The sequence below is a fragment of the Xenopus laevis genome, chromosome 5S (assembly GCF_017654675.1).
Source record: "Xenopus laevis strain J_2021 chromosome 5S, Xenopus_laevis_v10.1, whole genome shotgun sequence".
Classification (NCBI taxonomy): domain Eukaryota; kingdom Metazoa; phylum Chordata; class Amphibia; order Anura; family Pipidae; genus Xenopus; species Xenopus laevis.
In genome coordinates this window covers 128,813,030-128,885,118 of record NC_054380.1, presented here as the reverse complement: position 1 = coordinate 128,885,118, position 72,089 = coordinate 128,813,030, and positions in this window count along the sequence as shown.

Sequence of the window (72,089 nt, the reverse complement as noted above, 5' to 3'; positions counted from 1 at the left end):
ACCAAAAAAACTGGGCAAACAATGTCTACAAGGTCAACGTATGGCAAAAAATGACTATTTTCAGCATTTATATGGCATATTTTTTCTGGCAACTGTGCTTCAGTGGCTGCGTCCAAAAAAATGCATATTTTCTGCATTTATATGGCATAATTTTTCTGGCCTCTGTGCTTCAGTGGCTGCAACCAAAAAAATGCATATTTTCAGCATTTATATGGCATAATTTTTCTGGCCTCTGTGCTTCAGTGGCTGCAACCAAAAAAATTTATATTTTCAGCATTTATATGGCATAATTTTTCTGGCCTCTGTGCTTCAGTGGCTGCAACCAAAAAAATGCATATTTTCAGCATTTATATGGCATAATTTTTCTGGCAACTGTGCTTCAGTGGCTGCGACCAAAAAAATGACTATTTTCAGCATTTATATGGCATATTTTTTCTGGCCTCTGTGCTTCAGTGGCTGCGGCCAAAAAAACTGGGCAAACAATGCCTACAAGGTCAACGACGTTGACCTTGTAGGCATTGTTTGCCCAGTTTTTTTGGCCGCAGCCACTGAAGCACAGAGGCCAGAAAAAATATGCCATATAAATGCTGAAAATAGTCATTTTTTGCCATACGTTGACTCAACGTATATGGCAAAAAATGACTATTTTCAGCATTTATATGGCATATTTTTTCTGGCAACTGTGCTTCAGTGGCTGCGACCAAAAAAACTGGGCAAACAATGCCTACAAGGTCAACGTATGGCAAAAAATTACTATTTTCAGCATTTATATGGCATATTTTTTCTGGCAACTGTGCTTCAGTGGCTGCAACCAAAAAAACTGGGCAAACAATGTCTACAAGGTCAACGTATGGCGAAAAATTACTATTTTCAGCATTTATATGGCATATTTTTTATGGCAACTGTGCTTCAGTGGCTGCGTCCAAAAAAACTGGGCAAACAATGCCTACAAGGTCAACGTATGGCAGTTGTTTAAAGAGAACAGTAGATTACTAGCCAGCAAAGCTACCTAAGCTAAAATGTCCCTCAAATCCCTGCAGACTTCTGTCCCTCCAATACAGAGCAGTATCAAGCAGATTACTAGCCAGCAAACTTACTATCATCTGTCCCTGAAATCACTAACAGCTCTCCCCCTACACTATCTCTTCCAAGCACACACAGGCAGATTTTTCAGATACATTTTTGCCCTTGATCCCCCTCTGGCATGCCACTGTCCAGGTCGTTGCACCCTTTAAACAACTTTAAAATCATTTTTCTGGCCAGAAATGTCTTTTCTAGATGTTAAAGTTCGCCTTCCCATTGAAGTCTATGGGGTTCGCGAACCGTTCGCGAACCGCTCGCGTTTTTGCGCAAGTTCGCGAATATGTTCGCGAACTTTTTTTCCGACGTTCGCTACATCCCTATTTAGAAGTCCTTGTGGTGGTGGAAAGGCTTTCAAAGAATTACTCTACATGATCTTCACCTTCAACTGCCTACTCTGTACTTTGTGTTAGCACATCATCAAGTGTCATCCAACGACTGCCAGTTTCCCTGCACACCGTTCCTAAGGCTATTACTTAGACCATGCTACAGTGAATAGGTGAGGGGCGCTTGCAGAAAAAGTAGAAGAATCAACATGTGAAATGGCATTAGAGTGGATTTTTTTTTTTTTGGTGAGGCTGAAGCATTGATTAAACATTATAACAAACAACAGATCACTCATTATTTCCCTCTCAGTGGTGTGAGAACGGTAGTGCTGATAGGGCTTAAGGTAGCTGGTGGGAGAGAAAGAGAAGTGACAGGCTAACAGTTCACTTCCATCCAATTAACAGAGGTGGAGATCAAAGCCGCCCTCCCCTACACACACTGCAGGCCTGGTGAATGAATTATAGAAGAGAACAAATCCAGTTGTTTCTTCTCCCCCATTCATGAGGCCTGGGCTAGAAGACTTTTAATAAGATGTTTGAGGTTAAAAGGTTTTAAGTTCCTTGGAGGGAGAAGAACAAGAGAAACGCCTGATAATTTCAGCATGTGCAATATCTGCAATTCACTGAGGCGTGGCTCGAGTCCAATTACTTTAAAAAAGAAGAATAAAGGAAGACAAAGATGTTAAAATGTAGATAGAAAGGGTAAATAAAAACAGAATTTATTTAATTTAATTGTTTCAGTTGCTTTCCATTTCTTATTTTTTACCGTTTTTCCAAAATCTAAGTTTCTAGTTTAATGTTCCTGTCTCTGGTGTTGGCTGCTCAGTAATTCAGGTGCCGATTCTGAACTGTTTGAATTTTGCAACATTTCGTTGATCCATTTCTCAAGAACTTCTCTGGAGTATTAGAAACTATTGTATCAATTATATCAGCTGCCTTTAATAAAACATAGGGATTCTGCTCAGCAGGGACAAATATAACTAAATGTATCAATTTAGAACAGTTAACAGGGTCGGCGACCCCTCCTCCCAGAGCTGCTTTAGAAGGTGAAAAATTTATACTTCAATATTAGAAGAATGATCACACTTAGAAAATAGAAAGTAATTGGAAAAAGTCTTCATTTCTGGTGATCTATCTGAAACCAACTGAACTGAAAAAAGTGTTGGAAGGTGAACAACCCCTTTAACGCAAGACCCCAAAGCTGTAGAGTTCCAGTGCTAACCATTGTGCCATAGAATAAGGCAAAAGGAAACAGAAATCACCATTAGTGATGGGCGGATTTATTCGCCAGGCGTGAATCCGCGGCGAATTTGCGGGATTCGCCGCCAGCGAATAAATTCGCAAAATGCCCGCAAAAATCTGCGAGACGCCGGCACCATTTTGCAAATTTTTCGGCAAAGCGAAATGCCACAAATTCGCCCATCACTAATCACCATACACTGGTGTTCATCTTAGTGTGAAACACTTTACACTAAACATTTACCTGTAAGCAAAAGTGATGGGCGAATCTGTGCCGAAAAATTTGCGAATTTACAGAGAAATATGCGAAACGGTGAACAATTTGTGAAACGCAATGGGCATCAAAATAATTTTGATGTGCGTCAATTTTCACATGAGAGTCAATTATCATATATTTGCAACTATTTGGTCCAAATGCATTAGTCAATGGGCGTCCAAATAATTTTGATGCGCGACAATTTTGATGTGCGTCAGTTGTTTTTTGAAGCAGCGGATTTTTCACAGCAAAACGTGGAAATTCACAGCAAATTTGTGTCTGGCGAATTTATTCGCCTATCACTAATTAGCAACATCCAGATGAAAAATATTCCTGGGTGGGGCAAAATAAGGGCTGTGATTGGCCATTTGGTAGCACCATGTGGACTGGCAGCTTACAGGAGGCTCTGTTTGGCAGTACATCTGGTTTTTATGGAACCAACACTTGCCTCCAAGGTTGTAATTCAAAAATTAGCACCAGCTTTGAGGCCCCTGCGAGCAACATCCAAGGGTATGAAGAGCAACATGTTGGTCACAAGGCACCGGTTGAACATCACTGATCTAAGTTAAGGGGAGTAGACTGATGGTCTTCAGTTGATATGAGCTGCCTCCAATCAATACTACTACATTTGTCATAGTTCTGCACTATAAGGATTGATGACTTTTCCTTCTTTCAAACAATTCAGTGTTGAAACCAGAACATCGTCGTTTCCTACAGAAATATTGAGTGGTAACATTAGCTGAGTACCTGCTAGACTTGCTGTGGTTCTGGCATCTTCTAGTCTTTATAGGATAGAGGTCAAAGAGGCCTGTAGAAACTAGAAAGAACTTATAGACAGTCCATCCTATGAAGCACACATTTGTAAGGACCAATGTGAGAAAAAACAATGAAACAGGTATGGTAGGAAATTTTGGTGATTCATGAATCAAACCATGAATTAAACTGCCCATTTAAATAAAAAAACGTGGTCAGATTTATCACATATGGTTAGTAAACTTGTTGATGTCATCATAGACCATCACATTCAGAATTATGGTCTATGAATGCAAATACACTTTTATCAAGTAGGAAATCATTAAACTACAACACCAAGGGGCACATTTCTTAAAATTCAACATGGTGTTCTTTCTGCTATTCTGCAAAAAAAAAAATTGATTATGAATTATTTCAAATATGAGGTTTCTAAATTTGACTTTCTCTTTTTCTTTTTTTAAGAAAAAAATCTCGACAATCCAAATGAAGAAATTCTGTAACTGAAACCTGGCAGGTATCTGCAGAAGTCAATGTGAACTGTATTTTCGACATCAACGAGCTGTTACATAATTTGAATTTTTTTGTTGAATTTGTAAAAATGAATGGAACACTTTGATTTTCATGGGGATTGTGTTATTTTTCCACTCCGGTTTAACACTTTGTGGAGGTTTTTTTTTTTGCATGCTAGAAAATAAAAAAAGTGCAACTACAAAAGCAGATTAAACAAAGATTTGTCCAAAATTTTAGATTGTTTTTGTTGTTTGCGGAGTTGCACGTATTTCATTCTATCCCTACCATCTAATAAAATGAGTGTCTGCAGAAAATGACAAACAATTTCTTAGAACTAGCTAAAGAAGTCAGGGTGGGGCAACTGCTCCCACTTTCCCCCTTCTGCAGACACCCATGTCTAATAGTAATACAGTCTAATTTCTGGACAAAAAAAAATATTCCAGTAGCACTCTGAGACGGTGGAACCAAATATTTATTTGTGCCACTAACCAGGCCAGTTTGAGTTCTGAATATATTTATGGGATTCAGATCCAGTTAAAATAAATCGGTAAATTTGGGCAATTAAATAAATGTATTTATCAACAAATTATGACATGGGGAATGCCTTTTTCCTAAAACCCCACATTTAAAAAAAAAAATTACATTCAACCAAAATCCCAAACCTGAATTCCCTTAATTTACCAATAATTGTGTTGTTCACCTTCAAACAACTAGTTGGTTTCAGATACATCTCTAGAAATAACGACTTTTTCCAATTACTTTATATGTCACCGTTTTTCTAATATTGAAGTGTAAAGTGTAGTTTTTCACCTTCTAAAGCAGCTCTGGGAGAGGGGGGTCGCCGACCCTGTAAACTGTTCTAAATAGATACATTTAGTTGATACATTTGTTTATTCCTGCTGAGCAGAATCCCCGAGTTTCATTACAGGCAGCTGTTAGAATTGATACAATAGTTGCTAATACTCCAGAGATGCTGCTTAGAAATGGATCAATTTAGTAGGGGCAGATTTAGGGGCAGATTAAGTCGAGGTGAATTTTCAAATTCAAAAAATTCAAATTTCGAGCTATTTTTTGTGTACTTCGACTAGGGAATAGTCCAAATTCGATTCAAATTTTAAAAGTATTAAAAAATTAGAGTATCTAAATTTATCATGTAGGGGCAGATCTACTAAGCTCGAGTGAAGAATTCGAATGGAAAAAAATTCGAATTTCAAAGTATTTTTTTGGGTACTTCGACCATCGAATTGGTCAAATTCGATCGAATTAGACCGAATCGAATGATTCGAACGTTTCGAAGTAAAAATCGTTTGACTATTCAACCATTCGATAATCAAAGTACTGTCTCTTTAAAAAATACTTCAAATTCATACTTCACCACTTTAAAGCCTACCAAGCTACAATGTTAGCCTATGGGGACCTTCCCCAGCACTTTTCTAAGTTTTTTTTGATCGAATAAAAATCCTTCAACCGATCGATTAAAATCGCTCGAATCGAACGATTTTATTTTGATCGTTCGATTGAAGCATTTGCAATAAAATCCTTCGGATTTTCCTTCGAGGGTCGAATTCGAAGGTTTATTAACCCTCGAAATTCAACCCTTGATAAATCTGCCCTGTAGTGCCTCTTTAAAAATTCGACTTTGACCATTCTAATACCTGCCGAATTGCTGTTTTAACCTATGGGGGACCTCCTAGAACCTATTTGGAGTCAATTGGTGGTCAATTGAAAAACCAAAGTTTTTTTGGGAAAAACTTTGATTCGAATTTGATTGAATGCGCTATTGCTTCGATTTGAACGATTTGAATTCACCGAATATGGACCTATTCGACCGGAAACTGACCTATTCAGCCAGAAATAAACTTTGACTTAATTTCGGGTTGTCTTTTTGAATTCGACCCTTGATAAATCTGCCCCCTGAATGTTGCAAAATTGGAACAGAGTCTGCACCTGAATCACTGAGCAGCCAGACTGAAACACCAGAGACACGAACATTCGACTTTAAACTTAGATTTTGGAAAAACAGTAAAAAATAAAAAATGGAAAGTTATTGAAAAAAATCTTTATTTCTGTGGAACAATCTGAAAAAAGTGTTTGGAAGGTAAACAACCTCTTTATTGCAGAAAATGTTGATGCATGAAAAAGTTTTGTCAAAATACTGCCACAATTCGAATCGTGCAACCGTTGTTTTAATTAATGCCCAAAGACTCGACTTTATCGAATTGTCACCGCAACAACTCAAATTTATTGGATTATTGAATGAAACCCAGAGCAAACAGTCCTGAAGGTAAAAAAAAAACACAATCTTGTTGTTAAAGGAGAAGGAAAGCTATGGAGGCATTTTATTGCCAATAGATTAGCTGCAATAGTGCAAGCTAGAATGCTATATTTATTCTGTAGAATATTTTACCATACCTGAGTAAACAGCTCTGGAAACTCTCTGTTTGTTTAGAATAGGAGCTGCAGTATTAATGTGGTGTGACATCACTTCCTGCCTGAGTCTCTCCCTGCTCTGGGCTCAGATTACAGTAGTGAAGGAAGGGGGGGAGAGGAGCAAACTGAGCATGCTCTTGCCCAGGGCAATGAGGTTTAAGCTGAAAACAGGAAGTCTGATACAGAAGCCCATGAGTACACAATAGAAGGAAAGAAATGCTGTGTTTCTTTTGACAGGGGACTCAGAGCAACATTACTTTGGGGGTTTACTGGTATATTTAGATGGACCTTTCTGATAAGGCTTACTTAGTTTTAACCTTTCCTTCTCCTTTAAAAGGACCAGCTGCCATTGACTTCTTCGGTTTTAGTTGGAGTATTTTTAGATTAGAATTTTTGGCAACTTCAGCGCATAATAAACCTCCAAAAATCCTGGGGTTTCCCCTTTAAAAACTCGACCAGAAAAATGTGTGATTTTTGAAATAGGCCCCTTAGTCCTGTTGGTTACTATTCTGGTCTTCATGTTCAGCTCTGCTCCACTCCATTTGCCAATCATGGCCACCGGGGACATGGCAGTTGCAGAGGGGAGGCTCTCAGTGGTCGTTTGGAGATGCCCAGGGGCCCATTGAATCCTTTGCTTTTCTTTTATTTCATTTTAATGCTAATAAAGCACAAGCAGATTTATAGTTACAGCTAGCCATAGCCTCACTATCCATTTTTAGCTGCTAGTGTATCCGTTTTTTGTGGTTTCAATGCATAAAAATTTGTATTCCAAGGCGGATCTATTATTTTAGGGGGCTTCTTTATCTGTCTCTCAGCTGCTGCTCCCTAATGAATGTATCCCTCTAGCAAACATTTGTTAGGAAACTGTTCAGTTCCAGCGCTAACACTTTAAGGTCATTGTCAACGTTTATAAATCTGTAGGCAAATCACTCCCCTGAGACTAATTCCTTGGGAAAGCAGTTGTGGTGGGTCCCCAGCAGGAAGGAGCAGATTCGTGCCGGTTTTTTTACGCAACACAAAATTTTAAATGAGTTTTGGCATTGGAGCGTAAAAACTCATAATTTTCGTAATTTGATGGGCTATCGTTTGCAAAGATGAAAAAGGAGAAATGTTTGGTAAATGTTTCTATTTTGATTATTTCGGAATAATCAGATTTTTTTTCTCTTTTGTCAATTTTATACCAACCAATACAGCATTGTTATACTATGAGTTTGCCTGTGAGGATATGATATTATTTGACTCCAATTTAAACTATTCATAATATTGGGTGCATTATCCTTTATACAGGTATGGGATCCGTTATTTGTAAACCCATAATCTAGAAAGAATTATGGAAAGGCTGTGGCCACTCCATTTTATTCATATAATCCAAATTGTTTAAAATTGATTCCCTTTTTCTCTGTAATAATAAAACTGTAGCTTGTACTTGATCCCAACTAAGATATAATTAATCCTTATTGGAAGCAAAACAAACCTATTGGGTTTATTTAATTTTTAAATGCTTTTCTAGTAGATTTAAGAAGATCCAAATTACAGAAAGGTCCATTATCCGGAAAAGCCCACGTCCCGAGCATTCTGGATAACAGGTCCCATACCTGTATAACATGCCTCTCAACTAGGGTTGCCACCTTTTCTGGAAAAAAAACACCGGCCTTCCTATATTTTTATCTTTTTTCCCTATTAAAGGGCATGTAAAGGCAAAAAAATAAAATCCCATTTTTACTTTCTTTAATGAAAAAGAAACCTATCTCCAGTATACTTTAATTTAAAAATGTGTACTGTTTTTATAAGAAACCTGACTGCATGCAGTGAAATTCTCCCTTCATTTACTGCTGTGGATAAGAATTGTCAGACGGTCCCTAACTGCTGAGCAGGGAAACAATCATACTTATGTACAGCAGGGGGAGCCCCCGCCTTACTTCCCAGCCATGCAGAACTCAAGCAGCTTTGTTTATGATGATCCCTAAGCAGCCCAGACCACACTGAGCATGTGCACAGTCTTAGTCTTGCAAAGATGTTTAACAAAGTTACAAGATGGTGACCCCCTGTAGCCAACTTTGAAAGCATAAATTATTTGTTTGATTAGGCTTGTGGCACAGTAAGTTCATTTTTATATTTAGTATACAAAATACAGCATTTCTAGCCTCATTCTATTTTAGACTTTACATGCCCTTTATTAACATTGGGATCAACCATCATTTTTACCGGCCAGGCCAGTAAAATACCCACCTAGGTGGCAACCCTACTCCCAACTGTGCCGTTTTCTGCAGTACAGTCCCGATTTTGAGTTTCTCTTTGATCTCCTGAACTGATGCCAGAAAAAAAGATACAAAGTTTCTGAAACTTCTGAAACTTAATTAAAAGAAGAGGCTGCAGCTGAATTATGGGTAAAAAAACATGGCAATTGTCATTCATAAGAGCACTTTGCACTTGCATTGTAAATAATCCCTGTTAACTACATTAGACCAGTAATGCACAAATATGAATTGCTGCTACTAGTTACAGTGTCTAGTAGTGATGCTGATGCCAAGGTCAACAATTCCTGACCTGGAAGCTTGAATAGGGATGTAGCGAACGTCGGAAAAAAAGTTCGCGAACATATTCGCGAACTTGCGTCAAAAATGCGAACGGTTCGCGAACGTCGCGAACCCCATAGACTTCAATGGGAGGGCGAATTTTAAAAGCTAGAAAAGACATTTCTGGCCAGAAAAATGATTTTAAAGTTGTTTAAAGGGTGCAACGACCTGGACAGTGCCATGCCAGAGGGGGATCAAGGGCAAAAATGTTTCTAAAAAATCCATTGTTGACACAGCGCTGCGTTTTGTGCTGTAAAGGGCAGAAATCACACTACATTTCTAAACCTGTGTAATAAAATGCTTTAAAACGTCCGGCGTCTACATGCCAATCAAGTCGTGTAAAAGTTACAGCCTGTTCACACGCAAAGACGAAACGCGGTGCTTACTGCAACGCAAAAAGACGCAAAGAGCTTTAATGAATGATACCGTCAAGTGAGCAAATAATAGTTTTTAATTACTAGTTGCTTGTCACCTCCAGGATGTTCGTCCTGTTGGTGGCAATATTTCTGTAGTGGTGTGTTTAGCAGTCACCGTGCTTGTGCGCACGTGCACGGTCAGGCAGAGGTAATTCAATGTACAGTGAAGCGAACCAAAAAACACTGATTCTGCAGTGTGGGCCCAGTTTTGGTCTACTTTATTGATCACCTGCGGTGACCATAAAAGATGCGATTTTGCCACTGTTGCAGAACCCTGAAAAATTAGGCATGTGTACTTTCCTGAAAAATTATGTTTTTTTTGTCGCAGCCACTGAACCAGAAGTCCAGAAACAATATGCCATATAAATGCTGAAAATATTAATTTTTTTTTGTGGCAGCCACTGCAGCACAGAGGCCAGAAAAAATATGCCATATAAATGCAAACAATATTAATTTTTTTTTTGTCGCAGCCACTGCAGCACAGAGGCCAGGAAAAATATGCCATATAAATGCTAACAATATAAATTTTTTTGGTCGCAGCCACTGAAGCACAGAGGCCAGGAAAAATATGCCATATAAATGCTGAAAATATTCTGTTTTTTTGGTCGCAGCCACTGAAGCACAGAGGCCAGGAAAAATATGCCATATAAATGCTGAAAATATTCTGTTTTTTTTAGTCGCAGCCACTGAAGCACAGAGGCCAGAAAAAATATGCCATTTAAATGCTGAAAATATTCAATTTTTTTGGTCGCAGCCACTGAAGCACAGAGGCCAGGAAAAATATGCCATATAAATGCTGAAAATATTACATTTTTTTGGTCGCAGCCACTGAAGCACAGAGGCCAGGAAAAATATGCCATATAAATGCTGAAAATATTCTGTTTTTTTTAGTCGCAGCCACTGAAGCACAGAGGCCAGAAAAAATATGCCATATAAATGCTGAAAATATTCAATTTTTTTGGTCGCAGCCACTGAAGCACAGAGGCCAGGAAAAATATGCCATATAAATGCTGAAAATATTCAATTTTTTTGGTCGCAGCCACTGAAGCACAGAGGCCAGGAAAAATATGCCATATAAATGCTGAAAATATTCTGTTTTTTTTAGTCGCAGCCACTGAAGCACAGAGGCCAGAAAAAATATGCCATATAAATGCTGAAAATATTCAATTTTTTTGGTCGCAGCCACTGAAGCACAGAGGCCAGGAAAAATATGCCATATAAATGCTGAAAATATTCTGTTTTTTTTGGTCGCAGCCACTGAAGCACAGAGGCCAGAAAAAATATGCCATATAAATGCTGAAAATATTCTGTTTTTTTTGGTCGCAGCCACTGAAGCACAGAGGCCAGAAAAACTCAGGATTTACCTGGATTCAAATTAAACCAGTAGGGTTTGCACCCTAGTTTGTAACGGTGGTGGAGGGAGGAGGACGCTAAAGGACAGCTGTATGTGGAGTCATGAGGTGTGCAGAGAAGGACAGCTGCATGGGGAGTCAGAATCAGAAACTCAGAACAAGTCTTCCGGCGTGCAGTAACCCTCCGAGATCCACCCCTCATTCATTTTAATAAAGGTCAGGTAATCCACACTTTTGTGACCTAGGCGAGTTCTCTTCTCAGTTACAATCCCTCCTGCTGCACTGAAGGTCCTTTCTGAGAGGACACTTGAGGCGGGGCAAGACAAGAGGTTCATGGCAAATTTTGACAGCTCTGGCCACAGATCAAGCCTGCGCACCCAGTAGTCCAGGGGTTCATCGCTCCTCAGAGTGTCGATATCTGCAGTTAATGCCAGGTAGTCCGCTACCTGCCGGTCGAGGCGTTCTTTGAGGGTGGATCCCGAAGGGTTCTGCCGCTGCCTTGGGCTGAAAAACATTTGCATGTCTGACGTTACAGAGTGGCCAAAGTGCTTTGTCCTTGCAGGTGCGCTCGTGGCAGGATTACTGGCACCTCTGCCCCTGGAATGTTGATGAGTTCCTGAAGTGACATCACCCTTAAAAGCATTGTACAACATGTTTTGCAGGCTGGTTTGTAAATGCAGCATCCTTTCAGACTTGTGGTATGTTGGTATTATTTCTGCCACTTTATGCTTGTACCGAGGGTCTAGTAGAGTCGCGACCCAGTACAGGTCCTTCTCCTTAAGCCTCTTGATACGGGGGTCCTTCAACAGGCATGACAGCATGAAAGACCCCATTCTCACAAGGTTGGATGCAGAGGTATCCATCTCCGCTTCCTCGTTATCAAGGACTGCATCATCCACGGTCTCCTCCCCCCAGCCACATACAAGACCAGGGGTCCCCAAAAGGTCACCACCAGCCCCCTGGGAAGCCTGCTCCTGTTGGTCCTCCTCCTCCACAAAGCCACCTTCCTCCTCTGACTCCACTTCTGACACCTCTCCCTGCGTTGCAGCAGGTGCCTGGGTTCGTTCTGGTGATTCCGACCAGAAATCGTGCGCTTCCTGCTCCTCGTCACGCTGGTCTACAGCCTCATCTGTCACTCGTCGCACGGCACGCTCCAGGAAGAAAGCAAAGGGTATTAGGTCGCTGATGGTGCCTTCGGTGCGACTGACCATATTTGTAACCTCTTCAAAAGGGCGCATGAGCCTGCAGGCATCGCGCATAAGCACCCAGTAACGGGGGAAAAAAATCCCCAGCTCTGCAGATCCAGTCCTACCACCCAGTTCAAACAGGTATTCGTTGACGGCTCTTTGTTGTTGCAGCAGACGTTCCAACATGAGGAGCGTTGAATTCCAGCGAGTCTGGCTGTCGCAAATCAAACGCCTGACTGGCATGTTGTACCGCTGCTGAATGTCAGCAAGGCGTGCCATGGCTGTATAGGAACGTCTGAAATGGGCCGACACCTTCCTGGACTGCCTGAGAACGTCCTGGAATCCTGGGTACTTTGAGACAAAACGTTGTACTATTAAATTCAGAACATGTGCCATGCAGGGCACATGTGTTAAATTGCCCAGTCTCAGTGCTGCCAACAGATTGCTTCCATTGTCACACACCACTTTTCCGATCTTCAGTTGGTGTGGGGTCAGCCACCGATCGGCCTGTGACTGCAGAGATGACAGGAGTACAGATCCGGTATGGTTTTTGCTTTCCAGGCACGTCATCCCCAAGACAGCATGACAACGGCGTACCTGGCACGTCGAATAGCCTAGGGGGAGCTGGGGGTGCACAGGTGTGGAGGAGGAGGAGGACCCAGCAGCAGAGGACGAAGAAGAGGAAGAAGACGAGGTAGAGAGCGAAGGAGGAGTAGAGGTGGTGGCAGAACCGCGTGCAATCCGTGGCGGTGACACCAACTCCACTTTCGTTGTTGAGCCACACATTTCCTGCTTCCCAGCCATGACCAAGTTCACCCAGTGGGCAGTGTAGGTGACATACCTGCCCTGACCATGCTTGGAGGACCATGCGTCAGTAGTCATATGGACCTTTGGCCCAACACTAAGTGACAGAGATGCGGTGACTTGGCTCTGCACATGGTGGTACAGGTGTGGTATTCCCTTTTTTGAAAAAAAATTGCGGCTGGGTACCTTCCACTGCGGTGTCCCAATTGCTACAAATTTGCGGAAGGCCTCAGAGTCCACCAGCTGGTATGGTAAAAGCTGGCGGGCTAAGAGTGCAGACAAGCCAGCCGGGCAAGGGGGTGACTCGCAGACATTGGCTTCTTACGCTCAAACATGGCCCTCACAGAAACTTGGCTGGGGGCAGATGACTGGGAATGGGAACTGGTGGTCAAGGTGGAAGGCGGAGTGGAGGGTGGTTCAGACGGGTCAAGGACAGCAGAGGTAGAGCAGTAAGATGCTGGACCAGAAGGAGGGTGGCTTTTAGTTTGCCTGTTGCCTTTGAGGTGTTGCTCCCAAAGTGCTTTGTGCTTGCCGTTCATGTGCCTTCGCATAGAAGTTGTACCTATGTGGCTGTTGGGCTTCCCAAGACTCAGTTTCTGACTGCACTCATTGCAAATTACAACGCTTTTGTCAGAGGCACACACATTAAAAAAATCCCACACTGCTGACCTTTTTGAGGCTGGCAATCTGGGGGTAAAAGTAGAAGTCGGCGGCGTTGGCGGGTGCGTTGGCCGGCTGACCACAGGTGCCGATACATGTTGTTGCCCTACTGTTCCCTGCGAGCTGTCCTCCCTGCTTCTTCTAAGTCTTATTCTCCTCCTGCCTCTCTGACTCTCCGTCTCTCCATCTGAACTATCCTCCTCTTGCTCTCTTCTACTGGGCACCCACAAAACATCAATCTCCTCATCATCATTCTCCTCAGATGCATCAATTTCTTCTAACAGCTCACAGAAGGAAGCAGCAGCGGGGACCTCCTCGTCATCACTCATTATGTCCATCTCTGTTGTGTTCTCTGCCAGAATTAAATCTGGTGTAACGTCCTCATCTCCTTCATCTTCTTCTGCCAATAATGGTTGCGCATCACTCAGTTCAAGAAACTCATGTGAAAATAACTCCTCTGACTCCAGTGAAGAAGGGGCGCCGGTGGTGGAGGAAGTGTTACGTGGGGTGCCCATAGCAGTGGAGGATGAGGATGTTGTGGTAAAGTTAGAAACGGTAGAGGATGGGGTGTGCTGTGTAAGCCAGTCAACTACCTCTTCAGCATTTTGGGAGTTCAGGGTCATTGCCTTTTTAAAACTGGGCAATTTCCTAGGGCCACAGGATAGCATAGCAGCACGGCCCCTAGTGCCTCTGCGTGGCGGCCTGCCTTTGCCTGGCATTATTTTTAAAACAAAAACAACAACAACTCAGGTGGTGTTTCTGGAGACGGTATTATTATTGATATTTAGACAGAATGTGAACAAGCTCACACAGCTAGATGGGAGTTGTTTGAAAATGAAGAAGAAGAAGAACACACTGGGCAAACAAGGCCTACAAGGTCAACGTATACACTACAGCAGTGGTGGATACGGAATATATTATTGCTGCTTGAAAAACGTCACTCGGGTGGTGTTTCTAGAGACGGTATTATTATTGATATTTAGACAAAATGTGAACAAGCTCACACAGCTAGATGGGAGTTGTTTGAAAATGAAGAAGAAGAAGAACACACTGGGCAAACAAGGCCTACAAGGTCAACGTATACACTACTACAGCAGTGGATACGGAATATATTATTGCTGCCTGAAAAACGTCACTCAGGTGGTGTTTCTGGAGACGGTATTATTATTGATATTTAGACAGAATGTGAAAAAGCTCACACAGCTAAGTGGCAGTGGTTTGAAAATGAAGAACACACTGGGCAAATAATGCCTACAAGGTCAACGTATACACTACAGCAGTGGTGGATACGGAATATATTATTGCTGCTTGAAAAACGTCACTCAGGTGGTGTTTCTGGAGACGGTATTATTATTGATATTTAGACAGAATGTGAACAAGCTCACACAGCTAAGTGGCAGTGGTTTGAAAATGAAGAACACACTGGGCAAATAATGCCTACAAGGTCAACGTATACACTACAGCAGTGGTGGATACGGAATATATTATTGCTGCTTGAAAAACGTCACTCAGGTGGTGTTTCTGGAGACGGTATTATTATTGATATTTAGACAGAATGTGAACAAGCTCACACAGCTAAGTGGCAGTGGTTTGAAAATGAAGAACACACTGGGCAAATAATGCCTACAAGGTCAACGTATACACTACAGCAGTGGTGGATACGGAATATATTATTGCTGCTTGAAAAACGTCACTCAGGTGGTGTTTCTGGAGACGGTATTATTATTGATATTTAGACAGAATGTGAACAAGCTCACACAGCTAAGTGGCAGTGGTTTGAAAATGAAGAACACACTGGGCAAATAATGCCTACAAGGTCAACGTATACACTACAGCAGTGGTGGATACGGAATATATTATTGCTGCTTGAAAAACGTCACTCAGGTGGTGTTTCTGGAGACGGTATTATTATTGATATTTAGACAGAATGTGAACAAGCTCACACAGCTAGATGGCCACTGGGCAAATAATGCCTGCAAGTGCACTACTATTGGTGCACTACTATGAAGAACAGCAAACAGCACTGGACACCTTAAAGAACAGTAAGATAAGTAAAATAAAAAAAAAAATTATATGTATATTAAAAAAAAAAATATTCTCGGGTTGGTGCTGCTGAACTACTAGGAGCAGCACAGTAGCACACCAGTCCCACTCCCCAACACTGCTAGACTAATAGCACTTGGCTGTTAAAGTAGCAAAGTAAAACAACAAAAAAGAAAATAAAAGCAGTCCTTACAAGGACTATTGGGTTATTACAGCAGTCAGCAGATGAGATCAGAAGAGATCAGTGCCCACAGCAGGCAGCTACATACAGAGCACTGCAGTAGAAGGTAGATTACTAGCCAGCAAAGCTACCCTAAAATGTCCCTCAAATCCCTGCAGACTTCTGTTCCTCCAATACAGAGCAGTATCAAGTAGATTACTAGCCAGCAAACTTACTATCAACTGTCCCTCAAATCAGTGAAATCACTAGCAGCTCTCTCCCTACACTAGCTCTTCCAAGCACACACAGGCAGAATGAAAAAACGCTGCAGGGCTTCAGTTTATATATGGAAGGGGAGTGGTCCAGGGGGTGTGGGGGTGGTCCAGGAGGGAGAGCTTCCTGATTGGCTGCCATGTATCTGCTGGTCTGGGGTGAGAGGTCAAAAAAAAGCGCCAGGTAAGGCGAACCCAAAATGGCGAACGTCGCGCGACGTTCGCGAACTTGCGGCGGACGCGAACAGCCGATGTTCGCGCGAACAAGTTCGCCGGCGAACAGTCCGCGACATCCCTAAGCTTGAATCAGAGCCAAACCTGTACAGCTAATATTCTATATTCACTATACCCTCACCCAACTTGCCCATCTCTGATGTCACAGGAGAGGCGGGGTTGTGGGTGTGCACCCATATAAGTTAGTGTCGGAGGAGCTGGAGCTAGTGATGGGTGAATAAATTCTGTGAATTTGTGATGAATTTCTGGGTTTCACTGCCGGCGAATACATTTGCAAAACTGCAGTGAAAATTCACCAGTAAAGATTCGCCGGCATCATAGAATTTTGGCCGTGCGTCAGAACAGTCAATCGCGTCAAAACTGTCGTCAACATTATCCGGACGCCCATTGAATTTAACGCTGGCGTCAAAATTGACGCGTCCACCAAAATTCACGCCCGGCTAATGTTTTGCCGTTTAGTTGGAAATTTTTTCTACTTATTCGCCCATTACTGGCTGGAGCCAAGGAAACATGGGTGAAAGAGATTGAGGCGGGGGGGGGGGGGGTGGTACTGCATATATTTAAAGGAATAGTGTCTTGTGACCAAACTCCCAACTAATCCCAATTATAAACCATAGTTTATCTCTCGTCTCTCTATAACTGCAGGCACCACATTGTGCAGTAACAGAAAAAAATTCAAAACTATCGACAGCTATTTCATGTGCCACAGCCCCGTATTCCTTCTTTCACTAAGTCGCCCATTTAATTCTGTACAGGCAGGATTACTGTTAATTATTTATGGATTTGGGCTCCCCGGGGGCGGGGACTGGGTTTGTCATTATTTAAAAATACAATCAATCCTACTAGAGATTCTGCCAGCATTGTATACAGACACGTCACTGTTAATGGCAAAATACACACAAACACTGTTAGGAAAACAAACGCACAAATTTACCGGAGGGAGGTGAGTGTCCGGGAATGGGTGGGTGCACGGGAAATAATAAAATAGTAATGAAGGTGCAGTAAACACGGCTACAGATTAGCTCTGGATGGAATATTTTGCTTCCCTGCTGGGCTAATGCAGTAAATATTGTGTTTTTCCCGGCTACCGCCTTGTGCTTTCATTGGTTTCCTCTCTGTTTCACTGGTTAGTTCCGTGGGCACTCCCTGCACCCCCCGACGTGCCCTGCTGCTCTCTCTGCAGAACCTAACGGGGTTTGATAGAGAATAGTGATGGGTGAATTTGTCCCATTTCGGTTTGCCACGAATTTTCAGCGAAATTCGCCAAACTGGTGAGAAATGTGAAAATGCGATTTTGATGCCGGCACCCATTAAAGTCAATGGGCGTCCGTTTCTCGTCGCCGTCACAATTGGTGGCAGTGTCATAACCATCGCCAGCGTTGTATTTGTCCCGTTTTGCTTCGCAACAAATTTTGCCAATTTCCCCAGTCCTCAAACATCGATTTTGACACCAGCGACAATTCGCCGCCGTCAAAATGTGCGCCGCCGTCAAAGTTGACGCTGGCACCCATCAGTCAATGGGCATCCGTTTCTCGTCGCCGGCAAAAAAGAAGCTTTGACACTGGCATCAAAATCATCGCAGGCGTCAAAATTTTTTAGAAGCCGGCAAATTTTCACCAGCGAATTTCGCCGGCGCCGAAACGGGCAAATTCGCGCCAGAACCAAAATCAATTTAAATTGAGTACATATATGTGTAGGACCTGTTATCCAGAATGCTCAAGACCTGGGGTTTTCCAGATAAAGGATCTTTCCTTAATTTGTATTAGTAGAGCACCTATCAAAGCCAAAATCAATGAATTTACTTAATTATTTTAGGGACATTTTCAGGGCTATTGAAATATGTGTGTGGGGGGGAAGCAGGGAGGGGGGACTATCTCGATTAAAGGAGAATCGAACCCTAAAAACAAATATGGCTAGAAATGCTGTATTTTATATACTACACCTACTGTACCAGCCTACCGGTTTAGCAATCCAATAACAATAAAGATTCAGGTCTTCAAAATTATCCCCAGCCACTCCATATCGTGGACCTTATAAGGCCATCTTTTGAGTGTCGTTGACACTGCACATGCTCAGTGTGGTCTGGGCGGCTGTTGAGAATATAAGCTTAGAGGGCATCACAAATTGCTAATGGTGATTCTTACTACATGGTAAGAGCTGCCATGTAATGTGAGTCTGAATTATTCACTCATCTTATACTGGGACTTTTATTTTCTATATATGCAGTATATTGTGAGTGGGCCCCTAAGCTCAGTAAGTGACAGCAGCACAGAGCAGTGAATCAGCAGAAAAGAAGATGGGGAGCTACTGGGGCATCTGCCTTGGACTGGTAGGACCAAAACATAATGAACAACATTTCTAGCCTACTTCTTTGTTATGCTTTAAAAGAATGGTCTTACCACTTATTAATAGTGATGGGCGAATTAATTCCCCTGGCATGAATTCACAGTGAATTTCTGCGTTTCGCGCTGGTGAATGAATTCGCAAATCTCCTGCGAAAATTCGCCGGCATTGAATTTTGATTTTCACAGTTTTTCCATGAAAACGGTCGAATTCCACGATTTTTCCGTAAAAATTTTAGAATTGCTAGATTTTTTCGTGAAAAAGTTCGAATTGCTTGATTTTAGGGAAAATGTTCAAATTGCTCGATTTTTTTAGTAAGAACTTTCGAATTTCAGAATTTTTTGTGAAAACTTTAGAATTTCACAATTTTTTCGTGAAAACATTCGAATTTCACAATTTTTTCGTGAACTTTCTGATTTCACCATTTTTTGCTGTTTCGCAAATTTTGCAGCAAATTCACAAATTTTACGGCGAAGAGAAATGGGAGAAATTCGTCCATCAGTATTTATTAACTGTGATATTTAAGAGACACAAACTCAATTAGAAAACAGTTACATCTCAATCAGTTTGAAGACCATACGGTACTTGTGTTCTGAACCTGAAAATTCATTTACTTCCTAATTTAAAACCGACAACACATTATCTACATGAGTAGGCCTGCTAACTATCCTTTAAAAAGAGAAAAAAAAGGCAGCTTAAATTGCTTCTCCAGCCATCATGGAAATAACTCGACGATTATTATTTGATATATATGGTCTGTCATCCTTTCTTTTTAATCCACTGGCTGATACGGTCATTAAATACGTTATATATAGAAATCAAAAAAAAGACGAGTTTACCGCGTTCAACGCTCACACCGTGAATGATAATTGGATAACCGCAGGGGTCAGTGCCCGGACTTGAATTATGAATGTTCATTATGACAGATGCTTTTTTATTGTCATTCACCCAGTTTCTATAACCCACCGACCACTTGTACAGGTATGGGACCTGTTATTCAGATCCATTATTTGGATCTCCATACATTAAGGGGAATATTTATTAAAGTCTGAAAGTCAAAAACTCGAAAAATTCAAGTTTTTTTTTACTATAGGATCCAAATTTTTAATGGACAAAAAAACTTGAATTTTTTAGAGATTTATTATACCCCGAGGATGGAAAAAGTCTGAATCCGAAAATCTGGCATCTCAGACCTGCTGTGGTTGTATATAAGTCAATGGGAGAGGTCCCTATCCTTTTTGGAAGTTTCTGTGGTCTGTGATGGAATTAGCTTGAAAATCCGTCTATTTTGGACTTTTTGGGCAAAAATCTGAAAAATTCTGGCTTTTAAGGAAAAAGCCTGAAAAAAATCAAGTGATTCTGGAAAAAATGTACGATTTGGATCTTCGCTCGATTTTTTCATGTTTGTCCCCAATTGGATAAAATTGTGATTTTTTAATAATAGATAAGGTCCAAGCATGGATTCTAGTTTGGTCTGACTTTTTTCATTAAAATAGTCAGATAAATTCAGACTTTGATAAATAAGGCCCTTATCCAGGGCGCAACTTCGCATATTAGGGAATTAGCATAGTGGTAGCGAATTTGCACCTGGCGAAGTGGTGCGATGTGTGCAAAGCGGTCGCTGGCGACAATTCGCCCTTTAGTAAATCTGGCCTTAATGCTAATTCCCTAATATTCGAAGTTCCGTCCTGGATGCCAAACGTGGGCGACTTTTGGCTAGCGTTACTTCGGCAGTGGGAGCATTTCATAGCGAAGATGCACTGGTGTTTGTTTGTGCCTAGCGAAAATTAGCTAGTGATCTTGCGTTTATGTCAATTTGCATACTGTGGGAAATTTAAAGTTGTATGGACTAGTGATGGGCGAATTTGTTTGGTTTGCCATGGAATTTGCGAATTTCCCGTGAAATTCACAAAACGGGCGAAGAATTCGTGAAACAGGATTTTTGACTCCGGCAACAATTGCGGAACATTAAAGTAAATGGGTGTCCGTTTAATTGTTGCCGGTGTCGGAAGTGTCGCCAGCGTCAACACTTTTTTGACGCTGACAAATTTTTGCGAATGTATTCGAAACGTGCAAATTCGCTGTGAATTCGTGCCTGCCAAATAATAACACCCATCACTAGTATGGACTTCTTTATTCTAAATGTTGGTGCAAATGTTTACCACTTTTTTTTTATACATGTCCAGGGAACCTTAATAAAGACAAAAGAGTTAATGTCCTACACATGAGCCCACTGTAAAATGAATGTTCCATATGTTAGAAAATGTCTGGAAAAAAACGCTTACCCAAAAAAAAGTTTGTCAGGACTTTTGCAGCCAGTTCCGCTTCAAAAAAGGAAAAGTCGCCAGCGTTTTTTGAACTTTGATGCATTTTCGGCTCACAGGATATGATGTAAGAGGTAACGTTCAGTAAAATCCACATTTTAGTGAATTTGTGGAGTAATGTCTGCTCGCCAGAGCGAAAAGTCGCCTGGCGATAGAATGCGAATGACCGCTAGCGACGGTCCCATTCGCTAGCGAATTGGCGCCTGTTAGTAAATTGGCGATGACCCTGCGGGTGGCAATTCTGGCGAAAAGTCGATTTCGCTCTTTAGTAAATCTGCCCCTATTGGAGTGTTTAAATCATGTTTTTCCCCCCATGACTCATCTTTTTTGCTTGCCATGGTGAATAAGCGAATACAATCAACCAAGCTTTACTATAAGGCCAATGGCACATGCCAGCAGAGAGAATGTCCCATGTGCCATCATCATTCTAAAGCTCACTTGCCTTAATCAGTTTTATAGCTTGAATGTATTCCTTTGGAAGGTCCTCAGTGTCATTTAGACGGGTGCCTTGCAGAGTTACCAGGTCTAATTTTAAAAACCAGCCAAAAATACCCAAAAATATACCCCCCTTGTGCCTCCAACCTGCCTTCCAGTTACATCCACCTCTTCAATTGCATACGGGGAGGGCTAATGTTCCACTGTGCCAGTTTGTAGTTTTACTTTAACCTGTACAACTTGGCCAAGTTTAAAGGAGAACTAAAGCTTAACCAAAGAAGTAGGTAGAAATGTTGTACATTATGTTTTGTGCTTCTGTACCAGCCCAAGGCAACCACAACCCTTTAGCAGTAAAGATCTGTGTCTCCAAAGATGCCCCAGTAGCTCCCCATCTTCTTTTCTGCTGATTCACTGCACATGCTCTGTGCTGCTGTCACTTACTGAGCTTAGGGACCCACTCACAATATACAGTACACATAGAATAGAAATGTCACAATATAAGGCTGATTAGTAATTAATACAGATAATTACTACATGGCAGCACAGAAACCAGTGCAATTAGCATCAGAATTTAATAATCAGCAAACCTGTAGCATCAGTTTATATTACAGGGGAAGCTCATTTTCTGCTGGATAATTAGTGACGAGCCCTAAGCTTAGCTTCTCAACAGCCAATCAGAGCAAACTGAGCATGTGAGTGTCACAGACACTATCCAAGATGGTGACCCCCTGTGACAAGTTTGAAGTCCTGGATCAGGGACAAACTCAATAAAATTGAGGTAAAACCAGAATTGTTAGTTTTTTGTCTCAAATCATTAAGTTTTTTTAGGGCTGTTTCCTGAAAAGCCAGAATTTTTCAAATTTTTGCCCAAAAAGTCTGAAATAGTCGGATTTTCTGGCTAATTTCAGAGCAGACCACAGAAACTTCCAAATAGGATAGAGACCTCTCCTCTTGGGTTATAATAAATCTTGAAAAATTCTAGGGTTTTTTCCACTTAAAATTCTGATATAGTGCCATTCTGACTTTAATAAATAACCTCCTGAATGTTCTTGAAAATGCTAATAATTCGCTCTCTTGCAACTCAGCGCTTTCGTGGACTATTTTTAAACATTCCTAAATAAATATAATGCAGACATTTTGTATTATATTTATATATTGAACGACTGAAACTCTCTGGGCCATATGGTTTGCCAGGTTTTTGGACAGATGTAAGAGAGAACGTTCTATATCTTCCCAGATCAGGCGCATTTTCAGCAACGCATGCATTATTTATTCACTTGCTTGATTAGACAGAACAAAAATAGACCTAGACCTCGTGACATGATTTGAGTTTCCAGCAAACAATAATGCGTCAAATAAATTATGGAATGATTCCGTTTTGTAGGAATCCTTTAGTCACCTGCTGCATTGCTGAGACACACGTATAAGTACCCTATACTGTACATTGATAACAATGCTTGCTGGCCATAATCAATGGAAGAAAAGTGCTATTTGTGCAAGTTAATGAGTCTGCTGCTACATATGTCACAGAGAGCTCGCAATCCACAGCGGCACACAGATGGGTCTATTGATGCTGGTGCCCCGCCAATTAGAATATTTGTAATAGACGAACATCTTTACAATATCCTCAATATCTTCAACTCTTTAGAGAAAAGTAGCAAGATGTAAATGAAAACAAACTCAAAAAGTTGGGATGTGTGTTAAAATGTTTTTAAACTCCTGCCCACCTACAGGAGTAGGTGGGCAGGTATGGGATCTGTTATCCGGAAGCCCGTTATCCATAGAATTATGTAAAGGACGTCTCCGACAGGCTCCATTTTAATCGAATGATTCCGATTTTCTTTTTCTCTGTAATAGTAAAATAGTATCTTGTACTTGATCCCAACTAAGTTATAAGTCGAATTATCATTAGAGGCAAAATAATCCGAGTGGGTTTACCTAATGTTATGAATTTTGTTGTAATTAATGTAACGTAATGGGGCAGATTTACTAAGGTTCGAGTGAATTATCGAAGTTAAAAAAGTTTTGAATTTCAAAGTAATTTTTTGGATACTTCGACCATCGAATAGGCTACTACGACTTCAACTTCGACTTCAACTTCGAAATCGTTCGAATATTCGACCATTCGATAATCGAAGTACTGTCTCTTCGACTTCAATGCTTCTCCAAATTAAACCTGCCGAAGTGCTATGTTAAGGTGGCCATACACGGGCCGATCAAAGCTGCCGACAGACCGAGTTGACAGCTTTTTGGCCCGTGTATGGGGCCCCCCGACGGGCTTCCCCGATCGAGATCTGGCCGAAAGTCGGCCAGATCTTGATCGGATGGGACTAAAAATCCCGTTGGATCGCGGCCGCATCTGTTCGTTGATGCGGTCCCGCGATCTAAGCACCCGTTCCAGGTCGTTAGGATCCGATTATTGGGCCCTAGGGCCCATGATCGGATCAGGCCGATATTGCCCACCTCAAGGTGGGCATATCGGAGAGAGATCCGCTCGTTTAGTCTATGGGGACCTTTTAGACCATTTTTCTAAGTCTCTACACATCGAAGTAAAATCGTTCGATAGTACGCTAAAATCGTTCGAATCAAACGATTTTACTTTGATCGTACGATAACCAAATTCGGTGAAAAATATTTTGACTTCGATATTCGAAGTCTTTCAATTTGAGGGTCAAATTTCGAAGTATTTATCACTTCGAAATTTGACCCTTGATAAATCTGCCCCCAATGTATTTTAAGTAATTTAAGGAGTTTATTTATTAAAGTCAGATTTTTTCTGGCCGGACTTTTAAAGGGGGAAACACCATTTGTTCATAGAAAAAAACATCAAATTTTTCATGATTTATTAAACCGGGATGGAGTTAAAAGTCAGAATAAAAAAGTACTCCAAATCAGACCTGCCGAGTTCATGTAGAAGTCAATGTCAGATGTCCAGTTAAAGTCCAGTGCAAAGATTTTAGTGGGAGCAATTACCGGACATTCACAGGCTTGAGCGTTCTACACGTCCACCCCCATTCCATGCAGTCCATGTCCTTAGTAAATGCAAATAGCGGAGCACCAAAGAAGCCTGTTTAAAATAGTAAAAAAGTCAAAATTTATTTAAAGAACATTAAAATATCCAAAATTACAGTAGCATACCGAAGAACTTAGATGCCCGCTTGACGCGTTTCGTGGCACCCTGCCACTTCATGATGGTGCTACGCTATTTGCATTTACTAAGCAGATGTCCTGTTAACAATTTGATGATATCATGATCTGCGCTGGGTTTCATTCAATATTTTGTGGTTTTTGGGGTGTGAAATCCAAAAAAGTCAAAATTTTCAGCAACAAATCAAATAAAAATCACAAAATTTAGATTCTTTTATGATTTTATCAAGTCTTCTTTTCCCACACAGAAATTTTCATGAAAATAGGGAGGAAAAGTCAGATTTGGTCGGAGTGGTTCTCAGATTTTGATAAATAACCCCTTTAATGTATGGAGAAAGGGTTGTCACCAGGGACGGACTGGGGGGCCCGGGGTCCACCATGGCTACTGCCCCATGGGCCCCCCTCCGGCCCCCCTACCACGACGGCGTGTGCCCTGCGTCTCTGCGTATGCATGCGGCGTCGCGTTTGTACGCATGCGAGCGGCACATTGGTTGTGCACATGCGAGCGTACAGAGTGCCCACTAAATTTTTTTTTGCCGCAACCTCCGATAAAGGTGGTTGCGGCATTAAGAGGCAGATGTGAGTACAGACCTGGGCCGGGGGGGCCCAGAAGAGCCGGGGGCCCACCAGGGTTTTTTCCCGGTGTCCCGCAGGCCCAGTCCGACACTGATGGCAACCTTCGGCTACTGGGGTCAGTGACCACCATTTGAAAGCTGGAAAGAGTCAGAAGAAGAAAGCAAATCATTCAAGAAATATAAAAAAGAAACAATTGAAAAGTTGCTTAGAACTGACAATTTTACAGCAAACTAAACATTAACTCAAAGGTGAACCATTCCTTCAAGTAGTTGCTTCTGGGGCCCCTATTCCTACTGGGCCCCCCTGCAGCTGCTTCCTCTGTAGTTACTCCCCTGGTTAATGTTATTGCTCCAGTGGAAGCTTCTAAAATAATATTTCTGTCCTTTATTTTGCCTTTATTTGAATCCACAAATATCACCACTCATCAAGCTTTTCTAAGCGTCAAAAAATGACTAAATTATTCACTAACTGTTTATTTTGGGCATTTCTACTGGCCTTTAGCCCCAAGCCAAATTCCCCTGCAAGATGTTACCAAACCTCCACTTTTTTGTCCAGAATGTGCTCAAAATCTTCCAGAATTTGTAACAACCATTTTACAGTAGTCTGAAATATTTCTCTTTTCTAATCTATGTTCAGTTTTAATTTTACAGATAGTGTATTCAGTTTTTTGAGGGTCCAACATTAATAAACCTTATTAATCATTTCACTCAAATCGACCCTTAAATTACCCCTTTCCCTTCTGGATTATAATAGTCCAGCTGGTTCATTAAATCAAAGTCATTTACTCCTGTAACTCAGCAACAGAATAAATATGGATGGTTAAATATGGATAGAAATGCAAGGAAAAAACGTTATATACATTTATTTGAGATGTGTTGCCGGAAGAATAGATCGTTTTTGTGCATTTTGTGCAGCCCAATGAATAAGAGCCTGACATGAGCAGCCTTTCCTTCGGCCCCTTTATTCACAAGCATGTCAATCAGATGCGCATCATTCCTTTCAGCTTAAGCCTTATTAACCTGCACACTGGATTTGACTGATGATAGGCAATGCTAAACAAAAAAACTCTCCTCTCAGGTTCCAAATCCTGTCATCTTAGTTCAGAGGGTCCCTACAAGCCCCCTGGAAGAGATGAAAGGATCACTCAAATGTATGATCATTCAAACATACAACCAACAAGTGCACAGTGGAAAACCAAAAAAGTCATCTGAGACCCCTGCTGATTGAGATATCGCTACAGAGAGAACAAGGCCTTGGAACAAACTCTATAGCACAACTCTTTCTATATGGGTCTTCTCAAGCAACGTCAACTTCATGCTGTGAACAGCACGCACCATCCACATCCAACATATAACTGGCAAAGGCATCAAACGCACCACTTGTACAAAGTTAACCTTGCCCAAGTACTGTAATAGACTGGTCCATCTCCCAGGGAAATATGGGATGTTTTACACTCACCCAAGCTGTTAATTGTTTTGATGTTTTAATATATAATATAATTTTTAGTAGCGACAGTTATACTATTAAAATGACAATAATTGCGTTATGGCAGGGATTCTAGGTGTAAGATCTAGGGAGCAACATTCAGAAGTAAAATAGTTGGGGAGCAACACTAGCATGAAAAATGTTCTTGGGGTGCCAAATAAGTGCTGTGGTTGGCTATTTGGTAGCCACTATGTGGATTGTCCACCTACATTGAGATTCTGGCAGTGCACCTAGTTTTTATACAACCAAAACTTGCCTCCAAGCCTGGAATTCAAAAATAAGCTCCTGCTTTGAGGCAACTGGGAGCAACATCCAAGGGGTTGGAGAGCAACATGTTGCTCACGAGCTACAGGTTGGGGATCACTGATCTAGGGTCTTTACATCATTAAGCTATAATAGTTGAAGATATAACAGCTCAAATAAATAGGGATGCAACCGAATCCACTATTTTGGATTCGGCCGAACCCCCGAATGCTTCGCGAAAGAATCGGCAGAATACCGAACCGAATCTGAATCATAATTTGCATATGCAAATTTGCATATGCAAATTAGGAGTGGGAAGAGGAAAACACTTTTTACTTCCTTGTTTTGTGACAAAAAGTCACGCTATTTCCCTCCCCAGCCCATTAGGATTCGGATTCGGTCCGGCTGGGCAGAAGGATTCGGCCGAATCCTGCTGAGAAAGCCCAAATCCTGGCCGAATCCTGAACCGAATACTGGATTCGGTGCATCCCTACAAATAAACCTGCTCTGCCTGAACCAACTGTATTCCACTCGCTAGTATAGGAGAAGATCCAGGGTGGCTTTTAGGTGAACCTGTCAATGTTTTGAAGGCCATCTCAACAGGATGTTCTTTTGTGCATGCTTCTTACAAATTGTGTACTTGTGAAGTACTAAAGAATTTCATTTACAAAATTGTGTGTGTGTGTGTATGTGCTCCACAATTATTGTTGGTGTTAGCATCATAACTGTTTGAAGGCGACACAGCTTGGAGGGAACATTGCCCTTAGAATTAAAGAGTCCTCATTGGGGAAAATACAGTTAAAAGTACAAATTGCTTAAACAGCTGAGGCACTGGGCCCCATGTACTTTCGGGGGAAATGTTATTTTTCTGTATTTGACAGCATGATTTTAATATATAGGGCTAGATTCACTGGAAGAAACTTTTCTATTAATACACTTCAACATTTCCTTGTTGGCTTCAATTAACCTTTTCTGAAATATAGCAGGTGATAACACCTATCTGTCTAACTTTTTGGGTTGCTCCTCCTGTTGAGCAGCCCTCTTTTCAGCTCTCCACTGGCCCTGAACCAGATCGGAGGTTTGTATTCAGCCCTATCTCCAGAGGAATGTCTCCATCGACAGAGACAACATTTAGGCCTTTTTTTTTAGGAAATCCTTGAATTTAGGCGTTTTAATACCCTATTAAATGGAAAGATGTGGTCATGAGGAAGATTCGAGGCATCAGCTAGCACAGTTCATGCTCTCAAGCTTCTGATAAAATTTCACTGGAAATTTCCAGTGCTCTCCTTGTTCTTGCATTTTTAAAAATGTTTTTGCAATGGCATTGGTAAATAATGAAGCCTCATGCATTTTGACACTGCTCCTACAATCTTCCACCCAGCAGCCTGCTATAGACACCAGACCTACTGATCAGTGGTTATTTATTAAGTATTTCCTCTTGTATTCTGGCTTACTCCTTTGCTGCCAAGACCTTGCCTGGACCCGACCATTGTTTTGCTTTCTAAACGTCATTGTATTGAATTTTGACCATGATGTATTGATTTTAATGTATACTTATCAATGTTGGGTATGCCCGTTGGTTTGTCCATTCAATGGAAAGTTGTACAACACTGTTCTAGAGCATGGTTTTTCAACAATTGGTGTCTGTACCCCAAGTATTAAACATGGCGACCCAGGAGGCACATGACTATAATACTGATTCAGCAAATTTCCCAAAGCATTTTCCTCTAATTACTTTTACAGCTTTTAAGAAAAACACAACTTCTGGGATACTTTTTACCAAAAGAACTTAGAACTAATAATGGAAGCTGCAGAGAACAGTTAGTCGTCTTATTGATCCATTGTTATTACTAATTACTACTTGCAGAATAAAGATGGGAAATATTAGCCTGGAATAAATGGGGGCACTCGGATGAGTTTAGGGGTCATTGGAGCATTTAATGAAGTATGTACATTCTGGAGACCTCAGGATGAAACATTAACTACAGTTATGGGATCTGTCATCCAAAAATCTGGAAAGTCCGTCTCCCATAGATTCAATTTAATCCAAATAATCCACATTTTTAACATTTTTCCCTGTAATTATAAAACTGTACCTTGTACTTGATCCAAACTATGATATAATTAATCTTAATTGGAAGCAAAACCAGCCTATTGGGTTTATTTAATGTTTACATCTTCTTGAGAAGATCCAATTTAAGAAAAGATCTGTTATCCAGAAAACGTTAGCTGCAGCATTCTGGATAACAGGTCCCATGCCTGTATATTCTCCAACATGCTATGCATGATATCAATGTCTATTAAAAAAATTATTGTAATTTAGATATTACTCAAAATAATGTAAAGAGAAGGCCAAGTAATGGTAACAAACAGCAATTCCTGTGGGACCCTATGAGATTCCATAATCCTATTAGTGCTGCTTATTCATGTAATGGAAAGAAAGAGGGCATAATAAATGGGAAATATTTCTGAGAAAGCACAGCAAAGTTCTCAAATATAAAATTCAATACGTGCATTTTATGCTTAAGTCTGATAATGAGCAGGGCATATTTAGGTTACAGCTAACTCATATTTGCCTTATTCATCTCCTGAAATCGATCTGCCATTACGTTACGCTGTGACCGCCGGAGCACATGATGAGAAAATTGTTCATGAAATGATCCTTTTGCAGAAATCGGAGTGTACCACACAAAGCTCTTGCTGTTGAAAAGCGAAGCATGTAATCAGCTAAAGAATTCATGGGAAAGACCAAGGATAGCCATACTGAAGGAAGAAAAAAAAAGAATATCAAGGATAATATTCTAAAAATCCATACACTACAATCCAATACAATTTGGGAGTAGGAGAACTAAATTCAAATGCTCCATTTTTGTACATTGTGGTGGATCTTTGTTCACAAATTTAGCAAACAATTCAGTGAATTGCTGGATAGACCCATAGGGTGCTCTTTGCGAATAGGGGTCCCCAATATAGTTACAAAAGACACATGTCCATCTAGTTCAAACTTTTAAGTCTATATATAACCTGCCTAACTGCCAGTTGGCCAGAGGATGACAAAAACCCATTAGAAGCCTCTCCAATTTGCCTCAGAGGGGGAAAAATTCCTTCCTAACTTCAAGACTGCCTGGATTAACTTGTACTATGAGCTATCTTCCATAACCCTGTATTCCCTCACTTGCTAAACACCATCCAACCCATTCTTAAAGCTGTCTAATGTATCAGTTATTTTTGTCTTCCTTTGGATCACCTAGCAGTTAGGCAGGTTATATATAGACTTAAAATGTTGAACTTCATGGATGTGGGTCTCTTTTCAACCTAACTTACTATGTTACTATACTACTTAGGAGAAGATACATGCACAAACACCCTACTTGACCATTTGGGCATATATGACATATCATGAGCCATTTGGACAGATAATCCTATGATCCTGGTGGAATGAATATTATCTGTCCAAACAAGAATCATTTGCTTGTCAGTCATCAACATCATCAACAAGCACCTATTTTTCATGCAGGGCAGGTCCCAAGGAGGAAAAACATGGCAGATTGAGCTGTTATTTGCACTTTGCGTTCAGATATGTCACAAATAGCTGTCAGAATTTCTTCAGAAATGTTCTTTTGTCGCCTCTCAGATTACTTTTTTTTTTTAAAAAACTTGACGTTAGTCTTGAAGTTCGCAGATTGTTCCTTCTGCAATGTGAAAAAATATCAGTTCTGTTTTCCCCAGTATTGGAAAAAAAAGTTGTTATCAGGGCAAACATTTCGTACATAAAAAAACACAATTAATTTTTTGGTACAATCAAAATCACCTCCCTATAAAATGCGTGTCATTGTAAAAAAATATTGTGTTTATTTTTCTAATACGACGGCAAGATCCACATTTTTATATTGCAATACTGATTTCCAGCTACTGTACCACTGGCAGCAATGAGTAGGTTTCTGTGTTTAGATGTTCAATTTAGGGTTAATTTATATGCTATGAACTGAGTAGTGATAGGCGAATTTTTCCCATAAAATGTGAATTTACAGCAGAATTTGCGAAAAGGCAAAAAAAAGACAATGAGTGTCAAAATTATTTTGGCACGCGTCATTTGTTATACACGCGCCTATTTTGTCCAAATGCATTAAAGTCAATGGGCGTCTAAATAATTTTGACGCACGGCAATTTCTATGCGTGCGACTATTCTGACGCACGGCAAAAAATTTTGGCGCAGCAGATTTTTGGCCAGCTAATTTTCACTGCAGTTTTGCGAATTTATTCGCTGGTGGCAAAACGTGGATATTCGTCGCAAATTCTCACCTGCTGAATTTATTCGCCCTTCCCTAGAACTGAGCTATAAATTTGCTTCTTCAGCTGTTACAATTACAAACTATTGGGTTTTTCCCAGGAGCAGTAACTCAGAGCAACCAATCAGCAGGTGCCATTTATTAGTCACCTGTTTAAAAGCATCTTATTGGTTGTTAAGTGTTACTGTACCTGGGCAATCGTAGTGACTTTTATTATATATGGGGGGTACACTGTGCCAGTTGTGGGCTCGTACTGAAATTAACCAATTGGAGCCGGTAAAATTTGTCATTGACTCAGAGCATGTATGTTGGGTACAGACAGAAAGTTTGTTGAGGATTAACACAATAAGAGGCTGATTCATGAAGGGTCGAATATCGAGGGTTAATTAACCTTCGATATTCGACTAGGAATTGAAATCCTTCGACTTCGAATATCGAAGTCGAAGGATTTAGCGCAAATTCTGCGATCGTATGATCGAAGGATTATTCCTTCGATCGAACGATAAAATCCTTCGAATCGAACGATTCGAAGGATTTTAATCCAACGATTGAAGGAATATCCTTCGATCAAAAAACCTTTGGAAAGCCTATGGGGAAGGTCCCCATAGGCTAACATTGACTTCGGTAGCTTTTAGCTGCCGAACTAGGGGGTCGAAGTTTTTTTTAAAGAGACAGTACTTCGACTATCGAATGGTCGAATAGTTGAACGATTTTTAGTTCGAATCCTTCGATTCGAAGTCGTAGTCGAAGGTCGAAGTAGCCCATTCGATGGTCGAAGTAGCCCAAAAAATACTTCGAAATTCGAAGTTTTTTTACTTCGAATCCTTCACTCGAATTTAGTGAATCGGCCCCCAAGTGTTGCCACACTTTCCCCACATATTTGACCAAGTACCCAACATGCTAAAGGACTTATTTTTATATTAAACTGCTAGCCATGTTACTGGCAAGTCTATGAGCAATGTTGAAGTGATAACATCCATTGGTGGGCTGCATATTTACAGCTGTGTTGTATTCTGAATGATCTTTTATTAAGATCCTGGTATTTTAAATAGTGATGGGCGAATTTATTCGTCAGGCGAATTAGCGGCTAATTTGCGCGATTAGCCGCCAGCGAATAAATTCACGAAACGCCCGAAAAAATTCGCCAGCGTCAAAAAAATATACGTCGGCGTAGAAAAATAAGGACGCCGGCATCAAAAACGCGACGCCGGCGCAAATTCGCCCATCACTAATTTTAAATGCTACAGCTATAGTATCCAACTAGCTTCAAGTAGTAGGGCTTGGCTTTAAGTCCAAGTGCAGTAACCTTGAAAGAACAGGCAGCATAGCTAGTTTTAAGGGCCCCTTAACTCTGTATGTTTGGTTCTTATATAAAAATAAATACCTGTAATAAAAGACTGAAGAAGACCAGTTACTTTGATGACTACTGTCTACATCATCATTAAAGTTTATTATTAGTTGAACTTCCCCTGTGAGGACCTTTTCTAGAAATTAAAAAAAAAATAAGTGGGATCTGTTATCCAGAAACTTGAGATCCAGAAAGCTACACATTATGGAAAGGCCATCTCCCATAGACTCTATTTTATCCAAATAATCAAAATTTTTTAATTTGGATGATTTCCCTTTTCTCTGTAATAATAAAACAAGAGCTTGTATTTGATCCCAACTAAGATAATTAATCCTTATTGGAAGCAAAACCAGTCTGGGTTTATTTAATGTTTACATGATTTTATAGTAGACTTATGAAGATCCAAATTATGGAAAGATCCATTATCTGGAGAACCTCAGGTCCCAGGCATTCTGGATAGCAGGTCCCATACCTGTACATCAAGTCTTGAGAAGAACAAGGTAGCATTGCATGGTATACTCATACCAATGTTTTACTTCTTGAAAAACTAGGTGCAGAAGTGTGCATATGGCCTGTGATATGAACTGCAGGTAAGTCTATAACATATCATAGTAAAATAGTAATATACTAAGTTAGGTTGAAAAAAGACACACGTCCATCAAGTTCAACCTTAAATCTGTATACAACCTGTCTAACTGCTAGTTGATCCAGAGGAAGGCAAAAAAATCCCATTTGAAGCCGCTCCAATTTGCCTCTAGCGTTGCTGCCTGCCCAGAAATTCAAATTAAGGGACCCTATAAACAGGGCACGCAAATGCTGTGTTTTTACACTGGCAGTTCACCTTTAAATTAAACTGGTTTTCCTATTGGATTGCCGACTTATGGAGGTGGGCCAAATCCGCTCAGTGATGGCAAACAGGTATGCCCTGTGACCTGCACACCATTATGAAAGCTGTAAATGTAGTACATAAAACACATTAGGGCTAGGTTTAATGTGCATGCACTCACCAGGGCAAGTGGAATCCAAAAATGGAAGTCTAGTTGATGTGTACCAGCTCAGAATGATAAAGGGGAGGAATTTCAATATTTTTGGAGATTGAGACACACAGCAGCGGCACAGTAAGTTTAACACGTGTTTTTTAAGAAGCCCATTAATATACTGGTTTATGTTGTTTTTTAAAACTTCTTTGTCCTTTAAATAGAACTACAATTTGGACTTATGTTGGAGATCACAACAATAAAATTGGCTAAAACATATCAATATTACATTAGCCCTCCTCCCCTTCTTTCAGAAAGCTCTGTAAAGCTTTACGGCTGAGATTATAGCTATCTTTATAGCAGAGCATTCAGACCACAGTGGTTTTATAATCTGTCTGAAGTCCATTGTGTCCTCCATGAATCAGCCTTTGGATGGGCCCCATGGGTAATAGAGGATAACATCAATGTGTCATTCTGGTACACATCATGTTGCCTACCACTTTCCTTCTCCTTAACAGGGGTGGCTGATCGGGGCAGTGGGCCTGGGCCCACCATGCTTTTCCCAGTGTCCCACTGGCCCAGTCTGAACCTGTCCAATAATATCTAAGATATCATTTTGTGTTAATCCCAGTTCTTACAATGGCATTCAAGCTGGGCCTTTAGTTGTATTTAGTAGAGTAAATATGTTTTCTCTTAAAATCTTACCCTAAATGGTCTTCAGACTGAGCCACCCACCACTGCCCCAAGTCTCCCTGTTGTGGTCAACTCCACAGCTTGGTAGCCACTTTTTTAAGTCCTAGATTATTAGGAAAAGGGAATTCACTTATCTAATAGGAAATAAAGTCCACAAGGATTTAGCAGTCAGACCATGTTGCGCATTTGGAGTTAATTTGTTTAAGCCAACACTGTACGCTGAGTTCTCTATTGAAGTTCTATGTCATGTAACCCTGCTTATCTCACACTCATGGTAAATCAATACAAGATGTTAGAGGTGCAAATTTATAGCGACGTTAATCTTAGCCAGAGGGCTTCCTGACATAGCCAGTAGTAGGGGCTACCATAAAATGTATTTGCCTTGCTACTTTGATTTTTGTTATCTTTTGTTAGTCAAACAGTGGCTGAGTCAAGCTTTCATATGGAAATATGAAAATATTTTGAATGATGTGGAAACAAAAATAATGATAGGGATCAATTTCCTTCCATGACAAATAGTGACTTTATAACTACATATATCATTTCAGACCTTCAGAGCATTCTCTATCATCCCTTCACTTTACTTTTTTATTATAATATATTATATCATAAAACACATTTACTATGAGGTTATATGTAATGTTTAATTATAGCGGATAAGAAGCAACCCTGGGATTACCAGAGTTTATCATGGCTCCTATATTACTTATTACCATTATAAGAAAAGAAATGCATCTACTGGAAAAAGTCAAGACATACTTATATAAGAGAGTTTTTGAAACCACAAATAAACAAATTTTCTCTAAAACCACAAAAGCCATGTCATTTATTAAAAATTGATATCTGAATATAAGAAGTACAAATGTGAAAAAAAATTGAACGATTCAGTAGAAAAAACGAAAACCTCTAAAAATTTGAGTTTTTCAATTATTGGGATAAAAAAAAATCGAAAGCTCTAAAAATCTGAATGACTATAAAAAGGTCCAATAGGATCTGTGGAGCTCCCTATTGACTTATATGGGACCCCGACTGCTTTTACTTTTTACTTTTTTGTCTTGTATTAGAGTTTTTCATGGTTTTTAGACTCTATGGGGTATATTTATCAAAGAGTGAAGTTAGAGATCGCCACAGTCCACTAGAGAGAAATTCCACCACTCTCCATTAATTTCTATGGGATTTTGAAAGATGTATTTATCATCAAAGGATGAACTTTCACTTTCACCCATTGATAAATACTCTTTTAAAAATCCTATAGAAATGAATGGAGAGTGACGGAATTTCACTCTAGATGACTGTTGTGATCTCTAACTTCACTTTTTGATAAATATGCCCCATAGGGGTAAAGAGCAAATTTTCACCTGCGAAGGCTTCGTCAAGCTTCACACCCCTTCGTCAGGCGCTAAATCACTATCACTGTGCTAATTCACTGAAATGCAAAGTTGCTTCTTGGCCGCCGAACCTTGGTGAAGTTTCGCTCGTGTAAATTCTTCAGTGCAAGCATTTCATAGCAAACTTTCTCTAACGGTCATTTCTGCCTAGTGAAACTTTTTAAATCATTTTTATAACTTTTCTGCATATAGGATATGATGTCACTGACATAAGGTCTAAGCTGGCGAAGAAATTTTGTAAATTTTGCACATTAGTAAATTTGTGAAGTAACGACCTTTCACCTGAGCGAAAATGCGCCCAGCGAAAGGGCGCGAAACTTCGTTAGTGATGTACTCGTACACTAGCGAATTGTCCTGTTTGTAAATTGGCGGATTGGATTTCTGGAGGAAAAACAACACTATATATGAGGAGCACAATATATATACTTCTTGTTTATATTTGATTATTGTTGATGTTTTATTAACATAATTACCTACCAGTAGTGCCACCTAAAGTAAAGTAACGTTTTAATTAAAGATTAGGATACAGTTAGGCCTTTTTTACTACTATACTTCACTAAACTCTGCAACATAGAGTATCTTTCTTTTCAGCAATCAAAAGCTTATATGTTCTGGCCCAAAGCCATTGAGCGGCTAGCATTTTATTCATACAACAAGATTTTGGCTTCCTCGGCAGCATCCCCCAAGAAGAATTTAGCTTTTTAATTCCCTCTTGTGGGTTGGCACAGAATCTGCTACAGGCGAGAAATCAAATTATCAAGGACTGTTTTGGCGAAGGTAGGCATTGTCAGCAGGCCAAAAGTTAATTCATTGATATTCTTGCTTGCCACCATCTGAATTTCGCCATGAGTGAATCTTCTTGTGTAATCTGTCAACTGCAGTGATGCGCAGCGTGCATAAGGTGAGGAAGGGAAACCAGTGTTTAGTCTCCTTGCCAAAACGCATTTTGGAGATCTGAAGGCTGTTGGAGGAGCTGTCTCACTTGAAGTGATGCATATTTGACAGGTTTAACAATAAAATAAAAGAGACATTTGTAATTCCTTAACAAAGAAAACATAATTTCTTGCCAAAGTCTTGCTGGAGATATTTTTAAAGCCAGACAAAATTATCTCTATATCAAAGACTACAAGCAGTAATCTCCAACATTAGCAAAGGGAGCCACAGTATGAGGTCAGCTGAACTGAGACTGAACACAGACTAGACTCCATTAATGGTCTTAATGCACAGGTGGCATTTACCATGATAAGAAAAGAAATGCATCTACTGGAAAAAGTCAAGACATTTGCAACGTGCTCGGTTTATAATTCTACCCATGAGCCACATTTGAATTTAAAACATTTTTGGGAGGCCACACAATGATGAAAATAGTTCCTGGCAGTCAACATGTCTTTATGCCTTCAAAACTTGTCTCCAAGCCAAGAATTTAAAAATGAGCACCTACCTCAAGGTCCCTGGAAGCAGCATCAAATGGAGAGCAATATATTGCTTGTGAGCCACTGGTTGTTTGTATTCCCTTTATATTTATCTTATCCTATTAATGTATTTGTGATAATAAAAGTATTTTTAAAGGAGCTATGCCCATGGGACAGAAGTAAATTGTGAGAAGCTGTAACAAGGCAGGAATATAAGGTTTGCCCTTAAAGATCATAGGCCCTACATTTAGACATGATAATATAACTGGGCAACTAAAAAAATAAATCAGATCCCTATTTTATGTAATCAGATCACCAAAATATCAGCAAAAGCCTAAATCTTGAATAGATATTGGTGAAGTTCTAAAGAATGTCAAATGCACTCACAAACTGGGGATCGATGGCCATTGATTGGTAAAACTACTGTCCAGTTGATGCTTCCGTTCAACCTACAGCCTCTACTTTCAATATCCTACAGAAAAGCAGAACCTCCTAAATGTCATAGGCCACCTCTATCATCCCAAACAATGTCAAATACACTCACAAGCTGGGGATCAATTGTCAAGACTCTCAGGGATTTGAACTTTAGCATGTGTGTTCCTGGGACAATGCACCTTCCAGTTGAGCCACTGGAGGTTCTCATGGCTGCTTTGGGCCAGTCCTCCTACCTATATTTTATTACCTATATTGTATTTTCTGTCTCCTCCCTGGTCTCCTCCCATCTCATTGCCCTCATGTGTTTCCTATTTCCAATTATGTACCCTTTATAAACCTGTCCCTGACCAGTGATCCTTGCTTGCTTATCTGAGCTCCTGAGCACGATCCAGTCTCTGACTTCTGTGATTCCTGACCCTTGATTCCTGGTTCCTGTATTCCCTGCCTGGTTCTGTGTCCATTGCTTGTTTCTCTTGCTCCTGTTTCCACCTGGTTCCCATTACCCGTCTTCTTTGGATTCACTGGTTTGACCTTCGGCCTGTTACTCAACTCTGCTTGACTGCTGCCTGCCACTGACCTTGCCTACCATTCGGACATTGCTAGTTTTCTGCCAGCCCTGACCTTCTCAGCTTGTTACTGGATTTCACTTTGTCTCTAACCAGGCCTGTATTTGGTTTTTCAGTTTGTTCTCCTGTTTATTGTTATTTTCATTCTAACTATTAAACCTCCTTCACTTTATCATGGCTTCTGCTGTTAATCCTGCAGTAAATTTGTGTCATCAGGGTTATCCAGCATATAGGCTTCAAACTGCTGAACATTCACCAGCACCAGACATGACAGCAATAGTCAATGACTTCAGAAAATCACTGTCTAGTTGATGCTTCTGTTCACCCTTCATCCTTCTCTCCAAATATCCAGCAGAGAAGGAAAACCTCCAAAAATGTGACAGGCCACCTCCACAGTTCCAAAAAAATGCCATTTCACTTACAAGCTGGGTATCAATAGTCAATGACTTTAGAAAATCACTGTCTAGTTAAACTGTCTCTGTTCAACCTTCGGCCTCCACTCCCAACATCAGAGAAGGAGAACTTCCAAAAATGTGACAGGTCACCTCCACACACAAAAAAATTGGCACATTCAATAGATTTTGATTGATGGCACATAATGAGCCAAGAAAAGTCATGCTAATCAGCATTAGTTAACACAACAATGTGCTAGGATAAAATAGGCACTTGTATTGCTTCTTACTTCAGGCCCCATCCATCCTCAAAAGTATATTGATGTGTTTGTTAATGTGCAAAATAATGTGTAAAACAATCACCAATGTGCTTTTAACAATTTTTGTCATTGTCATGGCATGACATCTTCTCTTAGGCATTCCCTCTTCCTGGGCTCTAAGTTCATCAACCCATTCTTTATACATATCTTCATGTATGGACAAGAACAACTTGAAATAAATATTTGATAGTATGATATTATTAAGCATTTTATTATGCGCTAACTGATTCTCCAGGGTGATGTCACGCAGATTACATATAAGATTAATACATAATAATACTATATAACAATTGGTAGAGCGGACCCTGCCCTTAAATAATCTCAATGCAAGAGATAGACCGCAAGTTTTGAGGCCGGGCACAATCAGACGTGTGACAAAGAACGAGTTGTGACATTAAAGGAAAACTATACCCCCAAAATGAACACTTAAGAAACAGATAGTTCATATCATATTAAGTTGCATATTAAAGAATCTCACCAAACTGGAATATATATTTAAGTAAATATTGCCCTTTTACATCTCTTGCCTTGAACCACCATTTCGTGATGGTCTCTGTGCTGCCTCAGAGATCACCTGACCAGAAATACTTCAACTCTAACTGTAACAGCAAGAAGTGTGGAAGCAAAAGACACAACTCTGTCTGTTAATTGGCTCATGTGACCTAACATGTATGGTTTGTTGGTATGTTTGTGAGTACAGTGAATCCTACGATCCCAGGGGGCGGCCCTTATTTTTTAAAATGGCAATTTTCTATTTATGATTACCCAATTGCACATACTACTAGAAAAGTATATTATTATGAAAATGGTTTATTTACAGTACATGAAGCAGGATTTTACATATGAGCTGTTTTATGCAATATCTTTTTATAGAGACCTACATTGTTTGGGGGGTATAGTTTTCCTTTAAGGACTGATCACTTATCTGGTGACAGCAGAAAGTTAGGGTAATTGACGGCAGTGGGCAAAAATGCTCATAGTCCACCGTTTCTTAGGACTTTGGACACTTCCTTCCTACAATGAAACTATTGTAGCATATGGAATGTAAGTGAGCCATCTAGCATATGCATTACCAATGGATCAACTTCTATAAAACTGTGTAGTATGCAGATTCTATTTTTAGTTTGTCACTCCCAATCCTCATAAGATCTCCTCCTGCTCCAAAAGCATGACCAATAGGAATTGAATAATCATTTAGGAGCTATTATTATTGGGGTCATGAAGTGTCAATTAGGACAATTCTTATTTATTCTCCTATTCATTAATGTCATTGCTTCCACTCTGAAACATTCCATTATGGTTCAGCAGCCCTGTATCAAGGTGACTTAATCTGATGCAAGAGAGCTCACTTTACTTCAGATATCAAACATGACTATCTCACATGATCTTTAAATAACCTAGGTCAATGATACTAAACTGCCATTGCCATCATGCACGTGTATATCAAGTACCATGAATGCAGTTTTATTTCAGAGACCGCTAGGCAGCTGCTTAGGGCAGGACTAATTTTCTATTTATTTTCTTCTTTTCATTTCTCTTTGCCACAAAGATAAATATAGAGATGTCAAGCAATGAATAGGAAAAAATGTCTGGATCATTGGACTATTCTAAAATAATGACAGTCAAGCTGGGGGGGAGGGTGCCATGTATTTGTTGCAATGAACTCATCCATAAAAGTTAATCTATAAATCAAAACAGCTCCATCAGCCAGATTTAGCTCTTTTCTATATGTCCAATGATCATTCATTTCCAAGAGTACTTGTCTTACACAAGTCAAATGCTTGTGCTCATCTCCTTCTATTTCCTTACATTGTGTGAACCTGAAACCTACCAAGTTTCTAAAGTCATCAGTGTTTTGTTCAAGAAACAATAGTTCACCAACTGCAACAAGTAATTAATCTTGGCCTTGCGGGTTCCCTGAAGGGAGCCTGTTGATCCCAGCACAATAGATGAAAGTATTTTACCCTCAGTGTTACCCTCCTGACCCCTGCCATCTTTTTCACTCACTGTCTCTTCTCATATGAAGAATGGTTCTTACCTCTAATAATTTGGGAGTTTGGTACTTGCCGCTACTTCATCGTGGTCTCAAACTCCCATTCAAAGTTTGTAGATGAACTCTAAGAAAGAATCATTAAAATTTTGTTTTGCTCTCAGAATGAAAACGTCAAGGTAGATGTAACCCTTTCGACACCCCTTTGTCTGTGTTACACTCCACGTGTGGCGCTTACCTGATGACACGGGACAAACCTGAGCCACTCCGCAGTGGTATTGGGAGAGACTGAGTACCTGGTACTTACTAGTGCAGTGCCTCCACCTAGTGGGAACCCGGAATGACCTACAGTTGGCCCCACTAGGAATACAGTAATAACACACACACACTATTGGTTAAACTAAATAACAGTTTATATAAAATAAATGGGCACCTAATACATGCAGCACTCCTAACCGGTGGCAATAGGGCCTCACTAACTAACTTGCTAGCGCAATCTGTCTAGCTAACTAAGAAAAAAAGGTAAAGTCCTTTAATGTCCTTTAATACACAGCCTGTTTATCTTCAGCGCTCTTTAGGGTACTGTCCCTTTAAACAGGATACTCACAAATCCTCTTTGGATACTTCAGAGCTCTCTTTAGGTGAATCCAGCACAGTCAGTCATACAGTGCGATTACCAGCCCCTTTGGATGCTCAGATAGGAATCTCCTGCTGGTTGTTCCTCCAGTCTGTATTCCTCTCACACTCTCTGTCTCTCCAGGCACAGTATGTGGCTTCCCTGTGCCAGTCTGATCCAAATGAAAACTTTTGGTGCAGCCTCTCAGCTCTCTGGTCCCACCAGCAGCTCTCTTGCTTCCTTCTCTGTCCACCATGCGGCTCTCTATGCCAGGCTTTCTTCTTTTGCCAGTCTCTGTGACTTCCTCTTCCTGCCTGCCACTCCTTAGCTGCTGTGTCACTTCCTGTTGCACTGAATAGCTGGTTGCTAGGTAACAGCTTACAGCACACAGACACAGGCTCTCTGCCCTTACAGGGATAAGTGCAATGATTTTGCACGGATTCCCTATATAGATATGTTACTTTACTTGTAATGAGTTACAGGAGATGTTCATGTTAAAATAAACTTTTAGTTATTTATAGTGATGGACGATTTTCGTAGCCATAGTCTCCAATGGGTAAAAAAAATTGATGCCCGACCAAAAAAATTTCACCCACCGCATCGTGTGACAAAAACATTTTGACACCGATAGACTTAAATGCATTTTGGCAAATTTTCACCATTTCACGAATTTTTGGCGAAGCAAAATGGGTCAGGTTCGCCCATCACTATTAGTTAACTGTAACCCATAACAGCTCATGTTTGCTGATTGGTTGCCAATGTAGCACCATTTATTACATTGACCTGATGGTACCTGATGCAGGGTTACTGAAGGATTCTCTGATAGATATGCAGATGCTTATGGAGATGATCTCATGATTATTTGACAAAACCCTCAATGCGAGATGCAAGTTTTGATAAGTTACAATTGTGGCAGGTGCAACTTACTCCACTGCTTTATGGGTTTAAAAATGGTCGGTTTGCACCCAAATTTTTATAGGTACAGAATACTGTGTTTGGAAATGACCCTTTAATAACACCCTTTCAGAGTGATTATTAGGGCACAATAATTTACCAAGTTGAGCAAAGTGCAATTTTGAGTGCAATCCCTTTTTTTTTCTCACAGTGAACTGTTCTTTCCCAAGAATTCTCTTGACATAATTGCGCTACTGCTGCAGTTGCATCCAATTTGCCACAGTGACTGCTACTGTGCGTGTGTTTTGTTGTGAATCACCTAATACAGTTATGGGATAAATGTAAACATTAAATAAACCTATTAGGCTGGTTTTGCTTCCAATAAGGATTAATTATATCTTAGTTGGGATCAAGTACAAGCTACTGTTTTATTATTACAGAGAAAAAGGAAATCGTTTTTAAAAATTTGGATTATTTGGATAAAATGGAGTCTATGGGTGACGGCCTTTCCGTTATTCGGAGCTTTCAGGATAACAGGTTTTTGGATAATGGGTCCCATGCCTGTATTTCCAAAGGTTGTCCGGCTTCATTTCCATTGTCCACTGGCATCATTCCAATTTTGACATCTGTGCAAGTGCACTGCACTTATTGACTATGGAAACACCGCCTGGTCAGGAGGTGACTAGCTCCATTGTTCCCCTGCATCAATTGGCACAGCAGAGCCTGACTTGGAATAGAATACAGGAAGGTTTGTGCTGATCATAACTGTACAGAAGAAGTGAGAGGAAGGTATTTTGATGCAAGTACTGTACCTTTAATGAAATTGGTTTTAGGTGCAACTCGGTGTGGTGAAAAGTGCAGGTTGTCCACAGCCCTTATGGAAGTAACTGAGCACTATAATCTTTTTGAAGACACAAGCTCAGTATTGAGGTCCCAGGACAGTTCTTGCCTAATATAATTTTCCAGCTTTCCTCATCATTGTCTAAAAGAACCATGATCAGATGTGTCTCAAGCATCTATGTGTTCTGCAAGTCACACTAATTCTGGCAGTTACAGTAGCTGTGGTCAGGTTGGCCCCGCATGAGGGGTAACAAGCTGCTGCAGACCAACAGTCAATAGTGATATAGTCAGTGCCAAGTCATAGTGCCCTTTACTTGATTGTTTTCTAAACCCCAAAATGCTACGGTTCTACTCTTGACCTCAACTGGACTGAAAGGGATACTGTCATGTTAATAGTGCTGCTCAATCAGAATTCTGCACTGAAATCCATTTCTCAAAATAGCAGACTGATTTTTTAATATTTAATTTTGAAATCTGACATGGTATATTGTCAGTTTCCCAGCCCCAGTCACGTGATAAACTTCAGTCACTCTTTACTGCTGTACTGCAAGTTGGACTGATACCACCCCCCCCCCCAGCAGAACAATTGGAAGGTAACCAGATAGCAGCTCCCTAATACAAGATAACAGCTGCCTGGTAGATATAAGAACAGCACTCAATAATAAAATCCAGGTCCCACTGCGACTCATTCAGTTACATTGAGTAGGAGAAACAACAGCCTGCCAGAAAGCAGTTCCATCCTAAAGTGCTTTCTAAAAGCACATGACCAGGCAAAATGACCTGAGATGCACCTACACACAAATATTACAACTAAAAAATACACTTGCTGGTTCAGGAATGAAATGTTATATAGTAGAATGAATTATTTGCAGTGTAAACAGTGTCATTTAGAAAGAAAAACAACACCATAAAAATCATGTCCGAATCCATTTAATATTCAGGTTTCTGTTATTAGTCTGTCCACACAGAGTGTCAGTAAGTTTTTTCCTGATATAATTGTCTTGGGAAGAGCCCATTGGGTCGATTGTTGTCTATAGACCCCTATGCTTAAAGCCATGCTCCTTATTCTTGTATTTCTGCATTCCAGCCTATACAAAGTGTATGAAGACCATTGACCTGCTCACCTCTATTCCTAACATGCTTTTCCTGGGTATGTACAAATCCAATTGACCAGCTTTGTATAAAGCACTTGTACAGCAGCATCTGAATGTGTATGGATCTGAAATCCCCTTCAATGACTTCTTTTGTATTTCTTTTGTCCTAAAATGTTTTTTCTTCCTCTTAGTGGGCAAACAATTGATTACGCTAAACTGTAAAGTTCTGGACAGATTAACAATATTTATATAATCTTGACTTTTGAAGATGACTTCAAAAAAAAGATGATATAAAAGATGATATCAAAAACGTGTATTACCTTATCTCACATACCCTCCTTTTGTCTATTTGATTTTTACCAAATGAAACAAACCTCCTCTCCCAGCCCTTGTACATTTAACTTTTCTTCTCTGATTGATTCATTTATGGGCAGTTAATGTTTTGGTGGGAAAAAGCCAATCTAAAGCAAAAGTTGGACAATTATTTGTCAGTATTATTGCCACAGTAAAAATGTTATTTCATTGAGTCTATTGATTACAGATAACGTCTCTTCCTCCTTAAGGTCGAGAGGAATGAAAAGGATCTTTATTTATCTCAAACATTTATGTCCGGAATTCTTCCTGTTTCAGAAATTGCAATTCCAAACTGATAAAATCTTATGGGAATCGTAGCAGAACAAAATGGTACCTGATTCTTACTGAACATTCCTTTGTAGTTGAAAGAAATGTCATTTTTTTCAAGAATGAGACAATTTTTATCAAGCTGGGCAGTTTTATTCTGTGTTCTTAAAATTGGTTTAATGGTTTAAGTGAAATACTAGCTTTTCATATGATTCATTATGAAAATATTATGGTCATCAAGCATCGCTACCCCATTCAAAGGGTCTTTATTATCATAATATATGTTTTAAGTTAAAATTAGAACAGTGTTTTGTTGTAATATAAAGTGAGTCAGGTGTCTACTATAGCTCCAATTAGGGTGGTGGGATTCAATAAATTGGCTGAAACTACCCTGCTATAAACAACACTGAGAATTGTCTCTACTAAAACACTCAAACACTGAACAAAAAATATTATGCGTTATTGCTTTAAAACGAACTATAGAGATGAAATTAGTTGCATTTTGTCTACTTGCTTTTGAATGTTTTCATTCTGCCTACAGGTATAGGAACTTTTTTCCCGAAAAGTGATCTTTCTGTAATTTGGGTCTCCAAAGTTAAAAATAATTTAAACATTAATAAAACCCAATATGATTAATTATATCTTAGTTGGGATCAATTACAAGGTTATTATTATTTAATAATTTGAGTTATTTGATTATAATGGAGTCTACTGAAGATGGAGATCCCATAATCCAGAGCTTTTTGTATTAATTCTCTATCGGTAAATTAATACAAAATGGTCACATAAATTGATACTACGCGGAGTACAAGGATCGTTCAATGGAAACACAACCAATGTCTTCTTTTAAAGGGCATGTAAAGTCTAAAATAGACTAAGGCTAGAAATGCTGTATTTTGTATACTAAATATAAACATGAACATACTGCACCACAAGCCTAATCAAACAAAAAATTTATGTTTTCAAAGTTTGCTACAGGGGGTCACCATCTTGTAACTTTGTTATACATCTTTGCAAGACTAAGACTGTGCACATGCTCAGTGTGGTCTGGGCTGCCTAGGGATCGTCATAAACATAGCTGCTTGAGTTCTGCATGGCTGGGAAGTAAGGAGGGGGCTCCCCCTGCTGTTCATAAGTATGATTGTTTCCCTGCTCAGCAGTTAGGGACCATCTGACAATTCCTAACCACAGCAGTAAATGAAGGGACAATTTCACTGCATACAGTCAGGTTTCTTATAAAAACTGTACACATTTTTTTAATTAACTATATTGGAGATAGGTTTCTTTTTCATTAAAGAAAGTAAAAATGGGATTTTATTTTTTTGCCTTTACATGCCCTTTAAATGGCTTTTGATAGGTTTCAGCTCAACAACTTTTTTGTCGAGAAAGTACTGTGATAATATTGAAAATACCAAAAAGAAAAATCAATCGGCATACATTTTTTTGGTCACGGAAACACAGCAATGATAAACGTCAAATAAGGTGATCTATGGAAAATTGCTTAAATTTTTCTTCGCAAACAAGCATCTCAATAATCTCAATAAATCAGCCCTATAAATGTAAGAAGAAATTTAAAAAACTCTGTACAAATATAGAGTCAGAGTTATGAAAGCAGATTATCAGTATCGTAATACCTCATAATTAGACATGCAATTAACATATTAGCCAGTGTAAGTTAATGATATTGCGCTGGGCAGTTAGTTAACTAGTAATTAACTTGTAACCGTCAGTTGTTCTTTATCTCTGTGGATAATGGATGGCCTCTCTAACCGCGCATTTCAGGAAAAACTCATTGTTGCCTAATTAAACTTTTATCTGAATAGCAGCTCATTATGCAAAATTACCCTTAGAATCTCAAAATATTTTCATCGCCGTTAACACGAATGTTTAGGTGCTATTAAATACAAGCCTAAATAAACCCATTATAGACTTGAATGATCAACATAAAGTGAGATTGCACCTGCTGTACCCTCTGCCACAATGGCTCGACAGTGTTGGAAAAATCAAAGTAACCTTTTTGAATTTTTTTTTTAAAAAAAACATGTTGTATTCCACTTAAAAAGGTCAACGCTATGAAAAGGAGAAGTTGGTTCTTCAGAGCTGCCTGGGCTTCTTTATGTAAAGTAAATGAGTACTCGATGGCCTGATTTGCCTCTATCTTCTAGAGTTTTTTTTTTTTTTTTCAAATATTCATTGTCTTCCCAAGAAAGTTCAGCCAAATGATTTTTATGAGCGTGAACTTGATTATGGGGTAAAGTTCTTCTTTGCTCCCCACCCAGCAATATCTGAAAGAGTGTAGAAGTAAAATTATTCATTGTCTTTGAGATAATGAGAGCATAAGGGGGTTTTAAAAGGACGCTCTCTGCAGCAGGAAACTGTCAAAGAACGTGGGAACACAACCCTCCCCGCATTTTTGTTTCAGCTCCGTTGATCAGAAGATTGAAAGGTCTGCTCTACCTACAGGGGTCCTCTGTTCAGGGCCCACGGTGCAATTATAATCCATCCTCACCTCCTTAAGAATGACAGGCAAAAAAACACAAAGCCTTGAGCTTTTGTACAGCTTAGCATTCCTTAGAAACCAAAAAAAAAAAAAATCTTAATTCCTTGGGGTTTTTTTTTTTAAACTCTTAAGAATTAATTAAAAGTTGTTCTTATATGATGAGGAAGGGTATAAACAGATTTCAATTATCTAATACTTTTTAAAGGGGCTTTATTAGACTTTTAAGTGGATATTTTTTTTTTGCCCTGTGCAAGTACACGAGGGATCACTAGCTGTCACAAGGTAATGTTTCTGGTGGGGTTGCCAGAACCCAACAGTCAAACACAAGTGTAGCTAAGCAGCCTCTCATAATGGGAAGGATGTTGTGTGTGTTCCTTTCAGCCTCCTCTGGTATTTGCAATGTTTGCACTTTAACTTGACAAGCAGGTGAGTTGACCCCGAGTATTTATCCAGCCTATTCAACAAACTGAATCTCTTTTATGTAGGGCAGGCTAGAGACACGCTAGGGCCGATTAATTATGCAGCAGTTGCCATTTTAATGAGAAAAGCATCAAGTCCTTTTTTTTTTTACTAAACAGTAATGCCGTTTAACCCAAGTTAAGTTTGTTTTTTAATAGGCACTTATTAGTCACACAGGTACACGGGGTTCTGTGGAATGCATGGGACCTGGAGTTTTTCAGTAATATGCAGTGCCTTCAAATTGCAAAAACATTTTAACATATTCTGTAAACAAAATAGGAATGCTTTGCTATCAACATGGATTTATGCTAGTATAATTGTCATCAATATACTGTGCCTCACTTTCAATGGACTGGGACTGTTGGGGTTGCACCTGGCCCTTTACTTTGCTGCAACGGATTAAAATTTGTTGTAAAGAGCAAATCGCAGAAATTTCACAAGAGCCTTGTAATTACTTGCCGTAAAAGGATAGTAAAGTACTGGGGTCCCTTGTGGGGTCCATAAGTTTCATGCGTCTCCCCTTCCATGTTCATAATAACACTCAAACTAAGGGCAGTGTTGGACTGGGATGCCAGGGACCCACCAGAAAACCTTAGATCGTGGGGCCCACTTTCCAAACTATTATTCCCCCTCTTCTCACTCAACCTCTTTATTCTCCATAAAATCTTTCTTGGATCCAGCACTTCCTCATATAAGATTGGATTTTAGCACCCCATAAATAGTGGGGCTCAGTAACACTGTATTCTTTGAGCTACTCTGGGCAGCACCAGAGGCACCTTGTCTTGAGCTCTACCCTCACACCTCTGACTTCCCTCAGCCCATGTGCCCAAAGATCAAGAACAGACTACGGACATCACAACCATACGACATAGTTAAGGCATAGCTTATTTACATTTTCATTCCAGTGGATTAGTCATTATTCTTAGGAACCCCTAATTCTTTGGCTATGTGAAGCCATTAGATTTTTGAAGATGGCCCTGATACCAAACTATTGTGATGATTGCTCCCAATATCCCCTCTAGTATGTAATGTCTCAGCATTATCTGTAAGATCAGAGTATGCCTTCTGTACAGACCTGTGAAGGTTATGTGTAAATGTTGCTCGAGGTCTAGTTAACCATAGCAACCAATCAGCAGGTAGTATTTACTCATCACCAGCTCGACAGCAAACATCTAAATAGTTGCTCTGGGTAACTAGACTTGGTTCGGACTTTGCAACATTCATTATATTGTCCCTTGTTGATGTAGTTCAAGCTTCATGCACAGTTAGTATGTCAAATACACAGTTAATACAAAATATTATGTTGGTTTCCTGGAAGCCAAGTATCAGGGAAGATTAAATGCAATTGCAGCAGACAATTACTGTACATATATACGCTAGCTACATGAATCATTAAGCACATTTGTAGAAACTGGAAAGACTACGTCCTGACCCTGGGCTCAGCCTTTTCCTGGAATCATGTACTGGAATAATATTTCATATCTGTTTAATGACCTTTATTTTGTGCCAAATAATGGAGACGACATATGTATTATCTCCTGTAGCAAATGCCAGTTCTCCTATTTCTTTCGAAATATTTGCCTAAAAATTATATGATGTCAAAGAAAGGCCAAATTATTGCTTTTTTTGTTCAGAATATACTGCCCTTTATAGAATGGGTTTCCCTTGTGACATATTATTGGGCACATAGCTAAGCTAATAAGCAGAAAAAATATTGCCAAGGGAAAAACACATGTAAATTGATATTGTAAGATGTATTTTTTACAAGTATATTTATATATTGTGATCAACCCAGTGACTGGTGGCATGTACTCTATATTTCAAATAAAAGAATATAGAAAACCATTAGCCCATCAATCCCACATTGAGCCATGTACAGGTATTGGATCCGTTATCCAAAAACCCATTATCCAGAAAGCTCCGAATTATGGAAAGGCTGTCTCCTATAGACTCTATTTTATCCAAAAAATTTAAATTTTATAAAAGGATTACCTTTTTCTCTGTAATAATAAAACAGTACCGTGTTCTTTCAGTAATTTTAGAAACAACGATTAGACCTTATTTCTATAAAATCATGAATATCTGAATATTAAAAAGCATGACCAAAAAAATGCTGAATTTTGGAAACCTTGAAAAATCTGAGTTTTTCAGACAATTACTTGCAAAAAAAATATCTGAAAACCACTAATAATGTCTGAATGGCTAGAAAAAAAAAGTCCATTAGGATCAGCTAAGCTCCCATTGACTTCTATAGGACCACGACTGCTTTTACTTGCATTTTTGTTTTAGAGGTTTTTGCATTTTTTACACTTCATAAATCTCGTATTTTTAGAGTTGGAGAAATTTAAAAAAACACACATTTTTAGAGAAAAAAAATTTGATTTGTGAAAAAAATAGAAATTCAAACGTTAGTAAATAGGCCCTGTGGTGGAGGTTTCCTAAGGGAATGCACACTACCTTGGACCCTACCACACTATGCTGGGGTTTCTTGTGGAGAACCAACCCCACACTGTCCATCAGAGGAGGAACAGTGGACTGCTCATTTTAGCTACCCTGTATTGTGCTGTATATTGTGCTGTTTTAACATTCACTCCAAGCTCTTATTCATGAGGTCCCTTTCCCTAACTTTTCTAAGGTGTCCTGAATACCTTAGCTTCTTGGCTTTTTCCTACTGAGGCCTCCTACCCCAGGCTCTCCAGCAGCATCCAACCCAACCTTTCTATAGAGTGAAGTCCAAAGAGTCACAAGAATGGGTTCCCTCCAATTTCGTAGACTAGGGAACAGGAATGCCACTAGTCTGATAACAGTGCATCTGTACCTTCAGAGAACATGGCTGAGCATTTCCCCATAAAATCTCACAGCCTCTGGTTCTATTTTGAGCATTTTCACTACCATTAGAGGATTGGGGACACACATTCTGCAAGCTCTTATTCCTGGGGTCCCTTTCCCTACCTTTTCTAAGGTGTTCTGAATACCTTAGCTTCTTGGCTTTTCCCTACTGAGGTCTCCTACCTCAGGCTCTCCAGCAGCATCCAATCCAACCTTTCTGTAGAGTGAAGTCCAAAGAGTCACAAGAATGGGTTCCATCCAATTTTATAGACTAGGGAGCAGGAACCTTCATCCTCATATTTTAATGTCACTAGTCTGATAACACTGCATCTGTGCCTTCAGAGAACATAGCACTTCCCCATAAAATCTCACAGCCTCTGGTTCTATTTTGAGGATTTTCACTACCATAGAACTTAGAGGATTGGGGGCACACATTTTTCATGCTCTTATTCCTGGGGTCCCTTTCCCTACCTTTTCTAAGGTGTTCTGAATACCTTAGCTTCTTGGCTTTTGCCTACCGAGGTCTCCTACCTCAGGCTCTCCAGCAACATCGAATCCAACCTTTCTATTGAGTGAAGTCCGAAGAGTCACAAGAATGGGTTTCCTCCAGTGCTCAGGCCCAGCAGAAGTTAAAGCAGATATTTGGTGTAAGAAATTTTAAAGTAGATTTTATATTAACGTAACAAAATGCTGTTGATTTGTAATTTTCTTTAAATGTGCTTATGTGCAACTATGCTTTCCAGATTGCTGTATTGGCTGTTTTGTATGGATTTAGCAGGTATAGTGTTAAAAAGTAAAAAATTAAGTATCGGAGGCAATCCAAATGTATTGTTTGGTTAAGAGCATGCACACAGCTGAAACAGATGGCAGATATCATGGTGGCTTGGCTTGGTTCCATGTTACTGCAGGCATTGCCAGGTCAGAATAGAGAGAGACACTTAGAGGGCACAGAGAAGAATGCATGGGGCACTGGCACACACACAAGGACCATGTTGATGAGATTGTCAGTGATGTGCCAGTGCAAAGACAATAACAGGTCTGAGTGGGGAGTCAAGTGATTTGGAAGTGTTCAGTGGATATCACTTAGCAGAATGCACAAATGCTTTAGACTCCACATGTAAATAAAGCACCGAACACAGTACCATGAAAACTCCTATTCTTTCTTTTGCTATATAGTAATGGAGGCAGAAAAGTTGCCTGAACTGGGAATTTTATTGCAAACAGGTGCCCAGAAAGGGCTGACCATTGATTGGTCATCAGACCTGATGCAAATGTTGCACCTTTGTGCTCTCATAAGCTGCATGGGTGTATAAATTCTTCCTATGACACAGATGATCGGTACAAAGGTGTGGGTCTTTAATATATAAGCTTTGCAACACATAATTTTAAGATTTTCATTGGAGGGCCATTATATATATATTCTTTTCAATTTATATTTTGCACCAGATAAAAAAAAGTAATTTATTATTTGGTAACCAATAACTGTGGCTTGCAGGCGATGGAGGCCACTGGATGGTGTCTTCCTACCATCACTCACTCTTCTATCCTTTTGCCTTTCCTTCTCTCAAACATGAGAACATTTTTGGGTCATTTACTATGTGCACAGGAGGATGAAAAGTGTAATTCATTGTGTTTCTGTACTTTGAGTCCTGTCCTGCACATACCAGAATTACTACAGGTCTCTGTGCTCTGTTTTGGAGTGTGAATTCATCCAAGTTATATGACACTGGCTACATTCACAGAGCTATAGTCTTGGAGGGTGGGCTGGGGGAGGGCACGTAGACTCTTAACATGCCAAATGTACAATCCCCAGAGGCATGCCTCTTGGGCTTGGTTGAGTGCATTGTCCTTGGCAGGTCCCAAAGTATCTGCCTGAGGTCTCTATTCTTTTATGCTGCCTCCAACACCCACTTCAAAACATTGGAAAGATAAACAAACCCTCCCTCACTATAAGCTGACCTATCTGACCAGAGGGTGACAAATTCGAGAAAACCTGGGGCCCATAGACAGATGAATTTGCCCCATCTCCATCCCAGGACAAGGTATAATATGCTATAACATGACTGTGATCTTATATGTAATTATGCTTACCCCAATGCTTGCCTTCTTTACTTCCCTCCTCTTTATTTTCACGTAAAACTTAACTATACGCCTTCAAAATGGCTGCTGGTTATTACTGTTGTTCCTGGTAACCTTGTGAAGATACGAGACACTGCTTCCACATGGACAACTAATGTGTCTCTGATCTGACTGCCTTCTTATTTTTAAAGCTGGAATACATAAATAAAACTTAAAAAAAATCAAAAGCACAAGGAGGGTCTTGGTTCTGTGATTATTTAGAGGATTATTTAGAGCAGTGATCCCCAACCAGTAGCTTGTGAGCAACATGTTGCTCTCCAGGCCCTTGGATGTTGCTCTCAGTGTCCTGAAAGCAGGTGCTTATTTTTGAATTCCAGGCTTGGAAGCAAGTTTTAATTGCATAAAAACTATATATATATATATATATAGTGCCAAGTAGAGCCTCCTGTAGGTCTTTAGGGCTGCAGGTCCACATAGGGGCTACCAAATAGCCAATCACAGCCCTTATTTGGCACCCAAGGAACTTTTTCATGCTAGTGTTGCTCCCCAACTCTTTTTACATTTGAATGTGGCTCACGGGTAAAAAAGGTTGGGGACCCCTGATTTAGAGGAACTACATTAGCAGTTTCAGTCAAAGAAATGCAATTTAAAGAAATAGCAGTTACCAACCACTTCCTAATCTGCAGGGCTGGATGACAGTTTAGCACCTGTTTGTACAACTGACAATATTAGGAACTACTCTAATAAATATGTACTGTTTTGCTACTTTGCGTATATCACACCTGGGGGCAAATTTACTAAAGGGCGAAGTGACTAACGCTGGTGAAGATTCGCCAGCGTGACGTAATTTCAGAACTTTGCCGATTCCGTAAATTCGCTAGCGAAGGAGATATGCTCGGTACTATGCTCCCTAACGCCAGGTGATTTTGCGCTCTGGCGAATGGACGTAACTACGCAAATTCACTAAGATGCAGATTTTACTGAACGTTACCTCTTGCGCTAGAGTTGCCTTTACCACCTCAGACCAGGCAAAGTGCAATAGAGTAGATAGAAGTTCCTTAAAAAATAGTTCAAAATTCTTCTCAGTCCCAAAAAACGCTGGCGACTTTTCATTTTTTCAGGGTGATAGGCTGCAAAAGATCGTAATTTTTTTTTGCCGTAACCGGCTTCTCTCCTACATTTCCTTACATATGGCACATAAACTATACACTGGGCTCATGTGTAGGGCAATATAACAACTTTATTTTATTTTATTAAGGTTTCCCTGGGCTTGTGTAATGTAATGTATTTGCTGCAAAATATACGTCCATTAACTTTAACTTCCCGCTGTATGCAAATTTGGCAACGCTAGTGCAACTTTGCTTCGCTTAGCGTATTTTAGTGAATTAGCATTGTGCTGACAAATCTATGCCTGGCGAAGTGTTGTGCTTTGAGCAAAGCTGTCGCTGGCGAATTTTCGGAGGCTAGTAAATTTGCCCCCTGGAGTGCAAAGGGAATGACCTAAAATACTTATTGGCAGAAAAGCATTCATAGACACTGAGAAATTCTTGGGGGGGTTCAAGCTGATATTACAGTTTTCCTACAATATTGCTCTGTGTCTTGTGTGTTTGTATTTTGAATGCTCTAAAAATTTATATATTAAATCTTCATGCCAGAGATGCCCAACAGGGGACCTGAGGGCCACATTCATCCCTTTTATGCTTAGCTGCAGACCCCATGCTAAAGGATCCACCAGGAAGCCTTTGTTTGTGGCCTGCATAGAGATTATGGTGTGATCTGGAATATCTGAATGCACATAATGTTAAATAATTCACATTGCCACATTCAATTACATTTCAAGACAATGAAGCTTCAGCCAGTAATGACCTGGAAAACCGAGTTTTTCCCGGAGTGGATAGATCCATGTTAAAGTGCTCTCGGTATTGGATCCGAAGATTGGAGGTACCGGTGGAGCTGGAGGAGACGACACTAGGGGTCACCTTCACCAAGCTCGGGTGAATGAATAGAGGGAAAAAAACTCGAATTTCGAATCATTTTTTTGTGCTCCTCGACTATCGAATTGGCGTAAATTCGCCTGAGTAGAATGATTCGAATAGATCGGGCAAAAAAACGCTGCGACTATTCGCCCATTCGATAGTCGAAGTACTGTCTCTTTTAAAAATCATTAGACTGCCTACTTCGCCAGATTAAACCTACCGAATTGCTTTAAAAGCCTATGGGAAAGTCCCATAGGCTTTTCTTCAAAGTTTTTGATCGAATAAAAAGGCATTCGATCGATCATTCGATCGAATGAAAATCCTTCGATCGACTATTCGATCGTGCGACTATTTGCCGGGCGCGTAGATTCAACCCGAATTCCCCAGTCGAATTTCGAGGGATTTAACCCCTCGAAATTCGACCCTTGATACATCTGCCCCTAGGACTCAAAGTGGTTCACAGTGGTGAGGCCAGGAAGATGGAACCTAGTGTGCCAGAAAGTGAAGTGCTGGAGTGGACTTGTACAGACACTCGGGAGAGTTGTAATAAAGTTTGAGTAACTGCAACTGCTTCATTTTGCACTTGAAATGTTGATACAGTATTGTGCATGCAGTGTTTCCTTTGCAGTGACCATTGTTACCAGGTATGCCTTAGGAGAGGATACCAGAAGTGAATGTGATGGTACTGTAAGTTTGATATGTGTGGGGATGTTAAACCATTGTCGGGATCAAATGGGTTTTTCCCTACGGGTTAATGTGCCCTGCAGCTTTAAAGTAATAGTTCAGTGTGAAAATAAAAACTGGGTAAATGGATAGATAAATAAAAAAAAATGTTTCTAATAAAGTTAGGCAAAAATGTAATGTATAAAGGCTGGAGTGAACAGATGTCTAATAAAACAGCCAGAATCCAACTTCCTGCTTTTCAGCTCTATAACTCTGAGTTAGTCAGCGACTTGAAGGGGGGCCACATGCAGTGTCGGACTGGGCCGGCGGGACACCGGGAAAAACCCCGGTGGGCCCCGGGCTCTTGTGGGCCCCGCCGGCCCAGATCCGCTACTTAGTGGGGCGGCGCGACCCCAATTTGTTTGGGGTCGCGGTAGAATAGAAGGGCTGCGCATGCGCACAAACGCGGCGCCGCGCGCATGCGCACTAGCCGCCTGCAGCACTCCGGAGCGGCAGTGGCGGCTGGAGGGGGCCCTGGGGCAGTAGCCCCGGTGGGCCCCATGCCTCCCAGTCCGACCCTGGCCACATGGTACATTTCTGTTCAGTGAGTTTGTAATTGATCCTCAGCATTCATCTCAGATTCAAAACCAACAGATATGACCCATGTGGCCCCCCCTCAAGTCTCTGAGTGGTTACTGTCTGGTAACCAGGGTAACCAGTCAGTGTAAACCAAGAGAGCTGAAAAGCAGGAAGTAGTGTCCTGACTGACATGTTATACATCAAATCACTCCAGCCTTTATACATTGCATTTTTCGCTAACTAACTATATTAGAAACATTTTTTATTTTGCACAACCTATCTATTTACCCAGTTTTTATTTTTACACTGAACAATTCCTTTAAGGCCCCCACCTTTTTATTAGATTGGTCTGCCAGGAGAGGTGTGACAGCTTCCTGCTACACTGCACTATAGTGTGTGCAGGGAGTGGCCACTTCCTCTTTTGCCTCTGGATGCTGATCCAGCTGGATATGCTCAGGGGGACTGAGTACAGAAGGCCGAGAAGAAGGCATGTGTCCAAGTCAGCGACCAGGAAATCCAGTGAATGAGGAATAGTTACACTAGGGCAGACTTGTCATAGTCTCTCTAGGAGAGAAAGGCAGAGAGGTGAGAGAGAAAGAGCAGCTGAAGCTCCAACAAGGATTTGCAGTAAGGGAGTTGCTTCCCAGAGGCTTTATGTGTTGCCTCCAGTCAGGGACCTCAGTGAAGAGGGACTGTAGGGTACAAGCTGCTTCCTGACAACTTCCAGGAGGGAATGTGTGTGAATACTGCAAATGCCTAATGGAGGCTCTTTCTCATGAAATGCCTAATGGAGGCTCTTCCTCATGAAATGCCTGTGTCTGCTCTAGGTGAGCTGCCTGCAGATCTCTGTGACCTCTCTATATGCTGTTGCCTCAACTCCTGCGTGAGTACTGAAACCTGATGTCACTTGCCTCGTGTATAGTTCAATAAACCTTCTCTGTTTTACTGCAAGAACCTCCTGGCGCCCATTCTTTTCCTGTTTATTGCACAGTAGCCTGTGGGAGTTGTAATTCCACTACACCACACCTTTAATCTTCCATATAGCGAAGGCTGAAGTGTTAGAGTCACGTGTAACCCATGCTCTAGTGCACTAGCTGGTGAACTAACCCCGTATGGCCCAAATAGGTGTTACATATATATATATATATATATATATATATATATATATATATATATATATATGTACATATATATATATATATATATATATATATATATATGTACATATATATATATGTACATACATATATATGTACATATATATATATATATATATATATATATATATATATATATATATATATATATATATATATATATATATATATATATATATATATATATATACACATACAGGTATGGGACCTGTTATCCAGAAGGTTCAGGACCTGGGTTTTTCCAGATAATGGATCTTTCTGTAATTTGGATCTTCATTGCTTAAGTCTACTACAAAATCATTAAACATTAAATAAACCCAATGTGAGCTAGTGTTGGTCCAATAAGGATTAATTATAGTTGGGATTATAGTTGGGATCAAGTAGACGGTACTGTTTTATTATAGAGAAAAAGGAAATTATTTTTTTTTAAATTGGATTATTTGGATAAAATGGAGGCTATGGGAGATGGCCTTTCCATAATTTTGAGCTTTCTGGATAATGGGTTTCCGGATAATGGATCCCATGGTTTATATATGTGATTGTATAGATAGTGCTTTATAGTTACATACTTTATACTTACAAATAAATGTTAAAACATTGAAATAATTGGAAATTCCGACGACTGACTGTCTTACCCCATTCCATGCCTCAATGGTGTGGGGGGTAAGAGCAAAAAATGAACAGCAGTTAAAAGCCAAATAAAATGCTGAAGGGATCCCTCATACTCCGTAAGCATTGGTGTTCGTAGGCATTGGTGTCAGAAAGAATACAAAGTGACTCCACTGGACCTCACAAAAACTGGCCACTGAGAATAAAAACAAATCAGCTGCGCGTAATCAAGCTCCACATCAGTTTGAGTTATATAAGAAGAGATCATATAAGGATAGATCAATTTGCAATCCCAAATCCATTAAAGGTTGGGTCTTATTAATATCTTACTAACTCTTACTAACACAATAAAGCACTGGAAAATAATATCTATTGTCTCCTCCTTCAAGGAAAAGAAGCAACTTTAACAATTGGTGAATAAACAAGGAGCACAGCCCACCTGTTGTGTTATCAAGTAAAGTTTGTGTGTAGGACACTAGGGGGCAGATTTACTAAGCTCGAGTGAAGAATTCAAATGAAAAAAAAATTCAAAGTATTTTTTTGGGTACTTCAACCATCCAATTGGTCAAATTCGATTGAATTCGAACGAATCGATGATTCGAACGATTCGAAGTAAAAATCGTTCGACCATTCGATTATCAAAGTACTGTCTCTTTAAAAAATACTTTGACTTCATACTTCGCCACTTTAAACCTACCGAACTGTAATGTTAGCTTATGGGGACCTTCCCTAGCACTTTTCTAACCTTTTTTGATCGAATAAAAATCCTTCGATCGATCACTTAAAATCGTTCGATCGAAGTATTTGCGCTAAATCCTTCGAATTTGAATTAGAAGGATTTAACTTCGAGGGTCGAATTCTAGAGTTTTTTAAGCCTCGAAATTCGACCCTTTATAAATCTGCCCCTAGGAATGAGTAAGAGCCTTACAGGGATTGCCCATTCTCAATAAGATTCCAAACATTTCCACTAGGCAACAACTAGAGTCCTACCTTGTCATGGTCAGAGAGAGTGCCTCACAAAGGCTAAAATAGTTTTGTTTTCTTTTGATGTATTTTTTGTTTTCCTCAGGTCCCACATGGAGAGCAAACATGGCCTGGAAGAATGTCATGTCAAGTACCTCCCATCATGCATTGTTGGTGCTCAGCGAACTGAAGTCTCCCAAAAAAAAGTAATTCCTCATTTTCATCTTGACTAGGATCCCTCCTTTTTCTAAGCTCTGAAGCTTAACTAATTCTGCTTTCAGCACAACCCACACCCTCTGCTTCCACTCAGAGTTTTGCCTTTCTACTCGTCATTGTCTTCTTTATCTGTGCCTTCTTCTTCCATGGCTCTCCTTGAAAGCTCTTTCAGAGCAAGAAAGGAACAGTTCTATTATGGCTGTTAGACCCATTCTTTTTTCTCTTCTCTTTTATTTTTTGTTTTCCCTTTTTTTTTTTTGAAAGCTTCCGACTGAGCTTTGCTATTTAATCTTCTTGAGGCGTTTGAGATTCACTTGCCTCTGATGACCGGAGACAAAGAAAAAATCCACCCAGCCTGAATGCAATGTATTTTAAATCCAATCATGCTTTGAAGAGTGGTTTCTTGAAATCCACGTTAAACACTGGCCATCCTAGTGGCTACACCAGCTCACTAAACATTACTGGATCTTCCATATCTGCCTCCCCTAAAAAAAAATTGTAAGCAATTATTGAAGTTAACTACAACTGTTGTTCTGCCTTTCTCTCATTTATTTACATCCTCTTCCAATTTATATTTCATTATTAACATGCATTTATTCTTCAGTTTTGCATTTTTTTTTTTGTTTTGATTAGTGAATCTGGCCTGATTTGCTATGCTAGAAAATTTGCAAAACCAAGGATAAATTGGTAGAAATGATTGGGGACGAATGTAATAAAAGTCGCAAAGAGCAAAACAATTTGCACAAAAAAGAATAAAAATGTGCATTTCACAATGTAATATTTTTCCATAAACTGTTATTGCATTGCGAATTTTGCTTGAAGGTGTCGTTATCTTTTGGAGCAAACATAACGGGGGTCATTTTGTAAAGTTCGCGCAGTGCATATGTATTCGCAAATGGTTGTATTGCCCATGTTTGTTCCTGAACGCTTCCATTTTTTGCGAATTCGAATTGAGAATACATTTTCGCAAATGGCTGTTTGTGTGTGAGTGCGCCAGGGCCGGAACTAGGGGTAGGCAGCTGCCTAGGGCGCAACGATTGAGGGACGCTGGGCAGCTACCTCTTCTGCCTACCTCTAGACCTGGCTGTGCTCCTCTAACAGCACTTATGCATGCCATCGTTGCCGTGCATGCACACAATCGTGTCATTGCGCATGCGTGGGCCAGCGTTGACGCACATGCGTGGGCCAGCATCGTCGCGCATGCGTGGGCCAGCGTCGGCACGCATGCGTGCACCAGCATCGCCACGCGTGTGCATGCGCCAGCGTCAGCACATATCTGTGTTCGCTAGCATCACCACGCATCTGCGAACGAGCTACAGGGGAAGAAGGGGACGAGCTAGCCAGCTGGGTTGCCTAGGGCGCCCGGCCAGCCTGGCCCGCCTCTGGAGTGTGCCCACTGTGCGAGGCTGTTGTGTGCGAAAATAGCATTGACAGTAACTTAAAGTTGCAATTTGAAAAAGTGTTTTGTGCGTACTTGTGGCATAATTCGGTTGCAGATTGCGGACATAAATATTCGAGATTTTTGACCTATTTAAAAAATTTTTAAAGACATTCGCATTGTGAAAAAAAAAATTGCATCCTGTTTGCACCACACTCATTTATCTTTTAAATATAACCATGCGCAGGGCAAATATATTCACTTTGCGGACCAATCTGCCTTGCGCAAAGTTTATCAATGAGCCCCGTAAAACTTTTTCAGTAAGAAGTTTTATTACATTCACTGCGCACTAGTGCAAACTATAAAGTTTGCAAACCTCCTTTCACTGACGCAAGTGGTTGCTAAACAGTCTCCGCGTTCGCAAAAGCTATATTAAATTTGCGCAAAGCAAAATTTGTTCACACAGAGGCATAACTTTTCACATTGCGAATATTTTTTTTTTTATTAAATTCCCCATATGTCTTTATGTGATTTTTTTCACAGTTTTGTAAAAATTTTCATTGCAGCAAAGGCTTTGGAGTCAATGAGTGTTTTCTTTGAGTTTGCATCAAATGCCTTTCAGTTTCTTCTCCATATTTTTTCTAACATCCAATGCATTGAGGTAAATTGGCATTTTTTCCCAGTGCAATATTTTTGGCAAAACAAGTGCATGGAAATATTCCAATATAATGTTGCTGTCATTTTGTTCTGGTGCAAAAAATGTTTTGGCGAAACAAAATGTATGGCAAAATGTTTGTACTGCCATTGCCATTTTCTTCAGCAAAATAAAACACATGGTGAAATTCTAGTGCAGATTCACAAAATTGTCACCTCAGCCATAAAACGGTATCAGATGATAAATTTGCTCTGCCTTAGTTATAATGTGAATTAAAATGTCTAAAAAATTATTTACATATTCAAAAAAATAATACCGCTAACAGATAACATTAAGACCCTAAAATAGAAAACATCCTAGATAAAATTAATTTTGTATTTCATCCAAAAACCAACATTTTACTATAGAAATTAATTTCTACAGCTGTATAAAAGCTGAAAACTGTCAGTTGTTTTGGCTATTTTTTTCAGTCTCATTATAAACCCTGAAGATTATTTTGTTCTCAGGCAAACCTTTATTGGTTTATTTGTACAAAGAAGTGTCAACAGCTCTTGATTTGCTGTGTACATACCCTCAGGATCAAATTCATTGATGCAAAAAATAGATATGAATTAGATTGTTGGTTGAGTCAAAATTTGCTCTTCCAATACACAGCCCTTATTTAGGAGTATTAATTCTTATATTTTATCTCATCTTTTATTCTGTATTATGTTATAATTTGAGATGTTATTGAATTTCAATTCTAAATATAATAACACCACTAATAGATAATTTTTTCTGAAATTCTGATTTAGAAAAACTGTCTGGTTGGCATTTTTTGGATTTTTTTTTATTCATCCAAAATCCAATGTTTTACAATAGATTCATTTCTACAATATTACAGAGGCTAAAAACTGTCATACAAGTTTTTTTTTATTGTTTTCTTTCAATCTCACTGAAAAACTGGAAGATTCCTTTGTTCCCAGGCAGAGCTTTGTATATTTAATCGTGCAATCGTGCTAGTGGCTCTTGATGTGTTGTGTACATACCCTAAGGATGAAAATCATTATGGCATAAACTAGGAATTCTGCTCAAGATATTTGTTGAAGGCTTAGATCACAAGAGGTGTTTTGTGTCATTTTGTGTTGGAGATTTTTCCCATGAACAGCCATGGAGATAAAATGACTAGATTTATATCTGAGAAGACTAAGACAATGGCTGTAGTTATGGCACACGTCTCAAAACTCACAGGGTTTTGTAGAAATAATTGCTTGAGTGTGCCATAACCACAAAGGTCATCATTAACTTTTCTCAAACAATTTGCATTATTTTTTCTCAATAAGGATCCCTTGGGAAAAGTCGATGCCACAAAAACCCTACATTTTCTTTATGCCTTAAACTAAAAAAATGGAAAATATTTGAATGCAATTGCGTTTTTTTTTTTCATTTTTAATTTAGCCAGCCGTATTAGAATTCATAGAAGTGAAAGAAGTATTACCATAAAGGCAAACTTGTCAACTGTTTGAAAGTATAATTGAAAATAAATATTTATTTAGTTGCCATGGGTCACTAGACCTGGTCAAACCACTTGGTAGTTTATTACCATAGAGCAGGGATCCCCAACCTTTTGGACCCATGAGCAACATTCAGAAGTAAAAGGAGTTGGGGAGCAAAACATACATTAAAAATGTTCATGGGCTGCCAAATAAGTGCTGTGATTGGCCATTTGGTAGCCCCTATGTGGATTGTGAACCTACTGTATATTGAGACTTTGTTTGGCAGTACATCTGTTTTTTATTCAACCAAACTTGCCTCCAAATTAAAAAATAAGCACTTGCTTTGAGGCCACTGGGAGCAACATCCAAGGGGTTGGAGTGCAATACGTTGCTCACGAGCTACTGATTGGGGATTACTGCCGTAGAGGCTGAACCATGTATTTATCGGGTACTGGTATTCTGATTTGTCGGCAACAAACCAGACCAAATTTTTTTCGTGGTTTGCAGTGGTGTAAGTTTAGCTGAAGGTTCTCCAATCTTCTAAGGCATTCTGTAGTTGCCTCACAGGGTCATTGTGTTCGTCATTTTGCAATCTGCCACAAAGCCATGGACACTTCTTAACCACTGTTGACAATATCTTGTGCATGGCTGTTCTCTGTTCGTGATTAAGTGCAGCTTATGGATGCTGATGTTGGTGCATGCTGTCTGTCCTGACTTTAGCCTCTGCCTGAACACAACTTTTCTTGCATGCTGCCTGCTCTGAATTTAGTCTCTGCCTGAACGCAACTTCTCTTGCATGCTGCCAGCCCTGACTTTAGCCTCTGCCTGAACTCAACTTCTCTTGCATGCTGCCTGCTCTTGGACTTCTGTCTCCTGTTTTTGGCTACACCTTTGACACTATTATGGAATTTATGTTCTCATCTTCTATTGCTATACTGTATATGGCTAATGGGTAAGCATATAACTGTTGGAGTTTATCTTACGAGCACGTGGGACCAATAAATGCTCAATTTTGCGTGACCGGTTAGTTACAAAAGGCTACTGTCTGACTATTGCCTGTATATTCTCTAAGCAATGTGGTGGCTAAAATTCTATGGTTAATCAAATATATGCAGGTAAATATGGCTTCCTGTGTAGTACATTTTCACAATAAATATAATAATTATGATAAATGTGGTATATTTTAAGAGAAAGCTCACTTTTAAATTAAAATTTGTGAAAAATAAACCTAAACAACTTTAAAGTATTTCATTTGATTTAACATTAGATGTATCCATTCAGCCTGCAACCTAAAATAATCTGTGATTGTGGGGGTCACTGACCCTGTCAACCAAACATTCTTATTTTTTATATTGCTTGCCTTTCTTTTCAGGCCCTCTGCCAGATAGAAGTTGGAATTCCAAGGCTGAGAGCTGCAGACCTAAAAAGCTAAATATTTAAAAATTGCTAATTTTCCTATAATATATGTATTACTGGAATTCTGTTTAAAGGAGAACTAACCCATAAAAATTAATATGGCTGTAAATGTCATATTTTATATACTGAAGTTATTGCACCAGCCTAAAGATGTCAATAGCAGCAATGATCCAGGACTTCAAACTTGTCACAGGGGGTCACCATCTTGGAAAGTGTCTGTGACACTCACATGCCCAGTGGGCTCTGAGCAGCTGTTGAGAAGCTAAGCTTAGGGCTCATCACTAATTATCCAGCAGAAAATGAGCTTCCCCTGTAATATAAACTGATGCTACAGGTTTGCTGATTTTTCAATTCTGATGCTAATTGCACTGGTTTCTGTGCTGCCATGTAGTAATTATCTGTATTAATTACTAATCAGCCTTATATTGTGACATTTCTATTCTATGTGTACTGTATATTGTGAGTGGGTCCCTAAACTCAGTAAGTGACATCAGCACAGAGCATGTGCAGTGAATCAGCAGAAAAGAAGATGGGGAGCTACTGGGGCATCTTTGGAGATACAGATCTTTACTGCTAAAGGGCTGTGGTTGCCTTGGGCTGATACAGAAGCACAAAACATAATGTGCAACATGTCTGCCCTACTTCTATAGTTGAGCTTTGGTTCTCCTTTAAGGTGAACTAACCCTTTAACCTAAAAATAAGTAACGTTTTACTTGCCAAGATATTTTCCTGTGGTTAATAGTTATGGAGTACAGAGTGGGCTGTGAGAATGAACTGCTAAAAAGCACCCACGTGTTTATAGGCTTGAATAAATGTACCCTGTTTTTTTCTAAAGTATTCCTGGAGCTCCACACATACTGTACAAATAATAGTTTTTAAGCCTACAGTAGGTTCACCTCATAGAGCAATGGAAGTGCGATGCATCCTATACTATGCAAATGCATAGCCTAGGGAAAGTGAGCTCCATGGGATGGAGATATCTAGACTGAAAGCTCTCACATCTCACAAACCAGGTCCTCTGACCTACAGTTGTGGTTTGCAAACTTGTGTAAAGTGCACTATGAAGTAGGCAATTAGTCCCATTCAACTTTTATGTATACCCTATATTATAATAGTTACTACTTGGTTGCTAATCCTGTGTATGTAGTACATTTACCATTTTCATTCCAGCTCCTTTCCACTGCACCTCTCTGTCTTCATTCCACCCTCTATTCTTTGTTTTTATAAACTAGGTTTGTCCATGGGATTTTTACTGGCCTTTCTTTCCCCTTTCCTTTCTATTTTTCCCTGTTTCTCTTCATCTTCGCCTCCCCCTCTCTCATTATCTTTGTTCTATAATTCCTTCTACCCACTTCCTTCATTTATCTTCTCTTATTCAATAATGTGATGTGTTTTCCATTCTAATCTTCTTCCCATCTTACCTTCCAATTCATCATTCCTTTCTTTCTCCATCTCTAACATTCTCCACATTTTCTCCCCTTCTGCCCTCCATTCTCAGTTCCCAGTGGTGGTAAGGTTGCAGTTGCCATCTCCAGGATTTTCTATTTGGCTTTGATTAATTATCACAATAGAGCATCAGTCCCATTGTAAATCACAATTTTTTTGCCATGGCCTTTTTTCCCCCTGTGATCACATTTTTTCCATAAAACAAAAATTTTTCCAAGGTTTTAGATCACACCATGACCATGGGGGTGCAATTGATATCAATGTATAGTTTTGAAAAAACAGACTTGTACTGCAGAAGCTTCTCTAACCTTTAACACTTATGCAGTACAATTGTGTTTATTCAAAACTATACCTTAATAAACGAGTCCCATGGGGAGTATATTTAAATGCACATTTTTAAAAAAACATTTGCTAAATCTTGGACATTTGCAGTCTGTTGCAATTTTTTGTCTCAGTTTGCTTGAATTGTAACAAAGAATTCAGTTAGAATTGTATTAATTATCCCCTATCTTTTACAAATACAAATATGTGTATGCAAATTAGGATTGATACTTTCCCCAGCTGCTAGCCCAAGGCGGAGGGTGGAACAATGATGTAGCGGCGTTGGTCAATGAAGTCAGCATGGTGGAGCGATGCCATAGAAAACTGGCCAAGAGAATCATGCACGGTTTTCTTAATTTGGAAAACTGGACAGGTTGTTTTGACCTGGACAGCCCTCTGGAAAATTGAGCTGTCTGGGTCAAACTGGACAAGTGGAAGCCCTATATTAAATAAGACTAAATAAGTGCAAATTCTAATTTTGACTTTTAGGTTTTGGCAAAAGACTTGGGGAAAATAAATTTGCTATTCTTTGATGTAACGTGGCACTGATATTGACAGCCAATGCTTGCCGGTATTTCATTGGCAACTTTTTATTGTTTTTCTCCTCCTGAAGCCAATTTTTCCACTTCATGGTAGAAATGGCAGTGATTATTTTATATTAGTCAACATCGGTATTTGAAAAATGGGGACATTTCCAGAGAAGTCCCCATTCCACTAAAACTAGATGTAATGCCCCTATCCATGCCCTCTATATGAACTAATACTCCACACCAATACTCTCATCTTAACCTTAATGGTATTTTTCTTACAAAAGCACTGTATTTGTACATATTAATTACTAGTATTCACTTTACCTATGCTCATAACTACAGTTAGTACAAAAGCATGTTCCCAGGATGTTTGAATAAACTTTGAGCAAACTGGGGTTTGTCCAGTGATAGACTCAGCAATGCTTCTGAACTATTAAAGGCACAGGAAGAACATTGACTGATAATTAAATTCAATGAAATTGAACCTTCCTCTACTACTATATGTACCTCCTCTTGCGGCCTCTGCAAACCGACCCACTTGCCCCCAAGCACGAGAAACAGCAGACATTAATAGTTGGGCTGTTTGGGTTTGTCAAGGTGTCCCACTGACCCAGTCCGACCCTGTTTGCTCTATTATATTATATATGTTAAATACACCTAGACTATAAATTCCTTGCCATTTTGGTGACATGGTCAAGATGGCAGCCACAAACAAGATTGTGATTTATGGGCAGTATAAGATTTTCCAATATACATTAATTTAAAGGGATTCTGTCAGGATTTTTATGATGTAGCTTGTATTTCTAAATTACACTGTTTACACTGCAAATAATTCACTCCACAATATAAAATGTGATATCACTGGTATCAAAAGGTGTTATCACTCCAACTTGCAGTACACCAGTAAAGAGTGACAGACGTTTATCAGAGCACAAATCACATGATTGGGGGCAGCTGGTAAACTGACAATATGTCTAGCCCCATGTCAGATACACAAAATTTTTGGACATTTTGCCTGGTCATGTGCTTTCAGAAAGAACCAGCGCTTTAGGATACAACTGCTTTCTGACAGGCTCAATGTAACTGAATGTGTCGCAGTGGGACCTGGATTTTACTATTGAGTGCTGTTCTTATATCTACCAGGGAGCTGTTATCTTGTGTTAGGGAGCTGTTATCTGGTTACATTCCCATTGTTCTGTTATTAGGCTACTGAGGAGGGGGAGGGAGATATCACTCCAACTTGCAGTACAGCAGTAAAGAGTGACTGAAGTTTATCAGAGCACAAATCACATGACTGGGGCACATGGGAAACTGACAATATGTCTAGCCCCATGTCAGATTTCAAAATTAAATATAAAAAAATCAGTTTGTTCTTTTAAGAAACAGATTTAAGTGCAGAATTCTGCTGGAGGGGCATTATTAACTGATGCATTTTGAAAAAATTATTTTCCCATGACAGTATCATTTTTAAAGCAATTTTTAATGTAATTGTTACTAAAAGCAGTATCTGCCTGGCTGTTTATATTCTCTGCACTATTGGTTCTGCCTCCTGAAACATTTTCTTTCACAATCTTGGGGTGGGGGATTAATTTCAGTTATGATATCTGACCATTGTGGTATGAATGCACATGATTCTTTTTGAAAACAGCCCATCACATTATACTTTACTAGGGTATCGGTGTTGATTACCATTTGTTTACCAATCTCCTTCCTTCCTTATTTATGTACTGTATATGCTTCTCAGTGCAAGCTACAGTTTCTGAGATGGAATCAAACAACCGACAGACCTAATTGTCCTTTATTTAGCCAGCAATTAGATCCCTGCTGAAATAAAACTTCCCTTTGAAAAGCTTAAACATGGGAGCACAATAAACGAGTTGATCATTGATATGCCTCTGACCCTTTATTAACTAGGTATTTTAAGCCCATTTTCTTGTTGGAACCAGTAAATTCTAGAAATGTCACTGTCTGGGGTCACACTTCGCCAGCGAAGGCCAGGGTGCCGAATGATGGCGAAGTTTTGCTAGTGTTAATTTGGCAAGCAAAGCGAAGTTGCGCTAGCGTTGGCTAATTTGCATATGGCGGGAAATTAAATTATAATGGATGTATATGTTGCAGCAAATACATTACATTACACAAGCCCAGGGAACCTTAATAAAATAGAGTTGTTATATTGCCCTACAGATGAGTCCAGTGTATAGTTTATGTGCCATAGGTTAGGAAATGTAGGGGGGAAGCGGGTACCCTAAAAAAAATTACGCTCTTTTGCAGCCTATCACCCTGAAAAACTGAAAAGTCGCCAGCGTTTTTTGGGACTTAGAAAAATGTTAAATTTTTTTTTTGAGGAAGTCCATCTAGTCTATTGCACTTCACCTGGTCTGAAGTGGCAAAGGCAAGTCTGGCGCAAGAGGTAACGTTCATTAAAATCCGCATCTTAGTGAATTAACGTAGTTACGTCCATTCGCCAGAGTAAAAATTCGCCTGGATTGCTTGGGTACACTTATCAATGAGTTGCCATCTTGACTTGAGATATTTAAGGCCTTGACATGTAAGTGATAAAAAACACAAGGTAAAACTAAAGATAAACTGTACCAAAAGAGGATCTGTTTCCCAAGAGCTTACAATCTAGGAGGAAATACATGTATGGAATGGAGCAGTGGGAGCAGGGAATAGACATCCATTTTATAGGAATATTAGGGGTAAATGCATGTTGAAGTGCACATAATAAAAGGGCTTTACCTTTTCCTAAATAGATACCTTTTTCAACAGTCAGACAGCGAACCTGCAGGACGTCAGAGCATGGAGCACATTGCATGCATTACATGCGTCCATTAATAAAATTCTCTTTATGAAATAATTACCTGAAGAATGAAAGAAACTGGGAGTGGGTTTCCATCCCAAAAATGTACTAAACATGAAGCCTATCAAAACAGGGATAACTTACACTAGAATAAACATTCCTCCTTCCCATATCAATCATACGAGCAAGTTGAAGTTCAGATAATGGGCAGTTCAAATGACCCTGCCTGTTTGCATTACAGAGTATGGCCACTGGGTTCTCCGTCCACAGCAAGAAAGTTTCGTTCATGCGTCGATTCAGATCCATCATCCTGAGATTTACGGTTTTAAAAGTTCATTTGCCCAATTCTTTTGTCTGTAGGCCCGCGATGGAAAGAACAAAACCAAAGAGATGGCTCCTCTGTCTGGCTTCTGCCCTTGGGCACTTGGCATTTACATGGAAACGTTTCTGCCATTTCTCCCCCCCCCTTCCTTTTTGCACAGACATAGGGGGTTATTTATCAAAGTCCGAATTTATCTCAATATTTAATGAAAAAAAACTCCGCACAGGTTTATTCTAGTGATGGGCGAATTTCTATATTTCACCGACGGCGAATAAATTTGCGAATCTCCCGTGAATAATTCGCCGGCGTCAATTTCCGATTTTCATGATTTTTTCCACGAAAACGTTCGAATTTCTCAATTTTTTCGTGAAAACGTTCGTATTGCTAGTTTTTTTCGTGAAAACGTTCGAATTGCTATATTTTTTTTGTGAAAACTTTACATTTTCACAATTTTTTCATGAAAATGTTCCAATTTCACAATTTTTTCGTGAAAATGTTCGAATCTCACGTTTTTTTGTAAACTTTCCGATTTCACAATTTTTCGTGAATTTTTCAGCTTTCCCGAAAATGTTGTTTGCGGCAAAAAATCTAAAAAAAAACCTTGAAAAATACGAATTTTACGAATTTTCCCGAATTTTCCCCCAAATTTTTTCAGCTTTTTGCCCAAAAATCCTGAAAACTTGTTTACACAAAAATTATTACACAAAACCCAGTGTAAATCTTTGGGACTTCTCCCATTGACTTATATGCAACCTCGGCAGGTCTGAGATGCCGGATTTTCGGATTCAGACTTTTTCCATCCTCGGGGTATAATAAATTCTGAAAAATTCGTGATTTTTTTTTCTAATATAAATTCGTATTTTATACCAAAAAAAAATTTTTTGGCATTCAGAGTTTAGTAAATAACCCCTTACTATCAGCATGGAAGAAACTACATGCTGGCCTGTGTTGTCTGAGAGGTTGTAGGTTAATCTGTTACACTGTTACACTGTTAAATTTAACCTAAACAAATACAACTCACTTACTTTTATGCAATACTGTCAAAAATTCTAACTCCGAAATTTGATTGTGTAGTCACTACAGTTATGGGACAGCCAGAATGCTCGGGACCTGGGGTTTTCTGGATAACAGATCTTCCCACCTTAGTGGCAGTGACTGAAAATGCTTCTCCATTGGAAATAACTGAAATCTATGGCAGTAAAATGTGTTGGCCTCCGATTTGAATTATTTCCAATGGAGCTGCATTTTAGGGAAACTTGTAGCCCGCAGTTTTGCATTTTTATCGCAGGTGACAAATATCCCCATCAGCCACTGCCCTAAGTCTACTAGAAAATCATGTAAACATTAAAGGGCGACTAATCAAGAGTCGAATTTCGAATTCAAAAAACCACCAAAATTAAATCGAATTAAATCTACGAAATCAAAGTAATAGCGCATTTGATCGAATTTGAATCAAAGTTTTTCCCAAAAAAACCTTTGATTTTTTCAAAGTCCACCAATTGACTCAAAATAGGTTCTAGGAGGTCCCCCATAGGTTAAAATAGCAATTCGGCAGGTTGGTCGAAGTCGAATTTTTGAAGAGGCAGTACATGATAAATTTTGATATTCGAATTTTCTTCAAATTCAAATCGAATTTGGACTATTCCCTAGTCGAAGTACACAAAAACTAGCTCAAAATTTTAATTTTTTTAGTTAGAATTTTCACTTTGACCTTTGATAAATCTGCCCCTAAATAAACCCAATAGGCTGGGTTTGCTTCCAATAAGGATTAATTATATCTTAGTTGGGATCAAATACAAGCTACTGTTTTATTATTACAGAGAAAAAGGAAATCATTTTAAAAAATGTGGATTATTTGGATAAAATTGAGTCTATGGGAGACGGTCTTTCTGTAATTTGGCACTTTCTGGATAACGGGTTTCCGGATAACAGATATTTTTGGGATCGTTCTGCATTTTTTTTCCATTCTTATTAGACTTGGATCTTTTGATAACGTTCATGGCATTCGAGGTTTTAGAAAAATAGAGTTTAATCGTGGTTTTAAAAAGTTCTAATACCACTTAAATTAAATCTTTAATAAATTAAGTATACTCCCGAGAATGTGTAGAGCAGGCACTCAAATAAGGGAATCAAGTAAATACTTTAATTATGCACACATAGAAATAGCCTGCTACTACTTCTGTGTGTATATAAATAGAGTTTTTGCCTGATTTTATTGGCTTGGTTGGAAGATTCACTTGAGTGCCTGCTCTACACACTCTAGGTTTGATCTGCTCCCCTTGCTGAAGGCTCAAGGCAGTGCACATGGGCCTCTTTCATTATATGGTGAGTCATTTCATACCCCTCTCATTGCCTCTTAGAGTATAATCAAGCACTCCCATCAGTCCCTGCCCTAGAGGAGTTTATCAATCTAATAGAAGGTGCAAACTTTACTACTGCACTAGTAGCTCACAGTAACCAACCAGTAGGTAGCATGTCAGAGTCATCTGTGCCCTTACCATATCAATTGTGCCCTTTACCATAAGAATACAGTGATCTGGGTCAACCTGGAGGAAAAGCAGGAGTTTCCCAGATAATGGGTCTTTCTGCAAACCATTTACATTTATTATATCTTGGTTGGGATCAAGTACAATGTATTATCGTATTATTACAGCGAAAGAAAGAAAATTATTTTTTAATTTGATTAAAATGGAGTGTATGGGAGATGGCCTTCCCTTTAATTCAGAGCTTTATGGATAACAGGTTTCCAGGTAACAAATCCCATATCAAAATATTAAGAAAGTTGGTAAACAATGCCTATAATTATACCATTATTAATCAGAAAAAAAGTATAAAGAAATAATGAATGAGGGGAGAAAAATAGTCACAGTTTTCCCCAGTCCATGGGTGCAAAAATCCAAAACAGCAAGAAGTTATGAGCTTTCTCTAAAAGTAAAGACCAAAGTTAAGCTAAAAGATGACTGCCTAACGTGTTTCATGCCTACTTGGGC